Genomic DNA, 72,089 nt, shown 5'->3' with positions numbered 1-72,089 from the left:
GGACAGTGCAGATAGTGGAGTGCACTTTATCACACCAGCGGTCCAAGGCAGAGTCTCCTCTTTAGCCAGGGACCCTGACCAACTTTTGTGAAAACCTTATATATCTTAAGTGTACGTGCTCAAGCCCACATCCCCAAATTCCTTAAACCTAGCCTGGAAAATGTTAAAGAGAGATACAATCAGGTTATGGTCATGATTCATAATCTAAGAGTTCAGCTGGTTATACATTGTAGTCTACATCAATGGGTGCAGAAGTGATTGACTACATAAGGGATCATTACATCCTTTCTGGAGATGGGAAATCTAGGCACAGAGTCTGGTGTTTATCAGTTTGGGAGGTCTGTTTGGTCATAGGTATGTTGTCTCCACGGCTGCCAGGCATATAGTCCAAAGTTCACTGAGAAAATAAGAGAGAGTTTCCTTCTTCTCAAAATGGAGTCAGCTTGGCCTGTTCCTTTCCTCCTTCACTCCTGCCTCCTGATGCTTTCAACTCCCAGTGTGAGCATCATTCATTGGGATGCACTGCGCATTAGGTATTTTGATATATATTTGGGTGAACGAAGATAGTCTCAGTGAAACAAAATTAACAATACATTGGAGAATACAAGGCCCACACAACAAGATTAATAATGTGATTATAACAACGGTTAGTACAGTTTTCCACCAATCGCCCTTTACCCATGACAGAACAGAAGTCCAAAAAGGAAGATTACCATCAGACATAGCTTTCACTTGACCTTTCATATCATCCAGAGTGGCAGATACATTGCCAGATAAATCAGGAATACATACACAACATCCAACTTTAATTATAGCACAGGCCCCTCCTTGTGTGGCTGTAAGTATATCTAAAGCCATCTGATGTTGAATTACTGCCTTTCTCATCTGTATTTGTTCTGTATTTAAGGCTCGAATTGCCCTCAGGTGGTCATTTAGGGCTCTTTGCGTGAAATTAGTTAGAGCTTCAACTCTAATGCTTATATTGGCAAGTCCCTGTAGCAGCAGTTGACTGTAGAGTTTCATCTCTTCTTCTTTAAGATGATCTCGGTTTCATAGGGATCAGCGGGGTCTTTTTGCATAGTCCACTCAGTGTCCTCTGAGTATGTGTGGTACGCTCTCTTCACCCCTGTGTGCTGGATTCAGGGAGTGACACCTGTAACTTTAACTGCCGTAGGTGTGGCTAGAACAACAGTTTATGGACCCTTCCAATGTGGGGCCAAGGAGTCGTGTTTCCAGTCCTTAACTCACACATGATCACCAGGCACAAATTTGCGAATCTGTTCCCTAAGGGGGAGCGGCACCCTTTCTTGTTAACTAACTTGTTAACTAACAAACTTAGTTATCTGATTTATTACCTTACCCAGTTGTTCCATCTGCTGTGAAATCCCATTCCCTCTTACCTGTGGCAGATTTGCTGACACCTGTCTCACTATGGAAGGGGGCCTCCCATAGGTAATTTCATAAGGAGAAAAACCGTGGGAACATGGAGTCACTCTTAATTTGAGTAAGGCTGCCAGAAGCAAGTCCATCCATGAACAGTCAGTCTCTACAATCCATTTTGAGAGTGTCTCTTTAAGAATCCAGTTGGTTCTTTCTACCAATCCAGAACTCTGGGGCCTATATGCCATTTGTAGTTTCCATTTAATATTGAGAGCTTTCTGTCCTTTATTGTGCCCATCTTTGCATGAAATGTTCCCTTGGTATCTCAAATTTTCTTGAAGAGATCTCTAGTCCTTCCCATTCTATTGTTTTCCTCTGTTTCATTGCACTGATCACTGAGGAAGGCATTCTTATCTCTCTTTGCTATTCTTTGGAACTCTGTATTCAAATGGGTGTATCTTTCCTTTTCTCCTTTGTGTTTCACTTCTCTTCTTTTCATAGCTATTTGTAAGGCCTCCTCAGACAACCATTTTGCTTTTTTTGCATTTCTGTTTCTTGGGGATGGTCTTGATCACTGCCTCCTGTACAATGTCACAAACCTCCATCCATAGTTCTTCAGGCACTCTGTCTATCAGATCTAATCCCCTGAACCCATTTGTCTCTTCCATTGTGCAAACGTAAGGGGTTTGATTTAGGTCATACCTGAATGACCAAAAAAGGGAAAAGGGGAGCCCTTTTCATGCAAAGATGGGCACAATAAAGGACAGAAACGGCATGGACCTAAGAGAAGCAGAAGATATTAAGAAGAGGTGGCAAGAATACACAGAAGAACTGTACAAAAAAGATCTTAATGACCCAGATAATCATGGTGGTGTGATCACTCACCTAAAGCCAGACATACTGGAATGTGAAGTCAAGTGGGCCTTAGGAAGTATCACTATGAACAAAGCTAGTGGAGGTGATGGAATTCCAGTTAAGCTATTTCAAATCCTGAAAGATGATGCTGTGAAAGTGCTGCACTCAATATGTCAGCAAATTTGGAATGCTCCACAGTGGCCAGAAGACTGGAAAAGGTCAGTTTTCATTCCAATCCCAAAGAAAGGCAATGCCAAAGAATGCTTAAACTACCGCACAATTGCACTCATCTCACACACTAGCAATGTAATGCTCAAAATTCTCCAAGCCAGGCTTCAACAGTACATGAATTGTGAACTTCCAGATGTTCAAGCTGGATTTAGAAAAGGCAGAGGAACCAGAGATCAAATTGCCAACATCCGTTGGATCATCAAAAAAGCAAGAGAGTTCTAGAAAAACATCTATTTCTGCTTTATTGACTGCCAAAGCCTTTGACTGTGTGGGTCACAACAAACTGCTAAAAATTCTTCAAGAAATGAGAATACCAGACCATCTGACCAGAGAAATGTGTATGCAGGTCAAGAAGCAACAGGTAGAACTGGACATGGAACAACAGACTGCTTCCAAATTGGGAAAGGAGTATGTCAAGGCTGTGTATTGCCACCCTGCTTATTTAACTTATATGCAGAGTACATCATGAGAAACGCTGGACTGGATGAAGCACAAGCTGGAATCAAAATTGCCAAGAAAAATATAACTTCAGATACGCAGATGACACCACCCTTATGGCAGAAAGTGAAGAACTAAAGAGCCTCTTGATGAAAGTGAAAGAGGAGAGTGAAAAAGTTGGCTTAAAATTCAACATTTAGAAAACTAAGATCATGGCATCTGGTACCACCACTTCATGGGAAATAGATGGGGAAATAGTGGGAGCAGTGACAGACTTTATTTGGGCTCCAAAATCACTGCAGATGGTGACTGCAGCCATGAAATTAAAAGACACTTGCTCCTGGGAAGAAAAGTTATGACCAACCTAGACAGCATATTAAAAGCAGGGACATTACTTTGCCAACAAAGGTCCATCCTGTCATAGCTATGGTTTTTCCAGTAGTCATGTATGGATGTGAGAGTTGGACTATAAAGAAAGCTGGGTGCTGAAGAATTGATGCTTTTGAATTGTGGTGTTGGAGAAGACTCTTGAGAGTCCCTTGGACTTCAAGGAGATCCAACCAGTCAATCGTAAAGGAAATCAGTCCTGAATATTCATTGAAGGACTGATGTTGAAGCTGAAACTCCAATACTTTGGCCACCTGATGTTAAGAACTGACTCATTCGAAAAGACCATGATGCTGGGAAAGAATGAAGGCAGGAGCAGAAGGGGATGACAGAGGATGAGATGGTTGGATGGCATCACCGACTCAATGGACATGAGTTTGAGTAAACTCCGTGAATTAGTGATGGACAGGGAGGCCTGGCGTGCTGCAGTCCGTGGGGTCACAAAGAGTCAGACACGACTGAGCAACTGAACTGAATTGATTTAGAGCTTTACATACCTGTTGAATTAAGTCAGCTATAAAGTCAGGACTGTTGTCTCATCCTATGCTGGTTGGGAACCTGAATCTGGGGATTATTTCTTGAAGCAGACAGTGAGCCATTTCACTAGCTTTTTCAGTTCGGGTAGAGAAGGCCACCTCCCATCCTAAGACGGTACATAGATGGGTTAATAACGATAATGTCAGCAGGCTTTCATCTTAGTAAAGTCCATCTCTAAATGTTCAAAGGGCAGAGTGCCTTTTAACTGTATTCCTGGAGGTTTTTATGTCCAGGGTCAGCATGGAATTGTGGGCAGGCAGAACAGTTCCGGGACTCCATTGTACACAAGGAGGAAAATTGTGGAATTAGGAAATATTTTAGAATAAATTCTTCCACTTTGTCATGTCCTGAGTGGGTTGCCTGGTGGACCTGAGACACCAGTGTGGGGACCACTGCCTTGGGTACCAGTGACCTGCCATCTGTCAGTTCCTACCAACCTTTTTCATTTTTGGTGGCCTTTTCTGTTTCTGCCATCTGGTCTTGGGCCAGGGTATACTTCGAGAGAGTTAAAGTTAGTTCAAGCATTTTTGAGAGCACAAATGTTCTGACAAGTCCTCCCCCAGCAGCCCCAAATTCCTTAGCTGCATGTTTTGCAGCTTTATCTGCTAGTCGGTTTCCCCATACTTGGCGGGGGGGTGTCTTCTTTTTGGTGACCCTGACAATGCATCAATGCAACCTTTTCAGGTTCCCATACTGCAAATAATAGAGTCAAGGTTTTTTTCTTGTTTTCAATGTCCTTTCCACTGGCCATCAGAAGACCTCTCCCTTTATATAAAGCCCCATGTGCATGCAAAGTGGTAAAAGCACACCTAAAGTCAGTGTAAACACTCATGTTCTTACCTTTTGGCAGCTGGAGGGCCCAGATTAGAGCGTGTAGTTCAGCCCCTTGAGCAGACCGGAGTGATGGTCAGAGAGCCAGCCTCAACAATGGTTTCTTCTGTGACTACTGCATATCCTGACAATCGTCGTCCTTGTTTCACCAGGCTGTGCGCCATTGGTGTACAGACCCATTCTGGGTCCAGGATTGGCTGGTCTCTCAAGTTGGGTCTGCTGGCGTAAACTTCTTCCAGGATTTCCTTGCAATCATGTGACTGCCCACCTTCTCCCACAGGAAGGAGAGTGGCTGGGTTCAGGGCCTGACAAGGCTCAATAGTAACATGGGGGTTCTCACATAACAGTCCTTGGTATTGAGTAATCTGGGATGTCGACAGCCATTTATGGGGTTCTCTCATAGGGGAGTGTTGACCTCATGGGGGACTTTTACAATCAAGTCCTGGCCCAAAGTCAGCTTAATTACCTCCCGGACCAGTAAGGCAACCACAGCAACTGCCTGTAAGCATCCCAGCCACCCAGTGGCAACATTGTCCAGCCATATCAAGAGAAAAGCCACGGGTCTGCCCCATGTCCTCAAAGTCTGGGTCAACACTCCCATAGCTACCTTGTCCTTTTCAGTCACGTAGAGAGTAAACGGGCTTAGCAAGGTCTGGCAGGCCCAAGGCGCTGTCTCTCAGTCCAATTTAGTGAATCTCCTTCTGGTCCAGTTAGGAGTTCATATAACACCTGGACCATCTGGGAATAGCCCGCAATCCAAATCCTACAAAGCCCAGTGGCTCCCAAGAACTCTGGGACCTGTCCTCTGGTTCTTGGTTGTGGAATTCTCAAAATGACCTCTTTTCTGGACTGGTCTAACAGCCTCGTGCCTCCTCTCAGAACAAACCCCAAATATCTTGCCTCCTCTTTGCAGATCTGTGCCTTCTTTTTCCAGACTCGGTAGCCAGACTCCATCAACAGCTCTAGTAAAGTCTTGTTCCTTCCCAGGAGTCTTCTCTGCTCTCGGCAGCCAAAAGCAAGTCATCCACGTAGCAACCACATCCATTGTAGCAACCACATCCATTGTAGCAACCAGCATCTGAATCTCTCTGGCTGGAATGAGTCCAGGTCGGAAGCCAGGGCTTCCCCAAAGACAGTTGGGGAATTCTTAAATCCTTGTGGGAGGCAAGTCCAGGTGAGCTGCTGTTTGCTGCCTGCTTCTGGGTCTTCCCATTCAAAAGCAAAAATAGGTTGAGACACCGGGGTGAGGCATATACAGAAGAAGTTATCCTTGATATCTAAACAAGTATAGGTCTTAGCACTCAGTGGGAGGAGGCTAAGTAAAATATAGGGGTTAGGAACAGTGGGAAGTAGTCATGGCAGCTTGGTTGACCAGTCTGAGGTCCTGCATGGGTCTGTAGTCCTGTCCCCTTCTTTCTTGACTGGCAGGGTCGGTGTATTTCAGGCCGACTGGCATTCAGTCAGGATGCCTGCCTGTTTTAGTCTGTTTATGTATGGCAAAATGTCAATTCGAGCCTCTAGCTGCAGCTGGTACTGACGTTTTCTGACTGGGGCAGCACCAGGTTTGAGTTCTACTATTGGAGCTTGATGTATGGCAAGCCTGGGGAGGTTATTTTCCACCCAAATCTCAGGGAATTGTTGAGTTAACTCTTTTTCTATGCTGTTCAGCCCATCTAGTTTCCTTTCTAGGAGGTCATGTAACCTCCATTCATCTTGAGGGGCTACCAAGAGGGACAGTAAATAGGTGGTCGAGCCCACTCAAAGAGTGGGTCTTTCTCCGGGGGAGAAAGTCACTTGTGCCCCAACTTGGATAATAAATCTCTTCCCAGCAGAGGTACTGGGCATTCAGGAATGTACAGAAATTCATGAGTCACTTGATGTCCCCCCATCTGGCATTTCCAGGGCAGGCAGAAAGGTCTAATCAACCGTTCCCTGGTCACTCCTTCTGTAGCAGTGGGCTTTCTTGAGGGATGCCACTGCCTCGGTTACTACTGACATCTCTGCTCCAGGGTTTATCATAAAGTCAATGATTTGGTCCCCTACTTTTGGCTTCACAGTGGGCTCGTGGGGACCTTGAGTCTTTGAGCCTCAGCACCCCCATTCAGTCTCCAGTCTAGCCAGCCCTGTAACAGCTGATGCCAAATCCTTTACCCCATTATTGTGGGGGCATTCATTTTCCCAATGGCCGAAGCCCCTGCATCAGGCACATTGGTTTGGTTGCAGGGTGGCTCTGGGCCTTCTCGTAGGGGGTTTGCCGAGAGATTGGCTCCAACTCAGAGGGAACTTTGGGGAGGACCCAGGAAAGGGCCTTCGTAAAGCCGCGGCCAGAAACAGGATCCTCTGATCTGCCGCCTTACTATCTTCTCTCCGCTTTTTCTCTGTTTCCCGTTGTATCTCTGTGTCTCTATTTCTGAATACCTTAACAGTGATCTCAATCATCTGTGAGTTAGTCATGGCCAATACCCTGTCCGTCTTTTGAAGTTTGCGTCTGATATTGGGGTAGGCTTGAGACACAAAGGCTGCATTTATCATCATCGGAGATCCAGCGGCCTCTGGATCTATCGGCATATAAAGTCTATAGGCCTAACACAGTCTTTCATAGAACTCAAAGGGTGATTCTGTTTCCCTCTGAATCACTTCAGAGGGTTTTGCCATATTCATAGGTTTTCGGGTCCCTTCTTGAGGCCTTGTAAATTAGCCACCCGATATCACTCCAGGTGGCCCCTTCCTTCCTCTGAGTTATAATCCCAACTGGGCCTCTCATCAGGGGCAGCTAGCTCTGCCCGCCGCTGTGGGTTGACGGTACCCTCAGGTGCCATCTCTTTACCATTTGCTAGCCTCAGCTGGGATCCTGCGTCTTGCCTCAGGGCTGCAAAGGGAGACTAGCAGTTGGATTATGTCATCCCCTGTAGGGCTGGGTTTGAAAAATAGTCTCCAATAGTCTAATCATACTTTGTGGCTCCCCCTCAGCATGGAGGAATGTATCTCTGCCAGTTTAATATATCTGTGGAGGAAGATGGCTGGAAATCATAGGCTACAAGGGGCTGATGGTAGGGCCCGTCTGCGTCTGCGTCTACAACTGGGGGCAGTTGTATCTCTCTGAGGGGCATCTGCAGTGGGGTTCCCCCCCTGTTCCTTGGCGGAACACAGCCTCTGTCTAATTCCTGTGTTTCCTTCCCCCTTTTCCTTCCTACTCACCGGGAGGGGCGTGTACAGCCTGGGAGGGCCGGCTGAGCCGGAATGCCGGGGGCGCTGTGCAGAGGCTCCTTCCGCTGGGATCGGAGCCTGCCGGAACGGAGGCTCAATGATCTCCGCGGGAGCTGGCGGAGGAGCAGCGGCTGTTGGGGAATTTCAGCCGCCCTGGATGGGGCATTAAGATAGTGTCTGGTCCCGGTGGAGCTCATCATCCAGTACGGTGGAGGGGATAGGTCATCCCCTCCAAATCCTGTAGAATTTCTTTTTTATCATCAGTCAATTTTTGTGCCATGAATAATTTTCCCTTCCCTTTCTGGATACAGAACCGCGTCCAAGGAGGAGGGTGTTGGGCTAACCCTAGCCACGAGTCAATATAGGGAAATTGATCTGGATGTCCAGGGTTCCCTGTGACCATGGCAGAAACAGCTTTTACTATGTTTAAGTCCATAATGCCCTCTGGTGGCCATCCAACTCCCATGAAGCGCCATTCATCCTCATAGAGGGCACGGAGTCGGCTAGCTGACATCTTTATCCCATCATCTCCTCCAAATACTTTTTTAAAGTTTTAAATCATATTTCCCATCCTGGTCCGGGATGGGGAATACATGTAAATCCATGGCTAATTCATTTCAATGTATGACAAAAACTACTGTAATGATGTAAAGTAATTAGCCTCCAACTAATAAAAATAAATGGAAAAAAAAAATCATATTTCCCAATACAGTTGCCCTGGATTCATTTCCTCCCATTTTGCTTACCTTTCCAGGTCTTCTCTTTTCTTCCCTCTTTGCTCTGTCTACGGAGTTTTTGGTATCCTAAATGCTTCTGATATTTCCACTCAATGAAACATTTAAATTGCCATTCTGCCTCTTTCCTGACTGAAGTGAGAAGAGCCTTACCTGCCAGATCCCAGAGAGAGAAAGGGGATCAGCGTGTCCTCACTTGCCGATCAACACTGTTGAACCAGAACACTACGTTGTCCAAGATTGTTTCTCCTCTGGCTTTAAGAGTTCATTCTGTCCTGGTGAGCTTGATCGGGTGTGGGTGGAAACACAGATAAGTTAGGTATCCCATGTCCCAGGCTGTCTCTGGAAAGGCTCTCATATTCACTCGTGTATTTCCCTCCTTCTCTCCTGACAAGCCTGAGGGGATTAAGAATGTCACAGCAGATAGGACTCCTCCTTGGGGAGGGCAAAAGTACGAGCATACGAAGACCAAGTTTCTTCCCCCAAAAGCCCTCTAATAATAATGGCTTGGTAATAATTTGCCCCAAGACTGCACGGACATCACCTCCTCTGTGACATTCAAGTTTCTCTCCAAAAGCCTTCTTGAAACCACCTGACAAATTTATCCCAAGATCTTGCAGACACTGCTGCTGACTGTGATACTCATGGTCAGTATGTCCCCGATTCCCTCCTGGAGGGGCGAGTGTGATCAGCCCCCTCTCCCACCCTGCTGGGTGGGAGCCTCCTTATCTGAGGGCTCAGCTTCCCTACTGCCACCCACTATCCACTAGCGTGAAAGGTCCGGGTGTCAAGAAACAGAAGCTTTCCAGAGGGGCGAGGCGCCTCTCCCCCTCTAGAAGATCCGAGCCGTGAGGCCTGGCAGTAGCCCCAAACGAAACTTGTCTCCTCAAAGTGAGGAGTTTCCCCGGCCCATGCACCAAACGTTACAGCCAATCACCCTGGGAAACAAACTCACTCAGAAGGACAGTGCAGATAGTGGAGTGCACTTTATCACACCAGCGGTCCAAGGCAGAGTCTCCTCTTTAGCCAGGGACCCTGACCAACTTTTGTGAAAACCTTATATACCTTAAGTGTATGTGCTCAAGCCCACATCCCCAAATTCCTTAAACCTAGCCTGGAAAATGTTAAAGAGAGATACAATCAGGTACGGTCATGATTCAAAATCTAAGAGGTCAGCTGGTTATATGTTGTAGTTTACATCAGTGGGTGCCATAAAGATTACAGAAGTGATTGACAACATAGGGGATCATTACATTCTTTCTGGCGATGGGAAATCTAGGCACGGGGTCTGGTGTTTATCAGCTCAGAAGGTCTGTTCGGCCATAGGTGTGTTGTCTCCACGGCTTCCAGGCATATAACCCAATGTTCACTGAGAAAATAAGAGAGAGTTTCCTTCTTGTCAAAATGGAGTCAGCATAGCCTGTTCCTTCCCTCCTTCACACTGAGGTACGTGGGGTCTCTCCTTGAGACACATGGGCTCTCTTGTTTCGGCTCCAGGGCTTAGTTGCCCTGAGGCGTGTGTGATCTTAGTTCCCTGACCAGGAATTGAACCCTCATCCCCTGCACTGGAGGGCAGATTCTTAGCTGGGGAAGTCCCCATAGCTTCATTTTAAAATAAATGATCGAGCAGTTTCACAATGAGGAGAAAAGTTATTCCTTTTGATACAATTAAACTCAAATAAACAATAAAAAAAGAGTCACAAAGAGTCTGACATGACTGAGATGATTGAAATGATAAAAAATTGCAACTCCCATCATATGAAGCTATATTAGAATTCCTCAAAATTCCTCAAAATTTACCAAAATTCACTAGTAAGATGGAAGGGGTGAAAAATATGAGTGGGATAAGATTTTGAGTTACATACATCAGATAGAGTGTATTAAGACATTATGTAAATATAGTAATTCTGTCATGAAACAAAATCTAAAACTGCACTAGACATGATCAAACTCTAGGATAAAACATTGTTAAAAGATTAAAAATGCTCGTGCATTTATTACAACTGGAAATCCTATAAAATCTTGATACAGATCAAATTAAACTTTTGAACTAGATGAGCTATAATTTGAAAATGATTTTTCAAGGCTCAGAAAGAAGAAAAGGATATATTTTGTGCTTCATTCTGAAGGGGACTTCATTTTGGAATGATAAATTTAAGTTCTTTGGTTAAAAAGGAGAATTAAAAAAACATTCTCTATTTGTATTTGCTTTCCTCAATGTGTGACCTACAAAATTTAAAACTATGTAGGTCATATTCTATTTCTATTGGTGTTGGCTGGAGAAGACCTTGTGGATCATCATGGAAGTTATTTCTATATAACATGTTGTAAATCTGTGTGCTCACATAACTTTTTCCTCTCAGTAGTATTAACATCAACAGGGGCAATAAGTTTACACATATAAAATGTGTGTTCTATAGTTAAAAAAAAAAGACCAAACAATTTTCCCTCTCTATGGGGACATATTGGGGAATGAAAAGGGAAGTATAGTATCAATAACTATGATAGGACAACAGGATAAATATCTGCTGAAGACAGAAATGAAGGATTAAAGTAAGGTTACTGGGACTTCCCTGGTGGTCCAGCGGTCCAGTGGTTAAGACTCCATGTTTCCAATGCAGGGAGTGAGGGTTTGATGCCTAATCAGAGAGCTAAGATCCCCTATGCCTCACAGCCAAAAAAACCCCCAAACTTAAAACAGAAGAATACTGTAGAAATCTTCAAAGAATAAAGACTTTAAAAATGGTTCATATAAAAAAACAACATTCAAAACATTAGCATATAAATTAAAGTGACTGATCAGATTTGCATTTTAAACCCTTCATTGTGACTAGCATCTTGTGATTGGATTATGGAGAGAAAGTTTGGGATCTTATGCTGCCCTTGCTCATTTATTGCAGTGTATCACTGAAAAGATGGTCCATTTGCATAAGTATAGTTAAGTGAACCTTTTTAAAAATTTTCAGGAAGTAAAGTTTTAGTGTTTGAGTAATTTGTTACATAAATTGGTCTGGATTTGGCACTGGATGCTGGATAATGACCTTCAGCTTTCTCCCGTTCTCCATGTGTGGTGCCTGTACCAGCAGCATCCACATTGCTAGGAACTTCTTAGCGATTAAAATTCTCCATTCCACTCCAGACCGCTGGGTTGAGGTCCAGACTTCTGAGCTGTAGAAACCCTCCAGAGGTTGTGGTGCAACTTTACAATTTGAAACACGTTTCTCCAAGGAAAAAAGGAGTAAAGACTATTCAAATGAGCTCATTCTTCATGGCTAACAGTCTTGGTCCAACATTTTATCCAAATGTCACATTTTATTTTGTGTTTAAAAAGAAAGCTCAAAAAATATGTCCAGCTTAACAGAGGAAACAATGAAACAGTGAAACTGAGGCCATGTAGAAATTAAAAAATGTTTCGTGCTCTAGATACTAAGGAAGGCTGACCAGCTGCATGTTCCAGAGGTCATTTACAAAAAATAGTTTTCCATCTTGACAATGAGTTCAGATGCAGTAAAGGTGAGGAGATCTTGGAGGAGCCCAGGAATTCTGTGGGAATAAGAGACTAAAAGGACTCCAGGGTCACAGCCCTGAAGAACTTTTAATCATTTGTACTTTAGTTTACTTATTTTTTAAAGATTTTTTTGATGTGGACCATTTTAAAGATCTTTATTAAATTTGTTACAGCATTGCTTCTGTTTTATGTTTTCTAGGCTGGAAGTCTAAGATTAATTTGTCTGCAGGGTTATTTCCTTCTGAAGGCAGTTTGCTGGAGATCGTTAGCATTCCCTGGCTTGTAGACCCATTTTCCCGATTCCTGCTTCCATCTTCACATAGGGCTCTCCCTGATCTCGTGTCTGTGTCCAATTTTCTGCCTTTTATAAGAACCCCAGTTATATCAGATTAGGGACTTAGTCTACTCCAGGACAGCCTCACCTTAAACCTGAACAAATTACATCTACATTGTAATTTTCAAAGAGGCTTACATTCTGAGGTGCTCGGAATTAGGTCTTGGATATATCTTGGATATATCTTTTGGGGGACACAACTGAACCCACAACATGCATTTAGGCACTAGAGTCAGGCAGGCGTTTTTGCCCCTGGCCAGTCGTCAAATGTGGCTTCCCCTAGGGAGGGGACATAACCTTGGACCAAGCAGCTCCCTTAAGCCCAGGAAAGTTCTGGCAAAAAGGATTCAGTTGCAAGCTCCCAGAAGACAACATCCCTGGTAGTTTCTGAAGAGGTGGTCTGGGTGGTGCAGCCTGATAACAACCATGGCACCCCCCCACCCTGTGCATCTCTGATTAAAACAAGGGCTTCTAGAGGTTCCTGAGACAGAAGATCCTAAATGAGTCACCTTGAGGACCCAATCCCAGACAAAACAGTCGTCTTCATGGTGGGGGAGGGGGGTGAATCCATACCCCAGGGGATGGGTCGACAGCATCTAGGAGGTTGGAGATCCACAGCTAGAAAACCTGTGTCCCATCACACTGTCTAGACCATGGCCAATGCTGTCATCCGTGTCACAAATACCACATCCTCTTCTGGGAGAACTTTGGAGATACCAGTTCCTCCACATGCTTCCTCTTGCTTGCCACTAAGCTGGTGAAAACTGTTTCTCTGCCATGTGGTTCACCTTTGAGTCAGAGCCAGGGTCCTAGGGACCCGAGGCTGCACTGTCAACTCTTGGCCATGAGTCCAAGGAGTCTGAGTGGCCCCTCTGAGCAAAGAGACCACCCACCCAGCTTCTCATGTGAGACTGAAGCATCCTTGAGATACTTTTCTGGGGAGAAATGCATTTTCTCTTTTCCAAGAAGGTTTTGTTGAATTTCATAAACCTAGGAAGACACAATTCAGGCTATTACCTATCAGTGCAATCAGTTTATTGGTGGCTGAATAGGTGAAGCAATAAGGATGTGCTTACTATATACTTAATATTGGAGGAACTGGCTAGATTCAGTAGAAAAAGTTTGAATATTGCCATTAAACAGACCATCTATCTTTAGCTCTTAATGACTAGGTGTAGTTGTACACAGAGACTTTTAAAAAGAGAAGGGAGAATCCCTTGCTAAAAAGACAGGTAAAGCAGGTGCAATGGCTTCTAACTTCTGAATGAATAAACATATATCAGAGTGATATACTGTTTAAAAGCCAAGTGTAATAGGAACTTATTATGAGATAAAACCTGAATGCCTGTTTCTCTTAGAGTCTGCTTGATCACTTAAACCTTTCAGAGGGTTCTTCTCAGGTCTTATGAGAGTAATGTAGCACTTTGGCACAAAGATGCAGCCAAGGAGCCCAGCAATTGGGCCCAACATGGAGAAGATCTCCACAGCCGCCATGACCTTGCCCTTGGTGCTGTGAAGGTCTCAGGCAGGTTCTTGGCCAGGAAAGCCAAGGAGAAGCCCTGCAGGGCTAAGGGGCCCAGGTATCCCAGGATATAGCAGAAAGCAGTGACCACGTCCTTGCACACCATGATGAGATCCTCGGGCTCAGGATGAGTGTCCATCTCAAGGAAAGGGGAAAGGTTCCCAGACAGACTCCACAGATCAGGAAATACATAAGAATGACATAGTTAGAAGCTCCTGCTCTAAGAACCGTCTCGTGGTTCTTCCTGGTTTCCTGATCTTGAATGCCAAAATCACAGTCAGGGTTTTGACCGAGACAGTGGCAACAGCCATGGTGAACACAACTCCAGGTGTGCTCTGTTAGAGGACGCAGGTGGCTGTGCTGGGACGACCGATGAAGAGCAAGGAGCAGAGGACGAAGAAGAGGAACAGGACACAGCTGAGAGCCCGCTTATGGCCTTGACTGTGGGGGAGTCTCCGTGCTTCACAAGGACCCACAAAGCTACAGCTGCAGCGGCAAAAACCGCAGAGCCATGCAGGTCAGTGACGCTCCCAAGGAGTCCTCAAAGGCCAGAAGGTGGCAGCTCTGGGGAGAAGGCAGTTTCTCTCCATGTTTGGAGGCCCTTGATCTGGGCTCTGGTCACACTCTCTGCATCTGAGGAGAAAGTGGATTCAGCCTTTCTTCATTTGTACAACATTTCAATATGTGGTAAACAGAAACATCTCCTGTCACTGTTCATATGTGTATTGTGCTTATTGGTCCTTCTGATATAATATTCAGACACCCCTAATTAGAAAGTGTTTGTGAGGAAGTAAAATTTGGGACCTTTGTATGTTCTTTCTGGGAATGAAAAATGGTGCAGCTACTGTGGAAATAAGTCTGACAGTTTGTCTAAGAATTAGTATAGTATAATTTATTATATAAAAACTATACTATAGCGTATTTTATTCTCTAACAGTAAACATAGTATTAGCATCAGTGAGCAATTCCCATCTAGGGGTACTATCCCCAATTTCAAGGCAGAGGCTTGGAAAGATAATCTCTTACCTGCATTACTTACAGTAACCAAAAAATGAAAGCAGCCCAAATGTCCATTGACAGATAAATGTATAATAAAAATGATGTGTGTATTCAATGCAATGGTATTCTGCCTTAAAATGAAATGAATTGATCTGACACATGCTACAATGTACAAGACTCTTGAAAGCCTTATCCTTTTGAAAGAAATCACACTCCAAAGGACAAAGACAGTTTTATTTATAAATGAACTTGGAGTAGTCAAATTCAGAGACACAGAAAGTGGAATGATCTTTACAAGGGAGTAGAAAGTAAGAGGGGACTACCCTGGTAGTTCAGCTGGTAAAGAATCCTCCTGCAATTCAGGAGAGCCTGAATTCAATTCCTGGGTCAGGAGGATCCCTCGGAGGAGGGATAGGCTGCCCACTCTAGTATTTGTGGACTTCCCTGGTGGCTTAGACGTAAAGAATCCGCCTGCAACGCAGGAGACCTGGGTTCTGTCCCTGGGTTGGGAAGATCCCCTGGAGGAGGGCATGGCCAGCCACTCCAGTATTCTTGCCTGGAGAATCCCCATGGACAGAGGAGCCTGGCGGGCTACAGTCCATGGGGTCGCAAAGAGTCGGACACGACTGAGCGACTAAGCACTGAACAGAAAGTAACAGGAAGTACTGTTCCATGGCAAGAGAGATGAAGTTAGGGATGATACGGTCTCTGGAGGGACAGTGGAGAAAGTTGTAGAGCAACGGGAATTTATTACTGCCTTGAATTGCACTCAAGAGTAATTAAAATGTTAAATTTTATATGATGTATATTTTACCATAAAAAAATGGATAGGTCAAAAAACCGAATAAGTACATGTTTTGAGAAAATGATGCCCAAAGACGTCATTCTTCTTTTCCAAAACCTTCAGTTTCCTCTTCATTGTGAAATATATAAGAGGTGGTGTTACCATAAGTGATGATAAATCTTTATTCCTGTGTTGTTCGAAATGTGCTTCTCTGGGAAAAAAGTACAAGTGAAACAGCACACAGGCCTTCCTTCCTGTGGAATTCTTCTGAACCCTGAACTATAAGTCCGGCTACACAGATTTCAGATGGAAAAGGAAAAAGCTGCTGTCAGGGGACATCTCTATTTCTCCCAGAAGAAAGGACATTCACCTTCTGTTCCATCACTGGGTCTCATTCCTACTCCCAGCCTTGAAATATTCCCTAGGAATCTAAGTATGAGGAATTAAGTTATGCTTCCAAATTCCTTTTTCTGAAATATTTACAGAGATGACCAGAAATTTAGCAAAGTATTCCATGACTTTTATTTCATACATTCCTGGTGACATACCTTGTTCTTCTTTTGTTTAACAACCTAATCTAAAAATCCCATCAGTGCAAGTATGCATGTGGACATGATACTGAAGTTTAATGTGTAGAAAAATATTTTACCATGCTCTTATATTGGCTGCATAGAGGATGGAGTTTTTGGTAAAGAACCTAACAGTGTGAAAAACAGACACACTGCTAAAAGTAATTTTACAAAAAATTAATCCACACCATGGAGAGACAGACCATGAGAGTATGTTCTGAAATACAGATTTTTAATTAACACATTACATCCTGATTCAAGTATAGTACAGTTTTGTACAAAAATGAGAAACATTTTTATGTGTTACATGCGAAAGAATTAAACAAATAATCACTTTACAATTACACTGGACTTTTCACATGTGGGAAATTTGTTAAAATTCATGGTCAATGCTTTGAAGTATTAGAGTGAAGTTTTATGACCAAATAATATGCAAATAATGAAGGGAATGTATAAATGGAAAGTACAAAGAGATAGTTGACATCCATAGTCTACTTGTGTTTATCGAAACAGAAGGACTTTACCAAATATAAATAAGTTCAGGGTATTTCATTCTACACAACCTACTCATCCTAGACACTGACTCAGAAAGTATGTAAGAATGCTTACTGTGAGTCACAACATTACTTTCAAAGGTGACTTTAATGCTCAAAGGCATGCACACTTCATTTCATATGAAGATTCTGCTCTAATATTTTGACAGTGGATACATCTAATCTTAAAGTGATGTCATACCTCATTGATCCTATAGACCATTCTATCATCTCTTATTGATCACCAAACCTTGGTCATATAGGCTCTTGGAGCCCAATTCTCCTGCTTTAACCAGGAGTTCTAGATTGCATAGAAAACTCACAGCATTCAGGATAACATACCGCATCACATGACTTCTTTCGTCATCTGAGAATATGTGCTCCCAAGCATTGTTTCTAAGTTAGACTTTATCCAGGAATGGGTGAAGCTAGAAAAGAAGCAAGATTGAAAAATGAAAAGTGCATTCAAACTAGAAATGGAAGGCCTACTGTTACATAGCAGGCTTTCTTTCCCACCTCCCCAGCCTCAATCAGTCTCTTGTTGGTAGCTCTGTGTGGGTGTTCACCATCTCGAGGACTCTAGTGACGCGGACATTTCATCTCGTTCTGAAAACAAAGACAGAAGGAATGAAATACAACCATGACACAGTCGAAGGATGTCTTCATCATGGGTGTTGGTGAGTCCCAGACCAATAAATATTGAAAGCAACAAGGGGGGAAAATTAACATACAATGGAAATCCCGTAAGAATATCAGCTGAATCCTCAATAGGACTCTACAAGCCAGAAGAGAATGGCATGACACAGTCATCAAGACAGTATGGTACTGGCACAAAGACAGAAATATAGATCAATGGAACACAATAGAAAGCCCAGAGATAAATCCACGAACCTATGGTCACCTTATCTTCGACAAAGGAGGCAAGGATATACAATGGAAAAAAGACAACCTCTTTAACAAGTGGTGCTGGGAAAACTGGTCAACCACCTGTAAAAGAATGAAACTAGAACACTTTCTAACACCATACACAAAAATAAACTCAAAATGGATTAAAGATCTAAATGTAAGACCAGAAACTATCAAACTCCTAGAGGAGAACATAGGCAAAACACTCTCCGACATAAATCACAGCAGGATCCTCTATGACCCATATCCCAGAATTTTAGAAACAAAAGCAAAAATAAACAAATGGGACCTAATGAAACTTAAAAGCTTTTGCACAACAAAGGAAACTATAAGCAAGGTGAAAAGACAGACCTCAGATTGGGAGAAAATAATAGCAAATGAAGCAACAGACAAAGGATTAATCTCAAAAATATACAAGCAACTCCTCCAGCTCAACTCCAGAAAAATAAATGACCCAATCAAAAAATGGGCCAAAGAACTAAACAGACATTTCTCCAAGGAAGACATACAGATGGCTAACAAACACATGAAAAGATGCTCAACATCACTCATTATCAGAGAAATGCAAATCAAAACCACAATGAGGTACCATTACATGCCAGTCAGGATGGCTGCTATCCAAAAGTCTACAAGCAATAAATGCTGGAGAGGGTGTGGAGAAAAGGGAACCCTCTTACACTGTTGGTGGGAATGCAAATTAGTACAGCCACTATGGAAAACAGTGTGGAGATTTCTTAAAAACCTGGAAATAGAACTGCCATATGACCCAGCAATCCCACTTCTGGGCATACACACCGAGGAAACCAGATCTGAAAGAGACACGTGCACCCCAATGTTCATCGCAGCACTGTTTATAATAGCCAGGACATGGAAGCAACCTAGATGCCCATCGCAGACGAATGGATGAGGAAGCTGTGGTACATATACACCATGGAATATTACTCAGCCATTAAAAAGAATTCATTTGAATCAGTTCTAATGAGATGGATGAAACTGGAGCCCATTATACAGAGCGAAGTAAGCCAGAAAGATAAAGACCATTACAGTATACTAACACATATATATGGAATTTAGAAAGATGGTAACGATAACCCTATATGCAAAACAGAAAAAGAGACTCAGATGTATAGAACAGACTTGTGGACTCTGTGGGAGAAGGCGAGGGTGGGATGTTTCAAGAGAACAGCATCGAAACATGTATATTATCTAGGGTGAAACAGATCACCAGCCCAGGTTGGGTGCATGAGACAACTGCTTGGGCCTGGTGCACTGGGAAGGCCCAGAGGGATTGGGTGGAGAGGGAGGTGGGAGGGGGGACCGGGATGGGGAATACATGTAAATCCATGGCTAATTCATTTCAATGTATGACAAAAACCACTGCAATGCTGTAAAGTAATTAGCCTCCAACTAATAAAAATAAATGGAAAAAAAAAAAAAAAAGAAGAGAATGGCATGATATATTCAACCGGTGGAAAGGAAGTATCTACAAATAAGAATAATCTACCCAGAAATCTCTCAATCAGATTTAATGTTGAAATCGAAGTTTTGCTGTTGTTCTAATGAGTCAGCTCTTTGCATCAAGTGGCCAAAGTATTGGAGTTTCAGCTTCAACATCAGTCCTTCCAGTGAAAATTCAGAGTTGATTTCCTTTAGGACTGATTGGTTTGATCTCTCTGCAGTCCAAGGGACTCAAGAACCTCCCACTACACCATAGTTCAAAAGCATCAATTCTTTGGCACTCAGACTTCCTTATGGCCCAACTTTCACATCCATACATGACTACTGGAAAAACCATAGCTTTGACTATATGGACTTTTGTTGGCAAAGTAATGTCTCTGCTTTTTAGTATGCTGTCTAAGTTTGTCATAGCTTTTCTTCCCATGAGCAAGAGTCATTTAATTTCATGGCTGCAGTCACCATCTGCAGTGATTTTGGAGTGCAAGAAGATAAAGTCTGTCACTGTTTCCATTGTTTCCCCATCTGTTTGCCATGAAGTGATGGATCAGATGCCATGATCTTAGATTTTTGAATGTTGAGTTTTAAGCCAGCTTATTTGCTCTCTTATTTCATGTTCATCAAGAGGTTCTTTAGTTCTTCTTTCCTTCCCACCATAAGGGTGGTATTATCTGCATATCTGAGGTTCTTGGTATTTTTCCTGGCAATCTTGATTCCAGCTTGTGCTTCATCCAGCCCAGCATTTCATATGATGTACCCTGAACATAAGTTAAATAAGTAGGGTGACAATATACAGCCTTGAAGTACTCATTTTCCCAATGTGGAACAAGTCCCTTGTTCTATGTCTGGTTCTAAATGTTGCATCTTGACCTGGATACACATTTCTCAGAAGGCAGATAAGGTGGTCTGGTATTCCCATTTCTTGAAGAATTTTCTAGTTTGTTGTGATTCACACAGTCAAAGGCATTAGCATAGTCAGTGAAGCATAAGCATGTTTTTCTGGAATTCTCTTGTTTTTTCTATGATCAAACAGATGTAGGCAATTTGACCTCTGGTTTCTCTGCCTTTTCTAAATCCAGCTTGAACATCTGGAAGTTCTCAGTTCACATACTATTGAAGCCTGGCTTGGAGAATTTTGAGCATTACTTTGCTAGTGTGTGAAATGAATGCAACTGTGCAGTAGTTTGAACACTCTTTGGCATTGCCTTTCTTTGGAATTGGAATGAAAACTGACCTTTTCCAGTCCTGTGGCCACTGCTGAGTTTTCCAAGTTTGCTGGCATATTGAGTGTTGCACTTTCACAGCATCATCTTTTAGGTTTTAAAGTAGCTCAACTGGAATTCTATCACTGCCACTAACTTTGTTCATAGTGATGCTTCTTAAGGCCCACTTGCCTTCGGATTCCAGGATGTCTGGCTCTCAGTGAGTGATCACACCATCATGTTTATCTGGGTCATTGAGATCTTTTTATTGTATAGTTCTTCTGGGTATTCTTACCACCTCTTTTTAATATCTCCTACTTTGGTAGGTCCCTACCATTTCTGTCCTATATTGCGCTCATCTTTACATAAAATGATCCTTTGGTATCTCTAATTTTCTTGAAGCGATCTCTAGTCTTTCCCATTCTATCATTTCCCTCTATTTCTTTGCATTCATCACTTAGGAAGATTTCTCTCTCCTTGCAATTCTTTGAAACTCTGCATTCAGATGGGTATATCTTTCCTTTTCTCCTTTGCCTTTTGTTTCTCTTTTTTTCTCAGCTATTTGTAAGGCCTCCTCAGATAACCATTTTGCATTTTTGCATTTCTTTTTCTTTGGGATGGTTTTGACCACTGCCTCCTGTACAATGTTACAAACCTCCATCCATAGTTCTTCAGGCACTCTGTCTATCAGATCTAGTCCCTTGAATCTATTTGTCACTTCCACTGTATAATTGTAAGGAATTTGATTTAGGTCATATCTGAATGGCCTAGTGGTTTTCCTTTCTTTCTTCAATTTAAGTCTGAATTTGGCAATAAGGAGTTCATGATTTGTGCCATAGTCAGCTCCCAGTCTTGTTTTTGCTGACTGTATAGTGTTTCTACCTCTTCAGCTGCCAAGAATATAATCAGTCTGATTTCAGTTGACCATCTGGTGAGGTCCATGTGTAGAGTTGTCTCTTGCTTTGTTGAAAGACAGTGTTTGCTATGATCAGCGAGTTCTCTTGGCAAAACTCTGTTAGCCTTTGCCCTGCTTCATTTTGTACTCCAAGGCCAAACTTGCCAGTTACTCCAGGTATTTTTTGACTTCCTACTTTCACATTCTAGTTCCCTATGGTGAAAAGAACATTTTTGGTGTTAGTTCTAGAAGGTCTTGTAGGTCTTCACAAAACCATTCAACTTCAGCATCTTCAACATCAATGCTTGGGGCACGGAATTGGATTACTGCAATATTGAGTGGTTTGCCTAGGAAATGAACAGATATCATTTTGTCGTTTTAGAGATAGCACCCAATTTCTGCATTTTGGACTCTTTTGTTGACTATGAGGGCTACTCCATTTCTTGTAAGGGATTCTTACCCCCAGTAGTAGATATAATGGTCATATGAATTAAATTCACCCATTCAGGTCCATTTTAGTTCACTGATTCTGAAAATGTCAATGAGCACGCTTGCCATCTCCTTTGGACCACTTTCAATTTACCTTGATTCGTGGACCAAACATTCCAAGTTCCTATGCAATGTTGTTTTCTACAGCATCAGACTTCACTTTCACCACCAGACACATCCAAACCTGAGCGCTGTTTCCACTTTGGCTCAGCCTCTCTATTCTTTCTGGAGCTATTTCCTCACTCTTCTCCAGTAGCATATTGGGCACTTGGGGAGTTCATATTTCAGTGTCATGTCTTTTCATCTTTTCATACTATTCATGAAGTTCTCAAGGCAAGAATGTTGAATTGGCTTGGCATTCCATTTTCCAGTGGACCATGTTTTGTCAGAATTCTCCACCATGACCCTTCCATCTTGGGTGGTCTTACACAGCATGGATCAGTTTCATTGAGTTAGACAAGGCTGTGATCCATGTAATAAATTTGGTTAGTTTTCTATGATTCTGGTTTTCATTCTGTCTGCCCTCTAAAGAGGCTTGTGGAAGCTTCCTGATGGAAAGTACTGATCAAAAGCTTTAGACACAAGTAAGATTTATGAGAATTCAGCACCACTAAACTGATTTTGCAACAAATACTACAGAAACTTTTCTAGGCAGGAAGCACAAAAAAAAGAAGTTCAGTTCAGTCGCTCAGTTGTGTCTGACTTTGCAACCCCATGGTTTGCAGCACACCAGGCCTTCCTGTCCATCATCAACTCCCAGAGTTTACTCAAACTCATGTCCATTGAGTTGGTGATGCCATCCAACCATCTCATCCTTTGTCATCCCCTTCTCCTCCCACCTTCAATCTTTCCCAGCAGCAGGGTCTTTTCAAATGAGTCAGTTCTTCACATCAGGTGGCCAAAGTATTGGAGTTTCAGCTTCAGCATCACTCCTTCCAATGAATATTCAGGACTGATTTCCTTTAGGATGGACTGGTTGGATCTCCTTGCAGTCCAAGGGACTCTCAAGAGTCTTCTCCAACACCACAGTTCAAAAGCATCAATTCTTCAGTGCTCAGCTTTCTTTATAGACCAACTCTCACATCCATATATGACTACTGGAAAAAGCATAGCTGTGACTAGATGGACTTTTGTTGGCAAAGTAATGTCTTTGCTTTTTAACATGCTGTCTAGGTTGGTTATAACTATTCTTCCAAGGAGCAAGTGTCTTCTAATTTCATGGCTGCAGTCACCATTTGCAGTCATTTGGGAACCCCAAAAAATAATCTGTCACTGTTTCCATTGTTTCCCCATCTATTTGCCATGAAGTGATGGGACCAGATGCCATGATCTAAGTTTTCTGAATGTTGAGTTTTAAGCCAACACTCACTCTCCTCTTTCACTTTCATCAAGAGGCTCTTTAGTTATTTCCTTTACACCATAAGGGTAGTGTCATCTGAGTATCTGAGGTTATTGATATTTCTCCCAGCAATCTTGATTCCATCTTATGGAATGCTTCATCCAGCCCAGCATTTCGCATGATGTACTCTGCATATAACTTAAATAAGCAGGGTGACACTATACAGCTTTGATGTACTCCTTTCCCGATTTGGAACTAGTCTGTTGTTCCATGTCCCATTCTAACTGTTGCTTCTTGACCTGCATACTGGTTTCTCAGGAGGCAGGTCAGGTGGTCTGGTATTCCCATCTCTTGAAGAATTTTTAGCAGTTTGTTGTGACCCACACAGTCAAAGGCTTTGGTATAGTCAATAAAGCAGAAGTAGACGGTTTTCTGGAACCCTCTTGCTTTTTCGATCATGCAATAGATGTTGGCAATTTGATCTCTGGTTCCTCTGCCTTTTCTGAATCCAGCTTGAACATCTGGAAGTTCATGGTTCACGTACTGTTGAAGCCTGGCTTGGAGAATTTTGAGCATTACTTTGCTGGTGTGTGAGATGAGTACAATTATGCAGTAGTATGAACGTTCTTTGGCATTGCCTTTCTTTGGGACTGGAATGAAAACTGACTTTTTCCAGTCCTGTGGTCACTGCTGAGTTTTCCAAATTTGCTGGCATATTGAGTGCAGCACTTTCACAGCATCATCTTGTAGGATTTGAAATAGCTCAACTGGAATTCCATTAGCTCCACTAGCTTTGTTCATAATGATGCTTCCTAAGGCCCACTTGGCTTCACATTTCAGGATGTCTGGTTCTAGCTGAGTGATCACACCATCGTGGTTATCTGGGTCATGAAGATCTTTTTTGTATAGTTCTTCTGTGTATTCTTGCCACCTCTTCTTAATATCTTCTGCTTTTGTTAGGTCCATACCATTTCTGTCCTTTAATGTGCCCATATTACGTGAAATGTTCCCTTGGTATCTCTAATTTTCTTGAAGAGATCTCTAGTCTTTCCCATTCTATTGCTTTCCTCTATTTGTTTGCATTGATCGCTGAGGAAAGCTTTCTTATATCTCCTTGCCACTCTTTGGAACTCTGCATTCAAATAGGTATATCTTTCCTTACCTCATGTTAAAATATCTTCAGTTTTAAAACTTAGATGCCTCTCAATTGAAATATTAAAAATTTTAAGCCTGTAAAGAAAGAAAAAGAAAGTTAGGGACAAGAGATGCTTTCTGGTCACAATGTCCTATTAGCCACTTTTCTTTTTCTCTAAACCTTCTGCCCCAGTCTCAGAACCTCCACCAGCCCCAAATCCCTACCCCTTCCTCCTCCCCCAGGCTCACAGGGGCATCTCTGAGGCCAACAGGGCCTGTGACCTCCTGTACCTGGGACAGGGACATTGTTCACAGAATCCTGGTGAGCAGCGGATGTTCAAGGCCCTTTCTGAGGACAGATTACATTCCTGAAATGAAGGATGAGACCATCCAGGCCTTAAAATTCTTAGTCAAGTCCTTGCATCCTGTGAGTTTTCAGATTTCATTATTCATTACTGAACTTTAACAACACCCAGGCACACAGAAGCTTCCCAACAGGACCATGAGTACAGGCACTGGACATTACTTCTCCCAGTGATGCTGGGTCCCAACCTTCTCGTTAATATTTTATCCTCTCCCACCGACAGACACAAAGGCAGGTGTAGGTCTTGTCAGTGTAGAGGGAGGGTCTCTGAAAACCACTGAAATATACAGTGAGTCATGCCAAAGCGCATTCACATTTCTCTGTCCCTTTCCAGCCAGCACTTGTTACCAAATGGGGAATCTTTTTTCATCTTGAGTCAAGGAAGAAGAATCATGCACAGCAAAGACAACCCCAAGAATCTCAAGCCCAGGGCCATAAAGAAGAACTGGAAACAATGTCCTCAGGTTAGTTTGTAAGACTTGAATACTCGTGAGGCCAACAAGTGAATACTGGGCCCATTATTATGGAGAAGACCTAAAGAAGACTTTGGGCCAGACTGGAAAGAACATGCCCCCTCTGGTATGTCTCTTCTACATTCCATTTTCATGATATTTGAGTAACCAACATGGGCTGACCCAGACAATCACACTGTGCCCCAAGCAGAGTGGAGAATTAGAGACCAGGCTTTGCCCGTGGTCCTGTTTTCACAGGACTGGAAAGGATTTCACACTCTGAGCCTGCCATGCATCTCTCTCCCAGCTGCTCCTTTACAACAAGGGCGCAAAGCAATGATGCTGAGGGAATCAGGGAATCATCTGCGGGTACTGTTCAGAGTGTTCGCAGCCCCTGAGGAAATAGGCTCAGAGGAAGAGAGACAGGAAGTAGATCTGCGTCACCTAACCCAGCCCTGAAGGTATTTGTTCCAGTTAGCTCTTCCCTGTGTACATGGCCACCTCCCACTTCCCAGGGCCAGCTCCAGGCTTGGTTCCTGAGGGTCAGAGCTCTGGAGTCCCACCTCAAAAGTGAACTATATTGAGATGCTCGAGTACTGTAATAGGTTCTATGAAACTTGCGTCCTGTCTGGCTATCTCAACACCCATTTCTTGATCTTCTGTTGAAGACCTCAAGCCTAGTAACAGTGGTGGACTTTTATCAGATTCTCGTCTTGAAGACAGGACTTAAAGTCATTTAAATCTGTGTTATATAGCAACTTCCCACTAGCTATCTATTTTACATATGGTAATGCATATATTATACATGACCAACCTAGACAGCATATTAAAGAGCAGAGACATTACTTTGTCAACAAAGGACCATCTAGTCAAAGCTATGGTTTTTCCAGTAGTCATGTATGGATGTGAGAGTTGGACCATAAAGAAAGTTGAGCACCAAAGAATTGATGCTTTTGAACTGGTGTTAGAGAAGATTCTTGAGAGTCCCTTGGACAGCAAGGAGATCCAACCAGTCCATCCTAAAGGAAATCAGTCCTGAATATTCATTGGAAGGACTGATGCTGAAGCTGAAACTCCAATATTTTGGCCACCTGATGTGAAGAACTGACTTATTTGAAAAGACTTTGCTCTTGGGAAAGATTGAAGGTGGGAGGAGAAGGGGATGACAGAGGATGAGATGGTTGGAAGGCATCACCGACTGGATGGACATGAGCTTGAGTAAACTCTGGGAGTTGGTGATGGACAGGGAGGCCTGGTGTGCTGCAGCCCATGAGGTCACAGAGTCGGACATGACTGAGACTGAACTGAACTGAATGCACATATTTTAATGCTACTCTCTCTGTTTGTCCCACCTTTTCCTTCCCCAACTGTGTCCACAAATCTGTACTCTACATGTGCCTCTCTATTCATGTTCTACAAATACGTTCATCAGTACCATTTTTCTAGATTCCATATATAGGCATTAATATCAGCCTGGTGCTCTGTGATGACCTAGAGCAGTGAGATGAGGGGGTGGGTGGGAGGATGTCTCAAGAGGGAGGGGACATGTGTATACTTATAGCTGATTCATGCTGTTACATGTGGCAGAAACCAACACAACATTATTCTCCAAATAAAAATAAATTTTTTTTAGAAAGTCATTTAAACTGGATACCAATTCTGTTTGAAAGACAAGAGTTGCATCCACTGAACATCAGAAGGTTAACACTATGTGTGTGTGTGTGTTTATATGTGTAGAGTTCAGTAAAATAATCTAGCCAGTCATTAACAATATAGACATGTTAATAGAAGCAATGATCTACAGGGGTTTGAAATACTCCAACAAAAGATATGAAACATACAAAGAAATAGGGAAGGAAGGCCTGTATGCTGGAAAATAAGCAGGGACAGAAATTGCTTGTGAATAGGTGACAAATGAAACAGAAAAAGACTTCACTTCAGTTCAGTTTAGTCGCTCAGTCATGTCCGACTCTTTGCGACCCTATGGACTGCAGCACGCCAGGCCTCCCTGTCCATCACCAACTCCCGGAGTCCACCCAAACCCATGTCCATTGAGTCAGTGATGCCATCCAACCATCTCATCCTCTGTCATCCCCTTCTCCCCCTGCCCTCAATCTTTCCCAGCATCAGGGTCTTTTCAGATGAGTCAGCCCCTTGCATCATGTGGCCAAAGTACTGGAGTTTCAGCTTCAACATCAGTCCTTCCAATTAACACCCAGGACTGATCTCCTTTAGGATGGACTGGTTGGATCTCCTTGCAGTCCAAGGGACACTCAAGAGTCTTCTCCAACACCACAGTTCAAAAGCATCAATTCTTCGGCACTCAGCTTTCTTTATAGTCCAACTCTCAAATCCATACATGATCACTGGAAAAATCATAGCCTTAACTAGACGGACCCTTGTTAGCAAAGTAATGTCTCTGCTTTTTAATATGCTGTCTAGGTTGGTCATAACTTTCCTTCCAAGGAGTAAGCATCTTTTAATTTCATGGCTGCAATCACCATCTACAGTGATTTTGGAGCCCAGAAAAATAAAGTCAGCCACTGTTTCCACTGTTTCCCCATCTATTTGCCATGAAGTGATGGGACTGGATGCCATGATTTTAGTTTTCTCTGTGTTGAGTTTTAAGCCAACTTTTTCACTCTCCTCTTTCACTTTCATCAAAGGCTGTTTAGTTCTTCTTCACTTTCTGCCATAAGGGTGGTGTCATCTGCACATCTGAGGTTATTGCTATTTCTCCTGGAAATCTTGAATCCAGCTTGTGCTTCTTCCAGCCCAGTGTTTCTCATGATGTACTCTGCATACTAGCTAAAAAGTACAGTTGAAATGAAAAATTTACTGGAGTATCTCAATAAATTTGAACTAGTAGAAAAAATAATTAGCAAACTTAAATGTGGATTGATAATAAAAATTATGTAACCCGAGAGAAGAGAGGATGAAAGAAATTGAAAGGAGACTCAGAAAACATGGAACATGTTTAAATAAATACACAATGGGAGTATCAGAAGGATAGGAGAGAAGGGAACATAAAATTACCTTGAGGAAATAATAACTTATTTAAGCCAAATTTATTTTTAAAAACACAATAATCTACACATTCAGGAAACTCAACAAATTCCAACTAAAACAAATGCAAAGAGAGCCAGAATTAGATCCATCACATTAAAAAACTGAAAGCCAAGAGAAGAAAACATACTCTTGAAAAACCACTTGTCACTTGTAAGGGAAACTTAATAAGAATAGCAGCTAACTTCTCTTTTTTAAATTAATTTTTTCATGTTCAAAATTTTTTTAATTTAAATAAATGAATTAAGAAAAATGTTTTTTGACCGTACCGCTTGGCAGGTGGGAATTTAGCTCCACAACCAGGGATTGAACCCACTCCCCTGCAGTGGAAGTGTAGTCTTAACCACAGGACTGCCAGGGAAGCCCTAATGGTTACCATCTTATCAGGAAAAATGGAATCTAGAAAACAGTGGAATATTCAGAGAACTAAAGGAAACAATTGTACTCATCTCATATGATAGCAAAATAATGCTCAAAATTCTCCAAGCCAGGCTTCAACAGTATGTGAATCATGAACTTCCAGGTGTTCAAGCTGGATTCAGAAAAGGCAGAGGAACCAGAGATCAAATTGCCAACATCCATTGGATCATTGAAAAAGCAAGAGAGTTTCAGGAAAACATCTACTTTTGCTTTATCGACTATGCCAAAGCCTTTGTCTATGTGGATCACAAAAAACTGCTAAAAATTCTTCAAGAGATGGGAATACCAGACCACCTGACTTGCTTCCTGAGAAATCTGTATGCAGGTCAAGAAGCAACAGTTAGAACAAGATATGGAACAACAGACTGGTTCCAAATTCGGAAAGGAGTACGTCAAGCCTGTATATTGTCACCCTGCTTATTTAAGTTATATGCAGAGTACATCATGCGAAATGCTGGGCTGGATGGAAGCCCAAGCTGGAATCAATATTGCTGGAAGAAATATCAACAACTTCAGATACGCAGATGACACCACCCTTATGGCAGAAAGTGAAGAAGAACTAAAGAGCCTCTTGATGAAAGTGAAAGAGGACAGTGAAAAAGTTGGCTTAAAACTCGACCTTCTGGGAAAAAGACCTATACAGACATTTCTCCAAAGAAGGCATACAGATGGATAGCAAACACATGAAAAGATGTAAACATCGCTCATTATTAAAGAAAGGCAGATCAAAACTACAATAAGATATCACCTCACACCAGTCAGAATGACCATCATCAAAAAGTTTACAAACAATAAATGCTGGAGAGGGTGTGGAGAAAAGGGAACACTCTTGCACTGTTGGTGTGAATGTAAATTGATACAGCCACTATGGAAGACAGTATGGAGATTCCTTAAAAACTAGGAATAAAACCACCATATGACCCAGCAATGTCACTCCTAGGCATATACCCTGAGGAAACCAAAACTGAAAAACACACATGTATCCCATTGTTCATTGCAGCACTATTTACGATAGTTAAAATATGGAAGCAACTTAGAAGTCACTGACAGATGAATGGATAAAGACCTTGTGGTACATATACACAATGGAATATTACTCAGCCATAAGAAGGAATGCATTTGAGTCAGTTTGAATGAGGTGGATGAACCTAGAACCTATTATACAGAGTGAAGTAAGTCAGAAAGGGAAAGATAAATATCATATTCTAACACATACATATGGAATCTAGAAGAATGGTACTGAAGAACTTATTTACAGGGAAGCAGTGGAGAAATAGACATAGAGAATAGACTTATGGACATGGGGAGAGGGGAAGAGAAGGTGAGATGTATGGCAAGAGTAACACGGAAACTTACATTACCATATGTAAAACAGATAGACAATGGGAACCTGCTGTATGGCTCAGGAAACCTAAACAGGGGCTCTGTATCAACCTAGAAGGGTGGGATTGGGTGGGAGATGGGAGGGAGGTTCAAAAGGGAGGGGATATCTGTATACCTATGACTAATTCATGTTAAGGTTTTACAGAAAACAACAAAATTCTGTAAAGCAATTATCCTTCAATTAAAAAATAAATAAACTTTAAAAAAGAGAAAATAAGAAAGCTAAGATCATGGCATCTGGTTCCATCACTTTGTGGCAAAGAGATGGGGGAACAAGGGAAACAGTGAGAGACTTTATTTTTTGGGCTCCAAAATCACTGCAGATGGTGACTGCAGCCATGAAATTAAAAGATGCTGACACCTTGGAAAAAAGTTATGACCAACCTAGACAGCATATTAAAAAGCAGAGACATTACTTTGCTGACAAAGGTCTGTCTGGTCAAAGCTATGGTTTTTCCAGTAGTCATGTCTGAATGTGAGAGTTGGACCACAAAGAAGGCTGAGTGCTGAAGATTGATGCTTTTCAACTGGGTGTTGGAGAAGACTCTTAAGAGTCCCTTGGATTGCAAGGAGATTCAACCAGCCAGTCCTAAAGGAAATCAGTCCTGAATCTTCACTGAAAGGACTGATGCTGAAGCTGAAATTCTAATACTTTGGCTACCTGATGTGAAGAACTGACTCATTAGAAAAGACCTTATGCTGGGAAAGGTTGAAGGCAGGAGAAGGGGATGACAGAGGATGAGATGGTTGGATGACATCACCGACTCAATGGACATGAGTTTCAGGAAGCTTCGGGTGTTGGTGATGGACCAGGAAGCCTGGCATGCTGTAGTCCATGGGGTTGCAAAGAGTCGGACATGCCTGAGCAACTGGACTGACTGATGGATGTTCAAAACCATCAATTCTTTGCTGCTCAGCCTTCTTTATGGCCAGCTCGCATATCCATATGTAACTACTGGAAAAACTATAGCTTTGCCTATACAGACCTTTTTCAGAAAAGTAATGTCTCTGCTTTTTAGTATGCTATCTATGTTGGTCATAGCTTTTGTTCCAAAGAGCAAGCATCTTTTAATTTCAAGATGGCAGTCACCATCTGCAGTGATTTTGGAGCCCAAGAAAATAAAATTTGTCACAGTTTCCATTGTTTCCCCATCACTTTGCCATGAAGTAATGGGACCAGAAGCCATAATCTTCGTTTTTTGAATGTTGAGTTTTAAGCCAGCCTTTTCACTCTTTTCTTTCACTTTCCTCAACAGGCCCTTTAGTCTTTGCTTTCTGCCTTAAGAGCGGTGTCATCTGTGTATCTGAGGTTATTGATATTTTCCCCAGCAATCTTGATTCCAGTTTGTGCTTCATCCAGCCCAGCATTTTGCATGATATACTCTGCATATACATTAAATAAACAAGGTGACAATATACAGCCTTGGTGTACTCTTTTCCCAGTTGGGAACCAGTCTGTTTTTCCATGTCTGGTTCTAACTGTTGCTTCTTGACCTGCATGCATGTTTCTCAGGAAGCAGGTTAGATGGTCTGGCATTCCCATCTCTTTAAGAATTTTCCACAATTTGTTGTGATCCATGCAGTCAAAGATTTTAGTGTAGTCAATTAAGCAGAAGTTTTTCTGGATTATCTTGCTTTCTCTATCATCCAACAGATGTTGGCAATCTGATCTCTAGTTCCTCTACCACTCTACTATTTGTATTTATCATTTCTATGTTTATATTCTCATGTATCTTTGTTTCATGTATCATTTTCTTAATATTCTTTTTATTTTGGCTGTGTCAAATGGCATGTGGAATCCTAGTTCCCCAACCAGGGTTCAAACTCAAGCCCCATGCATTGGAAGTGCAGGATCTTAACCGCTGGACTGCCAGGGAGTCCTAATTTTCCTAATATTCATTACTTGCTTATCTGTGTTCTCTTTTAGCTCACTGAGCATCTTTGAGAGGGTCATTTTGAATTATTGTTCAGATAATTCACAAATCTCCGTTTCTTAGGGCTGGTTAATGGAGATTTAGTTTATTCCTTTGACTGTGCCATGTTTCCCTGTTCCTTTCTAGACTGTGACTTCTGTCAGAATGGTTATGGGAAAAAACAGCCCCCTCCTCAGTCTTTATGGGCAGCATATCTTCCAGTCTTTACAGACTGGACAGGGGAACACTGTTATCAGTCAGCTGGGCCAAATATTCTGAGGGTGTCTCCAGTGTTTTTTAGTTCTCCGAACTAGGGTATATAATTTGCAAATTAAAGGAGCTTGCTGCTTCTTCTCCGGAGACTGTAATGTCTTGCTTCTCCTGGTGTCCGTCTGTGGTATTACAGTCTCTTTGGTGTTCCCCTTGGTTTTCAGCAATTCCAACTTGGTGTCCAAACTGCCATTCCAGTCAATGCTCTGAGCCAAGTGAGACAGAAATCAGTCCCTAGGCAAGACCCTGAAAAGTCAGACCACTTGTTTTTTCTCTCTTTCACTCCTGAGGGAGAAGCTAAGAGTTGGGAATTTTTCTCCTGAATGTGTCTTGCTGTGCTTGGGGCAAAGGACATAGCTAAAGTGGGTAAAGTAGCACCGATTTTATTCTCCAATACAATGCATTTCTTACTGGCTTTGCACTCACCTGGAGTGCTGCAGTTCTCAGAAAAGCAATTTGATCTATATCTTATTTAGTCAAAGTCTTTGTAAGAGAGTGAAGGCCTGGAGCTTCCTAGTTCATCATCTTACTGATGTGATTACCCTGGGCTCACAGATATTTTATTTCAGTCCTTGTACCTGTGTAGTTTCTGATGAAATATCTGCTTTCATTTGTTTGCTCTTTTCCCCTTTATAAGGGGTCATTCTTCTCTATAACCTCTTTTAAAATTTTCCCTTTCACTTTAATTTCCAGAAGTTTAACCGTGAAGTATTGTGGTGTGGATTTCTTTGGTTTAATGCTTTTAGGGGTTTATTCACCTTCCTGAGTTTGAAAGTTTATATCTCTTGCTAAACTTGGGAATTTTCAGCTACTACTGCTTCAGACTTTGCCGGCCTATACTCTTTATCTTCCCTCTTTTAAACTGTGATAATATGAATGCTAGATCTTTTGCTACAGGTACAGGTACCTGAGTAGTCCTGTTCTTTCTTTTGGTCTTTTTTCTCTCCACTATTAAGTTCTGCTGTTCTGTCTTCAAGTTTATATTCTGTCCACTCTGTTCTGCTCTTGAGCACATGCAGTGTATTTTTAAAATTTAGGTTACTGCCTGTTTTCAGTTCTAAAATTTCCATTTGTTTCTTATCTTTTCTACTTCTTTGCTGAGACTTAAATTCCTTTGCTAAGACTATTTTTTGTTTCAAACATTTTTTAAATTGCTTATTGAAGGATTTTTAGGATGGCTGTTATAAAAATATTGTTAAATTATTTTAACACCCTTGTCATCTAATTGTTGCCTTTTTCATTTAAGTGATCTTCCTGGTTCTTGGTATGATGAAAGTTTCTTTTGTTGAATCCTTGAAATTTTGGGTATTATGTTACAAAAGTCTTGACCTTATTTTAATCTTTAGCTTCAGCTGACTTGCTTTGATACTGCCACGGCAAAGGTAGAGTAAGTGCCACCTCAAAATGGCCATGTGACATAGATCAGCTTTCCCATTTGATCTCCCTAGAAACCTGAGGAGTTAAGGGTCTCCTTTTCACTGCTTGGTAGGGGTGGGATTTCTGGTTCCTCACTAAGCCTTCACTGGTACCACCTTGGCTGAGACAGATGAGTGCCTGGTTTGTTCCTATTTGTCCTCCAATGGCACTATGGGGTGGGACTGTGGCCTCATCACTGTTGGGCGGGGGTAAAAGTTCTAAGCCGGCACTGGTGTGTGTGTGTGTGTGGGGGTGTCCCAGTTCCCCATGTAGTGCAATACAATTCATAGCAATAATAGATTGCTGTGAAGAGGGGTGATTTATTAGCACCCAGCATGGATGAATGTCTTAGCTCCTGGCCTTCTGTGACACCACCAGAAGAGTTTTATGGCCCCTCTTTACAGTCTTTTAAGGCTAGAAGTCGACTCTTCACTCAGACATTGCTGGTGTGTGTAGTGATATGTATATATATATATATTTTTTTTTTTTTTGTGTGTGTGTGTGTGCTTTTTGGATGGAGTAGAATGGTTATTATCTAAGAGTCATCTGTCTTGCTAGGGTACCCCTTTCCTGGTCCTTTGGCTAATGAAACTGAACCCTTTGTTGGGGGTTTGTAAACTTTTTTTTGTGCCTATGTCTCTTGCCATCTCTGGGTTCCTGATTCTTCAGCTCTACATTTGGGATATAAGAGGCAAAACAATTGCTATATCATTCTTCTGGTCCTCCTGAGGTTCCTAGCAGGCCTATCCTCTTTTCTCCATTTTAAAGAATCTTCTTATATATAATACAAATATAATATGCAGGGGGGTTAAGTGTACTTACTGGGAAAATAACACAAAGTTAACCTGCCTACTCCATCTTCCTGGAACAATTTTATTTTTAGATTGAAAAGTTGAGCTCATAATATATAAATTGATTGATTATTTTATCCAACAATATATTCAACAATATATTTTATCCAACTAATTAATGATGTTTCTGCCACCAAAATACATAAGATGAACACTTAAAACTATGAGTTAATCTACACCATTCATTGTTGTTGTTGTTTAGTTACTAAGTTGTGTCTGACTCATTGCCACCCACGGACACCAGGCTTCCCTGTCCTTCACTATCTCCTGGAGTTTGCTCAAATTCATATTCACTGAGTTGGTGATGCTATCAGATCATCTCATTCTCTGTCGCTCCTTTCTCCTATTGCCCTCACTCTTTTCCAGCATCAGGATCTTTTCCAATGAGTCGGCTCTTCACACCAGGTGGCCATAGTAATGGAGCTTCAACTTCAGCATCAGTCCTTCTAATGAATATTCAGGGTTGATTTCCTTTAGGATTGACTGGTTTGATTTCCTTGCTGTCCAATGGACTCTCAAGTCTTCTCCAGCATCATAATTTGAAGCAAGTGTCTTTTAATTTCATACCTGCAGTCACAGTCTGCAGTGAGTTTGGAGCCCAAGAATATAAAATCTGTTACCGCTTCCACTTTTTTCCCTCCTATTTGCAGTGATGGGGCCAGATGCCATGATGTTAGTTTTTTTAATATTGACTCTTAAGCCAGCTTTTTTCACTCTCCTCTTTTACCTTCATCAAGAGGCTCTTTAGCTCTTCTTTGCTTTCTGCTATTAGAGTGGTATCATTTGCACATCTAAGGTTGTTGACATTTTTCTCAGCAATCTTGATTCCAGCTTGTGATTCATCCAGCCTGGCATTTTCTATGATGTACTCTGCCTATAAGTTATATAAGTAGGGTGACAATATACAGCCTTGATGTAGTCAGTGAAACAGATGCTCTTCTGGAATTTCCTTGCTTTCTCTATGATCCAACAGAAGTTGGCAATTTTATCTCTCATTCTGCCTTTTCTAAATACAGTTTGTACATCTGAAAGTTTTTGGTTCATGTACTGCTGAAGCCTAGCTTGAAGGATTTTGAGTATTACCTTGCTAGTATGTAAAGTAAGTGCAATTTTGTGGTAATTCGAACATTCTTTGGCATTGCCTTTCTTTGAAATTGGAATGAAAACTGACTTTTCCAGTCTTGTGGCACTGATAAGTTTTCCAAATTTGATGATGTATTGAGTACAGCATTTTAACAGCATCATCTTTTAGGATTTGAAATAGCTCAGCTGGAATTCCATCATCTCCACTAGCTTTGTTTGTAGTGATGCTTCCTAAGGTCCACTTGACTTCACATTCCAGGATGTCTGGCTCTAGGAGAGAGGTCACACCATCATGGTTATCCAGGTCATCAAACCTTTTTTGTATAGTTCTGTGAATTCTTGCCACCTCTTCTTAATCTCTTCTGTTTCTGTTAGGTCCTTCTGCCCATCTTTGCATGAAATGTTCCCTTGGTATCTCTAATTTTCTTGAAGGGATTTCTAGTTTTTCACATTCTATTGTTTTCCTCTATTTTTGCATTGCTCACTTATGAAGACTTTTTTTAACCTCTGCTGGCTATTCTCTGGAACTCTGCATTCAGTCAGGTATAGCTTTCCATTTTGCTTCTCTTCTTTTCTCAGTTATTTATAAGGCATCCTCAGACAACCACTTTGCCTTCTTGTATTTCTTTTTCTTTGTGATGGTTTTGGTCACCAACTCCTATACAATGTTATGAATCTCCATCCATAGATCTTTAAGTGCTCTGTCTACCAGATCTAATCCCTTGAATCTATTCATCAGTTCCACTGTACAATCATAAGGGATTTTATTTGGGTCACACCTGAATGGCCTAGTGTTTTTCTCGACTTTCTTCAATTTAAGCCTGAATTTAGGCATAGGGAGTTCATGACTTGAGATACAGTCCACTCCAGGTCTTGTGCTGACTGTATAGAGCTTCTCCGTCTTCAGGTGCAAAGAATACAATCAATTCAATTTCAGTATTGACCATCTGGTCATGTCCATGTGTAGAGTTGTCTCTTGTGGTGTTGGAAGAGGGTGTTTGCTATGATCAGTATGCTATCTTGGCAATACTCTGTTAGCCTTTTCCCTGCTTCATTTTGTACTCCAAGGCCAAATTTCCTGTTACCCCATGTATCTCTTAACTTCCTATGTTTGCATTCCAATCTCCTATGATGAGAAGGACGTCTATTTTTGTGTTAGTTCTAGAAGGTCTTGTAAGTCTTCACAGAACGGTTCATCTTCCCCAGCATTAGTCATTGGAGCATAGGCTTGGATTACTGTGATGTCAAATGGTTTGCCTTAGAAACAAACTGAGATCATTCTGTCATTGTTGAGACTGCACCCAAATACTGCATTTTGTGCTCTTTTACTGACTATGAGGGCTCCTCCATTTCTTCTAAGGGATTCTTGCCTACAGTAGTAGATATAATGGTCATCTGAATTAAATCTGTCCATTTCCATCCATTTTAGTTCACTGATTTCTAAAATGTCGATGTTCACTCTTGCCATCTCCTGCTTGACCATGTTCAGTTTACCTTGATTCAAGGGCCTAACACTCCAGGTGTCTATGCAATATTGTTCTTTACAGCATCGGACTTTACTTTCACCACCAAACTCATCCAGAACTGGGTGTGGTTTCTGCTTCGACCTAACCTCTTCATTCCTTCTGGAGCTATTTCTCCATTCTTCCCTAGTAGCATATTGAACCTGGGGGGCTCATCTTCTGGTGTCATCTTTTTGCCTTTTCACACTTAATCCACACCATTAGGAACTATAAAGCAGTATATGAAAAAGGTGGACTTTCTAGGGTTTAAAAAGCCAGATACTGTGTAACTTGAACCAGAATAGGGGTAGGAAAACATATAGGTCTCTTCACTTTTTGTCCAATGATCTCATGGAATGTTATCTCTCTCAAAAATAAAATAAAATAAAACCTTACAAGTAGCTGTTGGAAGTTGTTTTTATAATCTGAAGCATACTGACCTACAATACAGAAATTATATGTTCTTATTTTGAAAGCATAGTGAAAGTCTCTCAGTCATGTCTGACTCTTTGCGCTTCATGGAATTCTCCAGGCCAGAATACTGGAGTGGGTAGCCTTTCCCTTCTCCAGGGGATCTTCCCAACCCAAGGATCGAACCTAAGTCTTCCACATTGCAGGTGGATTCTTTACCAGCTGAGCCACAAGGGAAGCCTAACTGCACCTTAATTTTAAAAAATAAATTAAGTAAATTGTCAGTTTTAACAATTTTATCATCTGTGGTATTTAGCAAAATACCAGGACAATTGTCAGGCACCAAGAGTAGAGCTAGCCTCTGTTCTTTTTTCTTTTTTTAACTTCTCATTAAACATTTTTTACAGACTCTTCTAAACTCATATTTCCAAAAGTTCATCTTTCAGCCAGTTTCTCAAGTCAGAAACTTCAAATCATCTTTGAACCTTCTGCCACATCAGACATTCTTCCTAAAACAGGCTTCAAAGTGGCCATTTACTACTCAGAAATATACACTGATTTAATATCTAAGGATCCTACCCAAACTCCTATACTCTCAGGTAGTATTTAAAATTTCTGATAACCTAAGTCTAGCTTTCATTTCCAGTACTACTTTTTCTTTTTTTGTATCAGAAATCCTCTACATCAGTAAAGCCCGTTTCTCTACTGGTCTCATCAGACGCTGCATTCACTCTCCTTCTGAGACTCTTGCTCTTACGGTACTCTTATCCATGCCATCCCCTTCTCTCTAGATGTTACAATTCCATCCATGCTTCAGATCTAGATGATAAAAAAAGTTCTGCTCTGAGTTCTTAGAACACAATCTTGGCCACTTCATTTGGCTTCTACTTATTAAAGAAGAAACCTGATCTTATAAACACATACATGTAAATAATGATATACCATGACCAAGTAGAATTTATTTTAGTAAAGCCAACATTCAAGGGATTAGGTATAATAAACAGTGTGCCTGAAGAACTATGCACAGAGGTCCATAATATTGTACAGGAGGCAGTGAACAATACCATTCCAAAGAAAAAAAAAGCAAGAAGATAAAGTGGTTATCTCACAAGGCTTTACAAATAGCTGAAGAAAGAAAAGCAGCAAAAAGCAAGGGAGAAAGGGAAAGATACGTCCAACTAAACGCAGAGTTCCAAAGAATGCAAGGAGAGACAAAAAGCCCTTCTACAATGAACAGTGCATAAAAACAGAGGAAAACAACAGAAGGGAAGAGACTAGAGATCTCTTCAAGAAAAATGGAAATATCAAGGGAACATTTCACCCAAAGACGGACACAATAAAGGACAGAAATGGTAGAGATCTCACAGACACTGAAGAGATTTAATAGAACTTCTTGATCTAATAGATGGAGATGAACACATGGAAGAAGTGTACAGAAAAGATCTTAATGAACTGGATAACTATGAGAGCCATAGCCAGTATGTCATCTGGAGCTAGACATTCTGGGGTGTGAGGTCAGGAGTGCCATAGGAACTGTGGTGCTGGTGAAGATTCCTGAGAATCCCTTGACCAGCAAGGAAACCAAACCAGTCAACCTTAAGGGAAATCAACCCTGAATATGCATTTGAAAAACTGATGCTGAAGCTTCAGTATTTTGGTTACCTGATGTGAATAGCCAACTCACTGGAAAAACCCCTGATGCTGGGAAAGATTGAAGGCAGAAGAAGGGGGTGTCAGATGATGAGATGACTGGATGGCATCACTGACGTAAGAGACATGAACTTGGGCAAATTTCAGGAAATGGTGAAGGACAGGGAGGCCTGGTGTGCTGCAGTCCATGGGGTCGCAGAGTTGGACATGACTGGGCAACTAAATAACAATAACAGTGCAACACCGGTCAGCATAAAAATTCAGTCAATATAATTATCTATTAAAAGTGTGAAGAAAAAAAATATTATTTCACTAAGTACAGGAAATAAAAATGAAAAAATACTACTCCTATTTATGATTAAAAGAAACAGCACACTGGGAATACAGGGGTATGTTTCTATTCTGATAACAAATATACACAAAAAATTTAAAGTAACATCATTAAATGGACTTTCTTGGTGGCTCAAATGGTAAAGGGTCCACCTGTAATGCAGGAGGCTCAGGTTCAATCCCTGGGTGGGGAAGATTCCCTAGGTTTTTGGAGAGTCCCTGGAGAACAGAATGGCTACTCACCCCAGTATTCTTGCCTGGAGGATTCCAAGGTTAGAGGAGCCTGGCAGGCTAAAGTCCGCAGGGTTGCAAAGAGCTGGACGTGACTGAACAACTAACACTTTCACCGCTTTTCAACATTGTGCTGGTCTGTGCTATACAGGACTACCATGTAAGAAGAAATTTTGATTTAAAATTAAATGCACTACAACTCAAAGAGAAAAATAAAATGGTATTATTTACAAAAATTGAGACATAAATTGAAGAAAGTAGGGAAAACCACTAGACCATTCAGGTATGGCTTAAACCAAATCCCTTATGATTATACAGTGGAAGTGATAAATAGGTTTAAGTGATCAGATCTGATAGAGTGCCTGAAGAACTATGGACAGAGGTTCATAACAGTGTACAGGAGGCAGTGATGAAAACCATCCCCCAAAAAAAGAAATTAGAAAAGGCAAAATGGTTGTCCAAGAAGGCCTTACAAATAGCTGAGAAAAGAAGAGAAGTGAAAGGCAAGGGAGAAAAGGAAAGATACACTCATCTGCATACAGAGTTCCAAAGAGTAGCAAGGAAAGATAAGAAAGGCTTCCTAAGTGAACAATGCAAAGAAATAGAGGAAAACAATAGAATAGAAAAAACTAGAGATCTCTTCAAGAAAATGAGAGATACCAAGGGAAGATTTCATGCAAAGATGGGCACAACAAAGGACAGAAATGGTATGGACCTAACAGAAGCAGAAGAGATTAAGAAGAGGTGGCAAGATTACACAGAAGAACTATACAAAAAGGGTCTTAATGACCCAGAAAACCACAATGGTGTAATTACTCACCTAGATCCAGACATCCTCGAGTGTGAAGTCAAGTGAACCTTAGGAAGCATCATTACAAACAAAGCTAGTGGAGGTGATGGGATTCCAGCTGAGCTATTTAAAATCCTAAAAGATGATGCTGTTAAAGTGCTGCACTCAGTATGTCATCAAATTTGAAAAACTCAGCAGTGGCCACAGGACTGGAAAAGGTCAGTTTTAATTCCAACTGCAAAGAAAGGTATTGCCAAAGAATGTTCAAACTACACAATTCTGCACCACATTCAAAGCAAAACTGCACTCATTTCACATGCCAGCAAGGTAATTCTCAAAATCTGTCAAGCTAGGCTTCAGCAGTACAAGGACTGAGAACTTTCAGATGTACAAGGTGGATTTAGAAAAGGCAGAGGAACCAGAGATCAAATTGCCAACATCTGTTGGATCATAGAGAAAGCAAGGGAATCCCCAAAAATCTACTTCTGCTTCACTGATGACACTAAAGCCTTTGACTGGGTGGATCACAACAAATTATGGAAAATTCTTAAAGAGAATCTGGAATACCAGACCACCTTAGCTGCCTCCTGAGAAACCTGTATACAGGTCGAAAACAGTAGTTAGAACCGGACATGGAACAATTTTGAAGTGGTTCAAAATTGGGAAAGGAGTATGTCAAGGCTGTATATTGTCACCTTGCTTATTCAATCTTATATACAGAGTACATCATACTATATGCTGAGCTGGATGAAGCACAAGCTGGAATCAAGATTGCCAGAAGAAATATAAATAACCTCAGATATGCAGGTGACAACACCATAATGGCAGAAAGTGAAGAGGAACTAAAGAGCTTCCTGATGAAGGTGAAAGAGGAGAGTGAAAAAACTGGCTTAAAACTCAACATTCAGAAAATGAAGATCCTGGTATCTGGTCCCATCACTTCATGGCAAATAGATGGGGAAAGAATGGAAACAGTGACAGGTTTTACTTTCTTGGGCTCCAAAATCACTACAGATGGTGACTACAGCCATGATATTAAAAGATGCTTGCTCCTTGGATGAAAAGCAACAACTAACCTGGACAGCATATTAAAAAGCAGAGACATTCCTTTGCTGACAAAGGTCCATCTAGTCAAAGCTATGGTTTTTCCAGTAGTCATGTACAGATGTGAGAGTTGAACCATAATGAAGGCTAAGCACTAAAGAATTGATGCTTTTGAACTGTGGTATTGGAGAAGACTCTTGAGAGTCCCTTGGACATCAAGATCAAACTAGTCAATCCTAAAGGAAATCAACACTGAATATTCATTGGAAAGACCGATGGTGAAGCTGCAGCTCCAATCCTTTGCAACCTGATGTGAAGAGCTGACTCATTGCAAAAGACCTTGATGCTATGAAAGATTGAGGGCAGAAGGAAAAAGGGGTGACAGAAGATGAGATGGTTGGATGGCATCACCTACTCAACAGACATGAGTTTAAGCAAACTCATGTTTGCTCAAGGCGATAGTGAAGGACAGGGAAGCCTGGCATGCTGCAGTCCACGTGGTCGTAAAGAGTCAGATACGACTGAGCAATGGAACAATTATGTTTGTAGAAAATTCCAAAGAATCTATAAACAAGCTACTGGAGAAAGTCAGTTTAGCAAGATTACAGGATATAAGGTCAATATATAAAAACCAGTTGCATATTCATGTTCTAGTAATAAACAATTGGGAAATGAAGGTTAAAAAGTACTATTTACAATACTACAGTGAAGATATCATATCTCCTATGTTCTTTGCCATTACATGAACTTTTCCTCTGTGTTAATGTCTTTCCATCTACTTCCACACATTTGTTGAACTCCTATAATTCTTTCCAGTCTCTGTTCAGGGTTAATCAATCTTTTAAAGCATTTTTTTCTTACCCTTTAAAGTACTTTTTCAACTTTATCAGCAAATTCTCTTCTTAAAAAGAAAAACAAAACAAAAATTAACACAGATATCAAACATATAGAACTAATAAAAGTGGAGCTTTCTTACTGAAATGAGTACAGAGTAAACTCAGTCATAACTTCCTAAAAAAGCTCCTAAGCACAGACTGAAACTCATTAAGATTTTTAAGCACCCAAAGATCTGAAAGTTGCTACTATAGCCAACATCTTAAAAAGTTAAATCTTTCTCCAGCTTTATAGAAAATAAGATCAGCATATACAAATTCTTTCACCTCCAAGTCAAACAGAAACTTATTTGCATTCCTTTCTGTAGGATTCCTCTCCAGTCTGAGTTGAATTCTTCCAGCTATGCTCTCATTCTCTCATAATATCTCAGAAAATCTGTTCCAGTGACCTCTTTAATTCACTCTCAACATGTACATACACTGTTGCCTCAATTATTAATACAGAAATATTGTCATTTTCTCCCATTGAAATACAAACTTCTTCTTTTTCCCTTTTTTTAAACTTCCTGAAGTTCACACCTTCCATCTAACCTAGAATAATGTGGTTTCTGTTCACCCTGATTAACAGAAATTGTTCTTGCCAAGGTCTTCAACATGCTAGCTACTAATTCAAATTTATTCTCTTTTATGTGATTTGTGGCACCCAACACTACTGAGATCCAGTTCTCCTTTGGGTTCACTGACTTCACTCCTCCAGCTTTTCTACCTCTGGAGCCATTTCTTTTCATGTTAAATTACTTTTCCTCCACCAGCTCCTTATTTATTGATATTTTTGTGGGTTTTATCTATGACCCCTGCTCCCTATTCTAATCTATACACTATGCTGGACAAGTTCACACATGATGGTTTTGACTACCAATTCTGTATTTTACTCTGAATTCTAGTCTTCTGGGTCTAGATTTCTAGGCTTGTCTGTTCAGCTGTCTTCAACCTTCTAAACTCAGTCTCTACACCTTATTGCTAGACCCACTTCCCTTATATAAAATCTTTCATTGGTATAAATTTCTGAATCAATTTCAAATGTTTTAGGATGGCAAGTAAGACCTCTGGTTCTGCCATTTCTCAAGCTTCAACCTGTCATTCTCACCATTTAACAGATGTTCTACAAATGTGTCATGCTGTCACCCACCTTTATGTTTGCTTATGTGGCTTCCTTTCCTTGAAGTACTCATCTCACTCCCTGGAGAATTCTTATTATTCTTCCAAAGCTAGGCTCAGACTTCACTGTCCCTAGTCCTTTCCGACTCCTTATGCATCCAGCACAAAAACACAGCATTTGTGTTCTATAACATAGTATCATTGTAACATCTGTTTCCCTGTGCAAACTACTTTAACACATTGTAATCTGCTTACTCATTTGTTATTCTCTTCAACTCCATCTTTTTGCCTGTCAAATCATGACTTCCTGAAGGCCTATTCTTTTTCTCTTGTATAAGTTCCAGTGCCTAGAATAATAGCTGGCTCACACTTGGGGTTAAGCATTTACTGAGCAAAATGTTTTTTAAAGGCTTAGAAAATTTCCCCTTCTTTTATTTTCCTTTGGAGTCTGAGATTTTTAAAAACCAGAAAATCTTAAGTGGGGAAAACATGCTTTTATTTCGTGAAATTGATTCCTTTTTAAGACTGCCGCAAGTTCTTAGGACTTCTGCAGCAAACTAAAAAAAAGAAAAAAAAAAAAGCTTTGAAGTGATTATCTAATCAAACTATATTTTTCCTACTTAAGTTAGCATGCTGTACAGAACAGAGCAAATAAAGTTATACGATAAATATGACTTCAATGCAACAAAGAAAAATAATGCTGAAACAAAATTAGAAACTGTGTAAAAATTTTGGGACACTCTTAGGTGCAGTTTGGAAGTAACAAGAAAAATAAAGGAGGAAGAGAAAGTTATGACCAACCTAGAAAGCATATTGAAAAGCAGAGACATTACTTTGTCAACAAAGGTCCATCTAGTCAAGGCTATGGTTTTTCCAGTGGTCATGTATGGATATAAGAGTTGGACTATAAAGAAAGCTGAGTGCTGAAGAAGTGATGCTTTTGAACTGTGGTGACGGAGAAGACTCTTGAGAGTCCCTTGGACTGCAAGGAGACCTAACCAGTCCATCCTAAAGGAAATCAGTCCTGAATATTCATTGGAAGGATTGATGCTGAAGCTGAAACTCCAATACTTTGGCCACCTGATGCGAAGAGCTGACTCATTTGAAAAGACTCTGATGCTGGGAAAGATTGAGGGCAGGAGGAGAAGGGGATGACAGAGGATGAGATGGTTGGATGGCATCACCAACTCAATGGACATGGGTTTGGGTGGACTCCAGGAGTTGGTGATGGACCAGGAAGGCCTGGCGTGCTGCAGTTTCATGGGGTTGCAAACAGTCAGACACGACTGAGCAACTGAACTGAACTGAACTGAACAGAGAGTGGGTTTTTTGGCCTCTTTTTTGATGAAAACCACGCACCAAGTTTGACAGCAATTTAGGAAAAGTAAGTTGCAGAAGCTGAGGTAGTTTGCAATTTTTATCTATTATTTGGTCCTTTGCTCTAAAAATGCATATATTTTAAGATTTTGTTTGTTATTAAAATGTTAGTTGTAAGAGACATGGTATTAAGCTTATGCAGTTGGTGAGTTTCTAATGAGAAATTCAGCACGTTTACAAACAGATTTTTTTCTGTTTACATGTTGCATATAGTGTATAACACTGTATAAAGAGACAGAAAAACCTCACATTTATCTTACAAATGGCCAAAATCAATATTTTGAATTGTGATTTATTTGTCTCAGGATATTTTAAAAAGTGACTGACAGGTATTAAAGTATTCCACATATTTATTACACAGTCAAAGCTTTTCCTTAAAATTAAATAACTGATAAGGACTAGATTAAAATTGAAGTTTTATTGTATTCATTACACTTACTAAGTCATTCTCAAGTGTGTATACAGTTGTCCCACACTATCTGTAGTGGACTGATTCCAGGACATCCCCCCCCCCCAACAGATACCAAAATCTGATCAAGTCCCTTATGTAAAATGGTATAGAATTTGCATGTAACCTATGCACATCCTCTCATAAACTTTAAATCATCTCTGAATTAGTTGAAATACCTAATACAGTGCAAATGCTTATGAAAATAGTTGCCAGTGTGTGGCAAATTCAAATTTTGTTTTTGGATATTTCTGAAAATTATTTTTTTAATATTTTAAATTTGCAGTTATTTGAACCAGTGGATGTAGAACCCACAGATATGTGGGATCAATTTTATTCTAATGACCTTTGGTTTAAGGGTTTCACACATGCAAATCTACTTTGAAGGGGTCCTCTTCAATGTGAATTTTATAATGGTTCGTAAGGGATGACCTCTGGCTGAAGAGTTTCCCACATGCATTACATTCATAGGGTTTCTCTCCAGTATGAATTCTTTGATGTGCAATAAGTGATGAGCTCTGCCTAAAAGTTTTCCCACAGGTAATACACACAAAGGGTTTTTCTCCTGTATGAATCCTTTGATGTTGAAGAAGAGCTGCACTTTGCCCAAAAGATATCCCACATTCCAGACATCGATATGGTTTCTCTCCTGTGTGAATTCTGTGATGATTACTAAGGGATGAATTACACCTGAATGTTTTCCCACACTCATTACATTTATAGGGTCTTTCTCCAGTGTGCATTCTCTGATGTTGAATGAGAGCAGAACTTTGTCTGAAGGCTTTCCCACACACTTTACATTTACATGGTTTCTCTCCAGTATGAATTCGCTGATGAATAATGAGTGTTGAGTGGGAACTTAAGGCTTTACCACACTCATTACAATTATACAATTTCTCTCCAGTGTGAATTATTCTATGCCTATTAAGTCGTGAAATAGAAGTGAAACCTTTTTCACATTCATTGCATCTGTAAGGCTTTTCTCCGGTGTGAATTCTTTCATGTTGAATAAGAGATGCGCTCTGACTGAAGGCTCTCCCACATTCACCACATTTAAAAGGTTTCTCTCCTGTGTGAATTCTCTGGTGGTAACGAAGGGATGAACTAGACTTAAAGGTGTTGCCACATTCGTTACATAAATAGGACTTCTTTCTTGAATGAATTCTCTGACATCCAGGAAGGTTGCAAGTGGCTGCCTTCCTTCCTGGGTTATATTTGTGGGGATTGTCTTGAGCATGAATTTTTTGATGTATAAAAAGTGCAGACCTTCTGCTAAAGGATTTACCACATTCTTTACATCTGTAGGATTTTTCCACAGTGTGTATTTTTACGTGTTTATAAAGGGATGCACTATGGCTGAAGGCTTTCCCACACTCTTTACATATATAGGGTTTCTCTCCAGTATGAGTTCTTTGATGTTGAATAAGAGCTGAACTTTGGCTGAAGGCTTTCAAACATTCATCACATTGAAATAATTTCTCTCCAGAATGGTTTTTCTGATGTTTGCGAAGGGATGACTTGTGAATGAAGGCTTTTTCACATATGTTACATTTATGGCGTTTTTCTGCTGTCTTTATTTTCGACTGGTTAAGTACATTTGAATCCTGCCTGAAGCTATTTCTTTGTATTTCGTATTTTGAGGGTGTCTTTTCTCTAGCACTCCTCTGTTGCTTAACAAACACTGATGTCAGGCTGAAATTTTGGCCAAAGTCATTATTCTTATGGCTTCTTTCTGCAGTGAGGATTTTTGTATGGGTGACTGAAATTATTTGTAAACTTTCACTTTTGTCCTTCTGTTTCTTTATTCTGTCTTCATATATGCAGGGGTTTTCTGATATGAAATTCCACGGTTCATCCTTTTTGAGTGTTTTCCTTATTAGCCCCGAAAATGATGAGTCTTGAGTTTGAGTTGCCTTTGTGGTTTTAGGACTGCTCTTACATTCTGAAAAAAATAAAAAAAGGAAGTGCCAATGATTCACATGATCAGCTGAGACTAAATGTATAGAAGGAATAAATATTAATGATATCTAAATAAGGCCTCACTTTCTGGATAAAAAAACTAGGAAGAGGAAAAAATAGGAAAGTAACACTGCACATATAAAACAATAACGAATGAGAGATGACATATTAGGGTGAGTAAAATAAGGGATCCTCATTTAAAGAAGGTGAGCATATACGCATGACCAGGAGAATGGAGAGAAGGGATCAGAGGAGAAGTATGAACTAGGAAATGCACTCTAGCACCCAAAGCATATGACAGGCTCATAAATTATCTCCATGACATCATTCTCATTTCTGTAATTATTTCTAATCTTGAATATCTTCTCTACTTTTCCTACATGTCAAACTTGTCTGTAGCCTTCAGATTCAGTTCCAATGTTAGCTTGTCTATCACCCTTTCCTGACTCTGAGCCCCACCAATATATTCCCCTTATTATACCACATACCATAGTATACCATAATATGTATTTAAGGGAAAAAACTGAGTATATCTAGAGACAAGGAGAAAGCCTTAAAAAAATTCAGCACCATTAATAATAAACACATGCAAGAAAACAGGAATTGAGGGATACTTCCTCAACAAGCTAAAGTACATACACTTTAGTCCTAAAGTCAGTATCTTATTTAATGAAGAAACTAGAGACATTTCCACCACGATCAAGAACAAGGCAAGGATGTCAACTACCTTCACTTCTATTCAACATGGTACTAGATGTTTTAACCAATACAAGTATACAAGCAAAGTCTTTTGGCTTTGTGTATAAAGAGGTATAAGGATGAGTAAAGAGAAAATTAAACTACTTCTATTTGCTGATGCTATTAATGCTACATCTAAAATTAAACCTCAGAGAATCAATGATAAAACTTGATCAGTGACATAGTAGGATATAAAATTAACATACTAAATTCAATAACCTTCATTTATACAAAAAATCTAGGGAAATATATTCACAAGAAATATGAAAAACTTATATGAAGAAAAATTTAAAACAGTCTTGAATGTCATTAAAGTATACCTGCACCAATAGCAAAGCCTCTCCTATTCATGGATAAAACAATTAAATATTATAAAAATATAAAGATATTAAATTGCATATGTGTGTGTGTGTGTGTGTGTGTGTGTGTGTGTGTATAGATAGATAGATATTTTAAATCCAGCAGGATTTCTCAACTTCAGCTGACATTTTATGCTGGATAATTCTTTGTTTTTCAGTGATGGCCTGTGCAATAGTACTTACTCTATTCACCACTCCTACCCTCTCTCAAGTTGTAACACTCAAAAATATTTCAAGACACTGAAGCACTGAAATGATAAAATCACCCGGGATAGAGAGCCAATGGTATGGATGAAATAAAAATGACAGTAAGTTAATAAATGTTGAAACTGAGTGATAGACACACAGGAATTCCTTATATTATTTTCTCTACTTTCATATATGTTTAAATTTTTCTACAGTAAAAGTAAAAATTAAATTTTCTTTTACTTTCTGTTAATTTCTTGCAAGAGGAGAGAGTAGGTTAATCTTTCCCCCCTTTATACCATGTCTAATCAGGGAGAAATTAGAAAATGTTTATACATGAATGAAAATGAAAACACAACTTACTAAAACTTATGGGGTGTAGTGAAAACAGTGCTAGGAAGAAAATTTAAAGAAGTACTTAAAAGCATAATTTACTACCTAAGGAACCAGAAAAACCAAACTCAACCCAAAGCTAGCAGAAGGAAGGAAATAATAAAGGTAAGAGCCTAGCCACATAAAATAGAAAAACAATAGAGAAAAATCAACAAATCCAAAATCAGTTATGTGAAAATACCTAGAAAATTGATAAGCCTTTAGTGAGACTAAGAATAAAAGGGAAAAGACACACATTACTAAAATCAGAAATGTGAGTGGTGACATTACCACATATTAAAATAAAAAGGATTATAAGGAAAAACTATGGATAATTGTATGGCAAAAAACTGGAGAGCCTAGAAAATATGGACAAATTCATAGAAACAAAAAACTTACCCAAACTGAATTATGAAGTAGAAAATCTGAACAGATATAGATCTAGAAAAGCAACTGAGTCAGTAATCAAAACCTCCCAATAAAAATAATGATTACAAAAAACAGCTCTTACCAGATGGCTTTACTGCCTACCAAACATTAAAGAACTAACACCACTGCTTCTGAAATGCTTCCAAAAAACCAAAAGAGGCAGCAATACTTTCTAACTTATTCTATGAAGCCAGCATTGCCCTGATAATAAAATCAGACAAAAACCCTACAAAAAAAGAAAGCTAAAGACCAATTATTCGTTACATATATTGATTTAAAAATCCTCAATAAAGTACTAGAAAAGAGAATTCAGCACATTAAAATGACTATATGCCATGACCAAATGAAATTTATCCCTGGCATGCAAGAAAGACTTAACATATGAAAACCAACTAAAGCAACACATCACATTAACAGAATGAAGACACAAAACCACACAATCACCTCATGTGATGTAGAAAAATGCACCTAACAAAACTCAAAATTCAACACCTTTTCATTAAAGAACAAAACTGGGACTAGAGGCAAACTACCCCAACACAATAAACACTATCCTTAAAGAACCCACAATTAACCTCATATTCAATGGAAAAAGACTGTAATCTTTTCCTCTGAGATCAGGAACAAGATAAGGATGCCCACGTTTACCACTTTAACCCAGTATTGGAATTTCCAGCCAGAACAATCAGGCAAGAAAAATAGAGTATCTAAACTGGAAAGGAATAAGTAAAATGATCTTAGTCACAGATGACATGGTCTTTTTCAAAATTTATTTTATTGAAGTACAGCTGACATATAATGGTGTGTTAATTTCTGCTGTACCACCATAATTCAGTTATCAGGTGATAAAGAATCTGCCTATAATGTGGGAGACCTAGGTTTGATTCCTGGGTTGGGAAGATCCCCTGGAGGAGGGCAAGGCAACCCACTCCAGTATTCTTGCCTGGAGAATCCCCATGGTCAGAGGAGCCTGGCGGGCTACAGTCCACGGGGTTGCAGAGTCGGACACAACAGCAACTAAGCACACAGCACATACATATATTGGGTTGACCAAAAAGTTGGTTCTAACGTTTCTGTAACATCTTATGGAAAAACCCAATGACCTTTTTGGCCAACCCAATATATACATTTTTTTTTTCATATTCTTTTCCATTACTTATGGTTTACCACAGGATATCGAACATAGTTCCTTGTGTTTTACAGTAGGACTCTGTTGTTTGTCCACTCTATATAATAGTTTGCAACAGATGACATGATCTTATATACAGAAAACCTAAAGGTTCAACAAAAGAACTGATAGAATACACATAACTCAGCAAAGTGGCAGGATAAAAAAATCTACACAAAATCAGTTGTGTTTTTATATTCTAACAATTAACAAGTCAAAATGGAAATAGAAAAAAGGTTTTTATTTACTATAGCATCAAAAAGAATAAAATACTTAGGAATTAACGCAAAGGAAGCAAAAGATTAATACACTGAAAACTACAAACACTGTATAAAGAAGACGAAGGTAAATGGAAAAACATCAAATATTTATAGATTATAAGATTTAATATTAATAAGATGTCAATACTACCCAAAGTGATCTAGAGATTAAATGCAAGCCCCATGAAAATTCCAATGTCATTTTGGGGCAGAAATAGAAAAACTCATGTTAAAATTTATATGAAATCTCAAGGGACCCTGAAAAGTCAAAATAATTTTGAAAAAGAGGAACAAAGTTGGAATACTCATACTTCCTGATTTCAAAACTTATACAAAGTTACAGTATGGAAGCATCATGGTACCGGCATAAAGGTACATATAGACCAACGGAACAGAATAGGAAGTCTGAAAACAAACCTTCGCATATGAGGTTAAGGGATTTTCGACAAGGGTGCCAAGACCATTCAATGGGGAAAAGACAGTCTTTTCAACAGATAGTGCTGGGAAAGCTGGACATGCAGGTGCAAAAAAAAGAAGAAGCTGGACCCTTCATGTGTGTAACACCACACACAAAATTCAACTCAAAATGAGTATATGACTTAAACAAAAGACCTAAAATATAAAATTCTTAGAAGAAAATATAGGACAAAAGCCTCATGACTTAGGATTTACCGTTGATTTCTGGAACAGAATACCAAAAACATAGGAAACAAAGGAAAAAATAGACAAATAATTGTATTTCATCAAGATTAAAAGCTTCTGGGAGAATTCCTGGCAGTCCAGTGGTTAGGACTTGGCACTCTCACTACTGGAGCCTGGGTTCAATCCCTGGTTGGGGAACTAAGACTCCACAAGATGAGCAGTGTGGCCAAAATAAACAAAATCTTCTGTATGTCAAAGATGACATCAGCAGAATATAAAGGTAAGACTAGGAAAAAATTTTCTAATTATATATCTGATAAAGGGTTAATATCCAAAATATATTCCTATAACTCAACAATAATAAAAAAACAATTTAATTAAAAAATGGGCAAAGGACTTGAACAGACATTTCTCTATAGAAGGTATACCAGTGGACTCTAATAAGCACATGAAAAGATGCTCAACATGTTAGGAAATAAAAATCCAAACCACAATATTCTATTTCACATTTGTTATTATGGCTAACAAACATACTTGCGTGTGTGTGTGTGTTTTAATTATATATAGAGAGAGATGCAAAGAAACAAATGTTGGCAAGGATATGGAGAAACTGGAACTCTTCTGAACTGCACTGGTGATCATCCACCAGCTAGGAGAAAGAAAGCTCTGACTCAGTCTCTTTCAAAATCTCTGCTAATGCTTGAAACGTCAAAAATTCCAATGTTCACTTGCCACCCCCATCATTCCAGTTTGGCTTTGAATGTAGCCACTTTACATGCCAACCTAAACACACTGTCATTCTCCCCTAAACAGACAGATGGAGTCTGTTGAGCAGGTTGAATATATCACACAATGAAGGAAATTTTGTGACCCATTCTGTGTCGCTGAAATATGCTGCTAGTGGTGACCATTTTTCTAAAAAAAAAATCTCTAAAATGTCTCTCATAACTCAAAAATTGGCCAGATTTGGCCAGTTATGTACCTTTAGAAAGCATCTCACTTCTGTGTATGAGAGGACATGTGTGCTCTGCACCCATCTCACAGAGCTATGCAAACAGACATGAGTTAAAGGCACGTACTTTAATGTGGTTGATATTTTAATCACACTCTGCAAAATGTTGTTAAGGAGATATTTTCCAGCTAGCCAGCATTTCTCTATGAATAACACAGTGCGTAGACTCACATTCAGAAGTGACCTCTTTGACCCAAGTACACTACTTTGCCAACAAAGGTCCGTCTAGTCAAAGCTATGGATTTTCCAGTAGTCATGTATGGATGTGAGAGTTGGACTATAAAGAAAGTTGAGTGCTGAATAATTGATGCTTTTGAACTGTGGTGTTGGAGAAGACTCTTGAGAGTCCCTTGGACTGCAAGGAGATCAAACAAGTCAGTCCTAAAGGAAATCAGTCTTGAATGTTCATTGGAAGGACTGATGCCGAACCTGAAACTCCAATGCTTTGGCCACTTTATGTGAAGAACTGACTCACTGGAAAAGACACTGATACTGGGAAAAATTGAAGGCAGGAGGAGAAGGGGACGACAGAGGATGAATGGTTGGATGGCATCACTGACTCGATGAACATGAGTTTGAGCAAGCTCCAGAAGTTGGTGATGGACAGGGAAACATGGTGTGCTGCAGTTCATGGGGTCGCAAAGAGGTAGACACGACTGACCAACTGAACTGAACTGAATGAAACCAGAAAGCCATCTAGTGGCTTTCTGACCATCTAATAATGGTCTAAAGACCATTATTATGGTCTCTGTGCAGTCAAACCTCTCTGTAAGGATAATCTGTATTTGCACCACCCCCTCCCAGCAATAGCATCAACACCTCAGTTCCACATCAGATCAAGCATTAGATTCTCATAAAGAATGAGCAACCTAGATCCCTCGCATGTACAGTTCACAGTAGCACTCACATTACTATGAGAATCTAATGCCACTGCTGATTTGACAGGAGTTAAGAGCTCAGTCATGGCAGCCACTCTGTCCATGCATATACAGACACAAAATGACCAATTCTGTTTTCCTGATATGAAATCATTCTTGAATAGTTCTGCAGCTGTGATGTCGGTTGCCAACCAAAGTGCACATAGCATATCCTCCTGCAAATAGATTGCACAAAAACAAGCACTGTTGCCCTGTTGTCAACATCGGTAGACTCATCAACCTGGATTGCGTACCACAGTGACTCATTAATCCTCTCTAACAATTGTGCCTCAACATCCTCTGCTGTTTCATCCATTCGTCTAGTTACAGTGCTAGCCGAAAGAGGAACACGTGCCACCTTTTAACTGCAACCTCTCCTAAAAGTTCATGACAAATGAACTTTAGCAGCAGACAGGATCAACTCTTCACCAATAGTAAAGGACTTCTTACCTTTAGCAATGCAGTTAGCCCTAAGAATGATGTTCTCAGTGCAGACACATTTGATGAAGTGGTGGCCTTCAGTAATTTCTTCTGTTCTTCGTATTCACTTTTTTTTCCCTTTTGAAAAACTCCAGAGACTTGCATTTTATTGCAGGGTGCTTGGTCTTCCTGTGGTAAAGCAGTTTCAAAGGTTTCGAAACTTTGTTGGATAGCCAGTCATCACATATTATACAAAGTGGGCTTACAGAATGTGACTCACCTATTTCAATAAACCTGTACTTTAAGTTGGACTCCTGGTACTCTATATAACTTTATTTTTGGCTGCTGGGTCTTTGTTGCTGTGCGCAGGCTCTCTCTGGTTGTGGAGACTGCAGGCTTCTCATTGCAGAGGCTTCTCTTGCTGCAGAGCACTGGCTCTGTAACGCAACGGCTTCAGCAGTCGCAGCTCTCGGGTCCTGGAGCACAGGCTTGGCAGTTGTGGTGCGAAGGTTTAGCTGCCCTGCAGCAGGCGGGATCATCCTGGACCAGGGATCAAACCAGTGTCCCCTGCATTGTAAGGTGAATTCTTAACCACTGGATCACCAAGGAAGCCCCATTGTCTTTTAAATGCAGCTTTATTTTTGTTGGCAGTCTTAGAGTCTTCTGCTGTCTCATTATTGTGTCTTTCCCCCTTTTCAAAGAAGCTCTCCAGTGATGTTTGTTTTTTACTCATTTTGGCAAGGGTTACTTTGTGGGTTTATCAAAACTGTGACTGAGACAAGTGTGCAATGAGGGAAAGAGGTGTGGATAGAAGTGATAAATAAAATAATGGACAGGCCATGCATGGCCTAAAATAAGTATAAGATTCTGATTTAAAGCCCGCCACTAGATGCAGCTGTACAATTCAAGTACATCAATTCACTTGCCACTATAAAGCCTGCCACCAGATACATCTTAGTTGTCACTTGCCACTCACTGATAGGGTTTTTATATTAGTCTTCAAGCAATTGATTTATTATGGTCTCTGCAGTCAAACCTCTCTGCTAAGGATAATCTGTATTTGCACCCCCCCCCAGCAAAAGCATCAACACCTCAGTTCCACATCAGATCGAGCATTAGATTCTCATAGAGTGAGTAACCTAGATCCCTCGCATGTACAGTTCACAGTAGCATTCACACTATTATGAGAATCTAAAGCCACTGCTGATCTGACAGGAGTTAAGAGCTCAGGTGGTAAATGTGAGCGATGGGGAGCTGTTATAAATACAGATGAAACTTCCCTCACTCTCCTGCTGCTCACCTCCTGTCATGCAGCTTACCACTCACCTCCTGCTACCGGGACTCCTGCTCTGTAAGACACTAGGGATGCAGTAATGAAAAGAAATGTTTTGTTTCCTCCAGGAGCCTAGTTTAACATGAGAAACAAATTAATTCAATGTGCAATCACAGCAAATTGTGATCACTTCTACAATGAAAACAAAACATAGAAACAGAAGCAAATGTGCGCTTTAAATAGTATCCAAACTATCCTTAGATAATGGAGGATATAGGCAGGAAAGATGTTCAGGCAATAGTTACAGTTTCCTAGGATTTTAGGGGATTAGTAGTTTGCTAGTGGAAATTTAAAAACTGAATCTTCCCTTTTGTCAAAATGGAAAGATATATGCTTTCCCACCCTTTTTCTTAGCATATTCTTTGAGAAAACTTTTATTTGTAAATCATTCCTCTATGCCTTTGATATGTATTTATACTTGTAAAGCCTCTGTTAGCATTACAAACCAACATTAAAAATTCTTGAGAGCTTGGGAACCATCTCTTTGAAATATAAACATCAAGAAATATAGTGATATTATCTTCCTGTCCTTGTTAAAGTTTAGCCTAGTGCCTAGTTCCAAACTGACACTATCTGCTCATCATAGGATACTAGAAGTTTTCTTATCACTAGGACAGATAGCCCAACTGCCTGGTGAATTTAGGATAAATACAAAAGAATGTATAGCTGTGTTGTCATCAGTCCCCTTGAAAGTGAAAGTGTCAGTCGCTCAGTCATGTCGACTCTTTGTGACCCATGGACTGTAGCCTGCCAGGCTCCTTTGTCCATGGAATTTTCCAGGCAAAATTACTGGAGTGAGTTGCCATTCCCTTCTCCAGGGATCTTCCTAACCCAGGGATCAAGCCCAGGTCTCCCACATTACAGGCAGGTTCTTTACCATCTGAGCCACCAGGATGAAGCCAATGACAATTAACCTCAAGAACATGTATTCTCAAGAATATGTAATTCTCAGCTACATTAAAAAAGGGTGGGGTTTTTTTTTGTTGTGATTTCATCAGCAGGTCACCTATGCAGTCTAGTTTAACGCTTATTCAATAGTGACAATGTTTTCCGTCTTTTGGAGAGATTTTTCTGGGTTGGCAGGAGATTTAACAAAACTTTCCTCAATATTATATGAAGGGATAAGCATGAGGATTGAAGGCAGAATCAGTATCTTTTTTTTTTAACGCCAAATACGTTTTTGGCCTTATTTTCTAAAGCACTCCCCTGATTTATCCAATAATCAGTCAGATTCAAAGTTATATCTTAACAAAAATGTGACTTTAATTGGCACTTTCACAAGGCTTCTTGTGAACCAGAGGACTGAGAGAATTAAAATCGGTATGCTGGGAATTAAACATAACAGTATAATTATACATGGGTGTAGTACTGCACATTTGTGAACACCTTCTGTCTTATTGAAAAAAGAAATGCTGGTCTAGACAATGGTTTTGGCGATGTCAATTTTAAAAACTTTTTATTATGGAAAAATTTCAATATATATGAAAGTAGAGAATTGTACAATGCTTCAAAAACCACCAACATTTCATATATAAGCTTCACTCCTCCTCTATCAGATGGGCTAAAGCAAATCCCAAATATATCATCTCATCTGAAAATATTTCCAAATGCATTTCTCAAAGGGCATTAAAAAAAAAGCAACAAAAAGCAAAACATCTCACAGCCAATGAAATTAACACTATTTACTAGTAGCATCTTATATACAGGCAGCATTTAATTTCCCTATGTCAAAGCCTTTAACTATGTGGATCACAATAAACTGTGGAAAATTCTGAAAGAGATGGGAATACCAGACCATCTGACCTACCTCTTGAGAAACCTGTATGCAGGTCAGGAAGCAACAGTGAGAATTTGACATGGAAGAGACTGGTTCCAAATAGGAAAAGGAGTATGTCAAGGCTGTATATTGTCACCCTGCTTATTTAACTTATATGCAGAGTACATCATGAGAAACGCTGGGCTGGATGAATCAAGATTGCTGGGAGAAATATCAGTAACCTCAGATATGCAGATGACACCACCCTTATGGCAGAAAGCGATCAACTAGAGAGCCTCTTGGTGAAAGTGAAAGAGGAGAGTGAAAAAGTTGGTTTAAAGCTCAACATTCAGAAAACTAAGATCAAGGCATCTGGTCCCATCACTTCATGGCAAATAGATGGGAAACAGTGGAAACAATGGCTGACTTTATTTTTAGGGGCTCCAAAATCACTGCAGATGCTGACTGCAGCCATGAAATTAAAAGGCACTTACTCCTTGGAAGGAAAGTTATGATCAACCTAGACAGCACATTAAAAAGCAGAGACATTACTTTGCCAACAAGGGTCCATCTAGTCAAGGCTATGGTTTTTCCAGTGGTCATGTATGGATGTGAGAGTTGGACTGTGAAGAAAGCTGAGCACCGAAGAATTGGTGCTTTTGAAGTGTGGTGTTGGAGAAGACTCTTGAGAGTCCCTTGGACTGCAAGGAGACCCAACCAGTCCATCCTAAAGGAGATCAGTCCTGGGTGTTAATTGGAAGGACTGATGTTGAAGCTGAAACTCCAATACTTTGGCCACTTGATGCGAAGAGCTGACTCATTTGAAAAGACTCTGATGCTGGGAAAGATTGAGGGCAGGAGGAGAAGGGGACGACAGAGGATGAGATGGTTGGATGGCATCACTGACTCAACGGACATGGGTTTGGGTGGACTCTTGGGAGTTGGTTATGGACAGGGAAGCCTGGCATGCTGCAGTCCATGGGGTCGCAAAGAGTTGGACATGACTGAGTGACTGAACTGAACTGTCTCATAAATTTTTTCAATTAGGAAACAAGGTTCACCCACCTTGGTTGGTATGACTCTTAAATCTTTTCTAATTATTAGGTTATAAATGTAATCTGTAATGTGGTGAAGTGAAGGTCATTTGCCATCCCAGAAAAATATCTTAACCTGATAAAGAGCATCCACAACAACCTAGAGCTAACATAACACTTGGGCTTCCCCAGTAGCTCAGTGGTAAAGAATCTGCCTGTCAGTGCAGGGGATGGAAGAGATTCGGGTTCGATCTCTGGGTCAGGAAGATCCCCTGGAGAAGGAAATGGCAACCTACTCCAGTATTCTTGCCTAGACAGTTCCATGTGCAGATGAACCTGATGGGCTACAGTTCATAGGTTTACGAAGAGTCAGATATGACTGAGCGACTACACACACACATCATTATACTTAATGGTGAAAGGCTGAATGAAAAATTGGTGCTTTTGAACTGTGGTGTTGGAGAAGACTCTTGAGAGTCCCTTGGACTGCAAGGAGATCCAACCAGTTCATCCTAAAGGAGATCAGTCCTGGGTGTTCATTGGAAGGACTGATGCTGAAGCTGAAACTCCAATACTTTGGCTACCTCGTGCGAAGAGTTGATTCATTGGAAAAGACCCTGATGCTGGGAGGGATTGGGGGCAGGAGGAGAAGGGGACGACAGAGGATGAGATGGCTGGATGGCATCACTGACTCGATGGACATGAGTTTGAGTAGACTCCGAGAGGTGGTGATGGACAGGGAGGCCTGGCGTGCTGTGATTCATGGGGTCGCAAAGAGTCAGACACGACTGAGTGACTGAACTGAACTGAACTGAATGCTTTATACCTAAGATCTGGAACAAGGCAACCATGTTGTTCTCATCACTCATAATCAGTATAGTACTGAAAGTCTACTTAGCACAATATGGTAAAAAAAGTGATATAAAAGGTATACCAAAAAAAAAAAAAAAAAGGTATACCAACTGGAAAGGAAGAAATAAAACTATCCCTATTTGTAGATAACAGTACAAAGAAAATTCCTCAGAATCTACAAAACATTTTCTAAAACTATAAGATGTTTAGGAAGGTCACAGGAAAAAGACAAACATACAAAAATCAGTATTATATCTACATACTATGGACATACGGGCACTGAACTTATATTTACAATACCATTTATAATTACTCAAAAACACTTAAGTGCAAATGTAACAAAACATGTATAAGACTTGTATTGTGAAAACTATGAAACGTTGATGAAAGAAATTAAGTAAGAGCTAAATGGGGAATTCCATGGTGGGTTAGGACTCAGCACGTTCACTGCTGAGGGCCCAAGGGCCAGGGGTCAATCTCTGGTTGGGGAACTAAGATCTCACAAATCTTGTGGCATGGCCAAAAACAAAAACATAGAACTAAATATATGGTAAGATAAACCGTATTCACGGATTGGAAGATTCAGCCTAGTAAAGACCTCAATTGTCTCAAAATTTACTTGGTTTACTACAATATCTCTGCATGTAGATATAAATAAGATTATTCTAAAATTTACATGGAAAAGCAAAGAAACTAGAATATCTAAAGCAACTTCTAAAAGGAAGAATAAACTAGGAATAATCAACCTACCCAATATTAAAGCCTATACATAGCTACAGTAATCAAAACTTTGTGATGCACGTAGAGGGAAAGACACAAAGATCAGTGGAACAGCAGAGGACACCTAGAAATAGAGTCATAAATGTGCTCAACTGCTTTTGGACAAAGGTGTAAAAGAACTGAGTCAAAGAAGATAGCTTATTCAACAAATAATGCTGGGACAACTGACTGTCCACCAGCAAAAATAATGAATCTTGACTGGATCCTACATCTAATACAAAAATTAACCCAAAAGAATCACAGAAATAAATGTTCAATGTAAAACTATACAACTTTTAGGAAAAAACGCAGAAGAAAATATATAAGATCTAAGGATAGGTAAAGAGTTCTTAAGAGTCAACAATGAAAGGACAATTCATAAATGGGAGCATTGATGAACTGGAGCTCATCAAAATTAAAACTTTCATTCTTCAAGAGACACAGTTAAGAGGATGAAGGAAACTAAAGACTAGGAGAAAATATTTGCAAAGCACATATCCATCAAATGACTATGATCCAGAATGTATTAAAAAACTCTCAAATCTCAACAGCAAAAAACCAAACAATACAATTAGAAAATGGACAAAAGATACAGACATTTCACCAAAGAAGATATACAGATATCAAAAAAGCACACAAAAAAATCTGTGCAATGTCATTAGAACTTAGGAAGATGCAAGTTAAACTATAGGTGTAACTGGGTCTCCTGCACTGCAGGCAGGTTTTTTACCGTCTGAGCCGCCAGCGAAACCCCGTGCACACCGATCAGAACGGCTAATGTAAGGGTAGCAAGAGCACGAAACGCTGGCAGGGTCTGCAGAGACCGAATCATTCTCGTGCGGCTGCACTGCTGGCAGAGTGTCAGCTGGCACAGCCACTCTGGAAAGCAATTCGTTTGCGTCTTCAAAACCTAAACATGCAACTACAACATGACCCAGCAACTGTACTCCTGGGCGTTTATCACAGAGACCTGAAATTTTCTTTTGTACAAAAACCTGTACACAAAGGTTTTTAGCCATGTTTGCTCTAATTGTCAGAAACTGGAGACAATCTATGTCCTTCAACAAGTGAAGGGTTATATAACTGTGGTATGTGTACTTTACAAAAAACTATTCAGCAATCAAAAGGAATGAAATATTAATACAAGAAACTACTTTAAAAATTTCCCAGGGAATTATGCTGAGTGCAAAGAAAAATCCTAAAATGTAACATACTGTATGATCATTTAAATGACATTCTTGAAATGACACAATTATAGAAATGGACTAGGAGTTACAAAAGAGAAAGAACAAGGGGAGGTGAGAAACAGGGGCAAGGAATCAGAGGAAAGTGGGTGTGTCTAAAAATGGGTAACAGGTAGGACCCATATGGGGGCAGAAGGAATTCTTCCATATCTTTACTGTATCAGTATCTTATTTGCAACCTTCTACTATAGTTCTGTAACTGGGTGAAGATAGTTCTGTAACTGGGTGAAGGACCAGAGGGATCTTGCTGTGCTACTGGGTTGGCCAAAAAGTTTCAATGCTTCTTATGTGAATCTACAATTATTTTAAAATGAAAGTTTTTTTTTTTTTTTTAAAAAGCAAAATTCCCTCTAAAGTAAAAAACTCAAATTGGTATCAGTCCCCCAAATCTGATTTCCTAGTACCACTCTCTCAGTGAATGATATCATTGTCCATCCCTAAACAAGTCACAAGCCAAGCAGGCAACCTTGACAACTCAGCATCCCTTATCTTCCATATTGAATCCATCTTTAATTCCTGCTGCATTTATCTCCTAAATATGTCTGAAACTGGTTTCCTTCTTTCTGTCTCCATCACCATTAGGCTAAGCAAGTCATTCATGCATTCATTAACTGGAAACTGACTTGGGCCAGGCACTATTTTAGGTACTGGGGAAATAGGTACAAATGAAACAGACAACCCAGCACAAGGGAGTTTATAATTCAGAGAAAGAGCAGATTATAAAAAAATACTTACTATTTTGCAGTGGTAAGGACTCTGAGAGAAAGTAACACATGATGAGGGGATTAAAAAAGAAGGAAGAATGCTGCAAAGGATGTGGAGGTAAGGGAACCCTCCTATACTGCTGGTGGAAATATAAATTGGTGCTGCCACTAGAGAAAACAGCATGGAAGTTCCCCAAAACAACTAAAAACAGAGTTGCCATATGATCCAGCAATCCCACTCCTGGGCATATGTCTGGAAAAAACTGTAACTCGAAAAGATACACACACCCGAAAGATCACAGCAGCACCATTTACAATAGCCAAGACATAGAAACAACCTAAATGTTCATCAAAAGATGAAAGGATAAAGAAGATATGGTATGTATACATAAGGGAATACTACTCAGCCATTAAAAAGAATGAAATAATGCCATTTGCAGCAACAGGAATGGACCTAGAGATTATCATACTAAGTCAAGTAAGTCAGAAAGAGCAAGTCAAATACCACATTATATCACTTACATGTGGGATCTAAAATATGATGCAAATAAACTTATCTGAGGCAGAGGAACCAGAGATCAAATTGCCAACATCTGCTGGATCACAGAAAAAGCAACAGAATTTCAGAGAAACATGTTTTATTGACTATACCAAAGCCTTTGTGTGGATCCCAACAAACTGTGGAAAATTCTTCAAGAGATGGGAATATCAGACCATCCTGAGAAACCTGTTTCCTCCTGAGAAACCTGTTTGCAGGTCAAGAAGCAACAGGTAGAACCAGACATGGAACAATGGATTGGTTTCAAATTGAGAAAGGAGTATATCAAGGCTGTATATTGTAACCCTGCTTATTTAATGTATATGCAGAGTACATAATGCATAATGCTGGGCTGGATGAAGCACAAACTGGAATCAAGGTTGCCAGGAGAAATATCAATAACCTCAGATATGCAGATGATACCACCCTTATGGCAGAAAGTGAAGAGGAACTAAAGAGCCTCTTGATGAAGGTTATAGAGCAAAGTGAAAAAGCTGGTTTAAAACTCAACTTCAAAAAACTGAGATCATGGCATCTGGTCCCAGCACTTCATGGCAAACAGATAGGGAAACAATAGAAATAGTGACAGACTTTATTTTCTGGCTCCAAAATCTCCCTGGACAGCTCTGGGCAGTTGTACTTTCATTCAATTCAATCCAACTAAAGCTTAACTCAGAAAGGACTCCTCGTGGGTCAGAGGCTGCTAAGGTGAAGGGAAGGGTAATAATTCCTCCTTCTCTTCCTCTGATCTTTCAGGCCAGGCTCAGCCCACAGCTGACAGTGGGACTGGCGCCTCTCCTAACTCTCTACCGGTTCCCTACTGCCTAAGTTCTCTGTTTATTTTGTGGTCATCTTCAGCTGTTCCCACAAAATTAGTATATTTCTCCCAAATGACAGTCATAAAGAGAGACAAGTGTGGTTCCGACCTCAAAAGATCTCACCTTGGATGGGGAAGAAAGCACTCTCCTAAAGGTTTGGGCACCTTAGCAATCGAGGCAGCCTGTCTCATAACCTGTCTGCCGTCCTCCAATTCCACATCTCGATGGGTCCACTGACTCATCGGGACCTGATGACAACCTGCCAAGTCCTACCACATCTACGCCAGGTGGCTCCAGGCTGGTTGCAAGCTGATCCTTGCAGGATATAAGCCTGAGCCTGTGGGCCAGGCTACTTCAACTCCTCAGAGGCCGTGACCAGCTCTCAGGCACAGGGCCAGGTCCCGTGATAGGGCTCTCGGCTTGGCGAGATCTGGTCCCTTCGCCTTCCTCCCTGCTCCAACCTTTACACACCAGCTCCCTTTCTCTGGACTCACACGCACCCTTCTGAACGCTTCTCGCATCCAAGGATCCTTCCTTGGGAAGCACTGCCACACTGCCCCTCCTGATCCACATTCTCACAGCTCCTGCGGCTCTTCCCCCATGATCCCCACCAGAATCTGTCATTCCACACTCCTGTGTGCACTTAGTCTTGCCCTCAGCTGAGCTCTGCCAGCGCAGGACCTGCGTGCTTCTGTCCAAGGTTGCACTGCCGTTTATCAGGGGACAGGAAAGCAGTGGATGAGGGTTTGGACCTGGTTCTCCCATGCCCGAGCCTCCCCAGTTCAACAGCTGTCAGTCCCCAATTTTCATGACAGCCGCCTCTGCCATTTCTCTCCTCTGGTGACCACTTCTCTGGTTCAGTCACAGAATCTTCCTTCTTAACCCACCTCATGAACATCGAGGTTTCCTGAACTCTGACCTCTCCTTCATTCCCTCACCTGCTCAGCTCAAGGCTTCAAATGCTTCCTTGACACTGATGGCTCCCTGACCTCCCTGCTGAGTTCCAACCCCCTAATCCTTCTGTAACTGTCCACTGCTGACCTCTACCCATATTTCATTCACATCTCAAGCTAAACCCATCCCACACTGAACTCATCACATACCCTTAACAAAGGGGGCCTCCTCTTCCCTCCTGAACCCACAGCACACGCCTTCTTCCAGGTAATGTCTTGCCTACATTATGCAATAATCTCTAGAAGGTTCCCACCTCTATTTTTTTCTCAAGTCAAATCTAAGGCCAACAATGTTTTCAAAGTGACTATTCTTATTAAATTCAAATTACATAATTAAGGACTTCATGAATATTTTGTGAAAATTCTAATAAAATTAAATGTAAATAAGTCCCCTTTCCTCATGCCCATTCTTGATCCAAATCCACATGTAATTAGTGTCCCCTGACTTTTTTTAAGCACTTAAGCACATATTATGCATGTAGACAAACATGTATAACACCAGGGGCTTTCCTGGTGGCTCAGCTGGTATAAAGAATCCTGCAATGTGGGAGACCTGGCTTCGATCCATGGGTTGGGAAGATCCCTTGGAGAAGGGAACTGAAGTATTCTGGCCTGGAGAATCCCATGGATTGTATATCCATGGGGTCACAAAGAGCTGGACATGACTGAGCTACTTTCACATGCATGCATGTAGACAAACACCATGTAAATTTCTGTACATGTAAATGGTGACATGTTATAATCATGCTCTGTAACTTGCTTTAGTTTCTCACAGGCCTTGGAGCTCAGCCCACACCAGTGCTCCTTCTTTCTAACTGTGCTGCTATGTGCCAACACAGCGACCCACCTCAGGACATTTAAAGTGTCTCAGACTCAGACCAACTTTTCCAAAATATCAAGGACCATATAATTCTTCAGCTTAAATTCTTGAATTGGGGCTTCTCTGGTGGCTCAGAGGGAAAGAATCAGCCTGCCAATGCAGGAGACACAGGTTCAATCCCTGATCCAGGATGATCCCACAGGCCAAGGAGCAACTTGGCCCGTGAGCCTCAACTGCTGAGCTTGCGCTCCAGAGCCCGGGAGCCAGGAAAGAGAAGCCACCACAGTGAGAAGCCCGAGCATCCCAACCAGACAGCAACCCACAGCAGCAAAGACCCAGCCCAGCCAGAGTGATACCCACATAAATAAAACTATCAAAAGCTTCTTAAATTATTTCCAGTCAACCAGAGACAGTTCTCATCTTCAAGAACTGTGCCAAGGCACCCATAGTGTGGCCCCCACCCGGCTTTCCAATCTATTTCCTTTCTCATCTCTTTCCCTTCCGATAACCCTGGCCTTTAGTCAGAATGAAACAGCTACAGTTCCTTAAATACACTAAATCTGCTGAATGAATACATGAAAATGTAGTCCTCCTCTGAAACAGGAAAGAATAAGAAAAAAGATCCTGAAAGATTTCTCCTGGGAAGTAATTGTAAGAGAAAAAGAGGATGCTTGTGACTGGGGGCCTTAGCATTCCTTCTCCATCATTTCTTGAGGACTGAGAACCTGGAGAAAATTCACTGACCAACATCTCCAAGTCACACATCCACCTGTTTACCAGACTGCTGCTTGCAGAGATTCCCCACTCACTCACCTAGAGAGGAACCTTCAGGGCCTTCTTTCTCTACCTTCCAGGGATCTTCTCCTTGCTGCAACAGGGAGATCACTTCAGGTTTGGAAAATGGGAGTCCTGCTCACAGAAAAAAAAAAAGACAAAAAAATAAAAACAACAACAAACTCAGTCTTGACACAAAGGGGTAACTGGTTCTGAGCGGAAACTTAGAGCATGATACAAAGAGCTTCTGTGGGGTGCTCAAGCTATGCCCCTATGATGTAAAGGGGTGGGTTAGGGAAAAAGCAAGGGACTTGTAGAACCTACCAATGGAATAATTAGTTACATGTGAGGGAAACACAATGAACATGCAGCCCTGAAATAGGGTACCATTAGCTTTCTCTAGAAAAAGAAATATGTGAGATGTCCAGACTAATATCTATAAACAGGTATCTATGGAAGGATTATGTAACAGGTAGCTTGTTTAAAATGAGAAAACACTATCTAACTCCCTTTAAAAATATGGATTATATGGTGTTCATCTGGCTGGAAAAGAAAACTGGGAAAGGGAAATGGTGGGTCAAATAACGGGGCTGAAGGATGCTCTCTGCTTAGAAATGAGCAAATACATCATAGTGGGAATGGCCTGAACTATGAAGGAATTTCTAATGTGCAGTTTTGTAGACTGTCCCATCCATGAGGCACGAGGTATCCATGCTTATGAGGAAGAAAAATTTTTCAGATTTATTTTTGGAGATCCAATTTGTACAGTGCTAAGGCAAAATTCAGCTGAAATTTTGATGATCCATGGCTTTTATCCAGGGAATTGGGTGCTGAGTTATCCCAATTTCTGATCAGAGGAAATTTCCTTACCCAATGAGACAAGGTTACTATAGTTCTCCAGCATCACATCTTGGTACAAGTTTCTCTGAGAAGGAGCCAGCTTTCTCCACTCATCCCGTGTAAAGAGCACAGCCACATCTTCGAACGTCACTGACACCTGTAGAGACAAGTATCCTAGCTCACCTAGGACCACCCATCACACAGGGTGAAGGCAGCAGCAATGGGAAGTAGTAAGGCTACCATGAAATGCTTTTATCTTATTCTAGATTCTGAAAGGTTCAAGTCACTTGTTTAATGAACACTTGATTTATGACAAATATATACTGAGTAGCATGAAGTCTGAACCATGCCCTGTGTTAACCACAGAGATGTGTGGAGGTATTAAGGCCATTAGTAGGAATTTTCATTAGAATAATGTTTCTTAAGGCAATTCAATAAAACATATTAAGAGCTTTAAAATGTTTATACTCTTTAACCCTCCAAATTACTGTATTTGTTTGATAATGAACCATGCAAAAAAATGCACACACAAGGACATTTATTATGGTGTTAGTAAGAGCAAAGAAATGGAAACAGCCTAAGTAATCATTGACAGAGGCTGGGTTAAATAATTTAAGGCATTATCTGTGTGCTCTCTGAAGCCTGAGGACAATAGTGGCAATTAAAATAGCTATCATTAAAAAAAAATAAAATAAAATAGCTATCATTTATTGAATGCTTTCTTCAGGCTAAGTACTATTCTTACAGCTTTATATTAACCTTTAGTGTAAATCTTTTATTTTATCTTCATGACAACCTTGAGAAGAAGGTACTCTTAGTATTCTCATTTTACACAGAAGAACTCACAGAGAGGGGAAGACATCTGTCTAAAATCATAAAGCCAGTCAGTGGTAGTGCTGGGATTCCAATTTCAGGTGCATGGCTAAGGCTCCATTCTTAACCACTCTGTAAAAGGCCCCTCAAAATCTACCAAATAATTAGCAAATAATTGAAATACTGCATACAATGTACTTAAAACCATACCAAGCTTATATTAAAGGTTCAGATGTTACCTATTATCACATCAATATAAAGTACTATGTAATCATTAAAACTGATGGTATAAGTCAACAATGTTGACTTAAAAAGGCATTCATGATAATGTTAAGTACAAAAAGCAGATTATGTATCAGTATGTATAGTTTGTTCCCATTTTTGAAAAAAAATTAAATATGTACATAGAAAATGATGCTGAGAGATACATAACAAATGGCTCACAGCAGTTATCTCCAGATGGTGGGGTTTTTTTTGCATATATGGAAAAAATATATACACAAATACACACACATACACACATCTATGTACATATGTACATATACAAGCATATATACATATACACATATATATGTGCATATTTTATTCTCTGTAAAGTTTTTTTGCCACAATTATGCAATATTTTTATGGTAAGATGAGGCATTAAACTAATATTGGTGAGGAATACAAGAAATGATCTTTGCTGTCAAAAATTTACAATCTAACTAACAGACAAGAAAAGTGCATGAATTTGAACAATAAAAGAAAATGTGTAGCTGAATATGACCACACATCATTTCTATTAATCCTTATTTTAGAGAAGAGGAACACAAGATCCAGGGCAGTTAGGATTCCAAGTCACATACTTTATTAATGGCAGAGACAGGATGATAACTAGTCTCCTTTTAACACAGCACTTGGTATATTCTCTCTCTGATCCTAAAACATCCCATCACTGAGTTTTACATACAAGTCCACACAGCAGGTGAGGTTAGGGAGGAATGTTATATAGGGACGGAGAAGACTCTGGGCAAGAGAGCAGCTTGACTCTGTTGGAATGGAATGTGGAAGCCAAGGAGCTCAATATACAGAGGCAGGTCCTAGCCATTGCCTCAGAAGCTCAATCACTACATTTCGTGGCTTCAAATGACATGCAACATCACATCGCAAAAAGCTCCGGTAACACAGGGTCTGGGCCTACTCTGCATTCTGAGAAATGCACCAGAGGAACGGCTGGACAATAACCAGCATAAACTGAGAGGCCAGACATACCTGGGTTTGATTTCAGGTCACTTGACTTCTTTGAGTCTCAGTTCCCTCATATGTAAAATGGGGTAATAACTGCTGCACTGTTATGAGAGTGAGAACAAAGGTAAAGCCCTCGGGATATTCCCTAGCAACATTAACTATCAATATTATTGTTAGATGAAAATAAGTAAAAATTGACAGTATTTTCTGGGTCTGAAAAACACTGTAATTTCTATCTACCAACTGTAATAGTATCATGGACTAGAATGATACTGTTCAGCTACTACAACTGATGCCCAGCCCTGATTAAAACACTTTTCATGCTGTAATTTCATGTGATCCTCTCATCTACCCTATGAGGTAGGCATGGTTGTTATTCTCATTCTACAGCTGAGGAAACTGAGGCAGAGAGAGATGCAGATACCTAAGGCCTATAAATGGCAACAGAAGATATGGGTTCAAGCCTGGTTGTCTGGCTTGAGAGCCCCACTTCTAATTGTATACCCTGTATACCTCGACTCTCCACTACTGATACCCCACAAAAGCCTCCCTGCCACTTCCTGAGGAGTCTTCTCCCTGCTCTTGAAGTCAAGAGACCTCTCCATTTATGTTCCTTCTAACATGGTTAACCTGGATGGGGGCCCCACCGTCATTTCCACAGAATGAAGATCAAAATAGTAGGTCAAGATCAGCTTTCAAGAGAGTGATAGAAGCGAGATACATGATTCAGAAAGTTAAAAGGGAGAAAAAAACCGAACAACTATGGATTGGGAAAAACCTGGGAAAGACAGCATGAGGATTCTCAGGGGTGGAAAGAAAAAGAAAAGCGTTCTGGCCAAGGGCAGGGAGAGGGACAGGAATGAGCAAAGGGGCCAGGCCAGAAAGCAACTCTGCCAAGACGTGTGGCATCTTACCTGTCTAATTAGTAATCACATGGTGAGCTGAGATTAACGAATAAAACAGTGTCTACCAGGAAAACAAAAGAGAAACACTAGATATGGTTTGCAAGGTTGGAAGTGAACATTCCCCATGGAATCCACCATCCACCTCTGTGGGCCAGCTCTTCAAAGAGAAAAGGATATGGGCTCCAAATCCTGGCGAAGATGGTATTAGGGGGAGAACTCTAGTTTGCAGATAAAAAAACAAATCTATTTGTCTTGACTTGAGAGGGCAATGAACTCACCTGAGACCTTGTTTCCCTCGGTTCGGCAGCCATATCCTCTTTCTGAGCAGTTTCCCTTGAGGATGGGTGAAGTCTCTGGAAGTCAGATCTGAGAGAAGAAAAAGGGAGCCAGGAGGAAGCCCCTTTTCTTTCCACCCCTCAGAATCAGCAGCTCTGAAACATTACATTCCCTGAGAATGATACTATGCGCCCTCAGAGAAGGAAGTCAGGACCTCGGAATAGACAGCACCAGAGAAAAGGGTTGGGTCATCCTGTTCCAGGCCCAGCTCTCTCCCTGACTCAGAGGAAAAGGTCCTAGGACTCTATCAGCAGTAGTAGCAGCTCCTTGAGCTTCACCAAGCGTCAGGCACTACCTGCATCACTGAGCACAGTTGGCACCGTCAGCCCCTCCACCCCTCATTTTATAGATCAGGAAACTGAGGGCAGAGTGGGAGCAACTTACCCCAGTCCACACAGCCAAAGGAGGGTGGTACCAGGATTCCAACCACAGCTGGCTCCAGAGCACATGCTTTAACCTCCCTGCATGCACGTGACAACTTTTCTCCATCCAAGTCTTCCCACCCAACTCCTCCCCCTCCTGTTAAGGAAACAATTTCCAGATTTTTCTAGAAAACCTGCTTCCAGAAGGGAACACATCAGCTCTCCTAAAGCGGGGAGCAGGCTTGAGGGAGGAGGCACCGACAACCGAAGACCGGGATGACAACCAAAGACCGGGATGACAACCAAAGACCGGGATTCCAGTCCTGATTCTGCCACTGGGGGAAACCAGTGACTCACTTCTCACGCAAAACAAGCCTTTCACTGAGGAGGGCAGTAGCGATGTGAGGGGGAGGAAATAATCTTCTCATTCACCGCCGGCCCGGAGCAAATTAAAACGCCCCAGGAGCCGAGCAGGCAGCTCGCTGGGAACAGGTCGGGAGAAAGCAGCGGGGTGGCAGAACCCGACGAATGGGGAGGAAGTGCCCGACCTGCGGCGTTCAGGGCACATCTGTGGGAGGCGGTGGCGCCAAGAAAACAGAGGTGGTGGTGCCCCGCCCACGGCCCGCCGGCACCCACGAAGAACCCGCTCTCGCCTCTTGGGCCTCTGCCCCGCGCCCCGACGCAGCATCTTCCCGAGGCCCGGTCCTCCCTCCTGCATCCCGCCGACCCTCCGCCGCTAACCTCGCCCAGGCCTCCAGGGGTTCCGCGGGCAGCAAGTGGTATGCTCCGGAACTGCCACGGCCAGACAGCTGCTTCAGGTAGGGACTTGTCCGAGGTGCTGCCTGGGTCGACCTCACGCCGGGAGGCCTTTCACGCCAGCGGCAAAACCCACGCAGGTCCGGGACCCTCAGGGGCTATCGCTATCCCCTCTGGGAAATGTAGTCCGCACCAGTACCCAAGGATTCTGGGAAGTGTAGTTCTTCCTAACTCAGCCAGGAGAGGCCGGGCTGAGTCTGTCCCATGCCCAGACGTACTCTGAGCTTGTGCTGGTGCTTCCTGGGCCGCTGGGTCGTGGGTTCCTGGTTCTTCCGAGAGGAAACCGTTTTGCCAGGATAGTATCCTGTAGCTCCGCATCTTTGTAAATGATAGTAAGGCAAGTAGACAACTGACAAGAGCAAACCTATTTTCTCTTAAGTCTTTCAACAAGTGTACTGAGCATCTGTTGGAGATAAGCCCTATCTTGGTGAGCAAAACAGAGATCATTGCTCTGGAGAACTTTTTTCTGGGTCAGGGGTTGGGGAAGGAGGTGTTGGAGGAAGGAAACTCCCTCCAGGGCCCAAAAGAGGGCTCTTGTCTAGCATTCGGAAACGATATGTCCAAGGAGACACACATGCTGACAAAGCAAGAGACTTTATTGGAAAAAGTACCCTGACCCCCACCCCTCAGCCCCCCCCCCAGAGAGCAGTAGGGTGAGGGAACCCAGGAGAACTGCTCTGCCACGTGGCTCACAGTCTCAGGCATTATGCTGGTGGGGGATTACTTTCCAGGTTATCTTTGGCCAGTTATTCTGACTCAAGAGTCCTTCCTGGTGGTGCATGAGTTGATCGGTCAAGATGGATACCAGGGAGAAGGATTCTGGGAGATGATCAGACATGTGGTGTTTCCTTTTGACCTTTCCTGAACTCTTCTGATTGGTGGTGGCTTATTAGTTCCTGTTCTTTACTAGGACCTCCTTCTCTCATGAAATTACTCATGCAAATGTTTACTGCGGTGCCTGGCCAAGGTGGGCGATTTCAGTCAGTGTGCTTTCCCTAACAGAGAGATTGAGCAGACAAGAAGTCGTGAACAAAATTATACAGCATTTTAGAAAATAAACATTATGGGGAAAAGCAAAAAAAAAGGTAGGAAGAATCTGCAACAGGTGTGGAGGCAGGTTGCAGCAAGGAATAGGGTCACAAATATCACCCTTTGTTAACACAGCAGGAAACAATCTTGATAAGGTAGAATAAGTATCCTTCCATAAATTCTTTTTAAAATTAATTTTTTTATTGAAGGATAATTGCTTTACAAAACCTCGTTGTTTGCTGTCAAACCTCAACATGAATCAGTCATAAGTATATGTATATCCCCTCCCTTATGAACCTCCCTCCCATTTTTCTCCCCATCCCACCCCTTTAGGTTGATACAGAGCCCCTATTTGAGTTTCCTGAGCCATACAGCAAATTCTCGTTGGCTATCTGTTTTACCTATGGTAATGTAAGTTTCCATGTTACTCTTTCCATACCCTCTCCTCCCCTC

At 41.0% G+C, this 72,089-nt stretch overlaps 1 protein-coding gene across 4 annotated transcripts; it reads right to left on the bottom strand.

Annotated features, from left to right (window-relative positions):
* Window positions 1-45,087: 45,087 nt before the first annotated feature.
* Window positions 45,088-70,727, bottom strand: LOC110126439 (zinc finger protein 354B). Of its 4 annotated transcripts, none has more exons than XM_020876098.2 (6): window positions 70,533-70,727; window positions 69,814-69,948; window positions 69,372-69,459; window positions 66,179-66,305; window positions 65,348-65,443; window positions 45,088-47,203 (listed from the first exon to the last, which is right to left on the bottom strand). In XM_020876098.2, exons 2-6 carry the CDS (start codon window positions 69,876-69,878, stop codon window positions 45,624-45,626), a joined length of 1,956 nt encoding a protein of 651 aa, XP_020731757.2. In that variant the 5' UTR covers window positions 69,879-69,948; window positions 70,533-70,727; the 3' UTR covers window positions 45,088-45,623. The 4 variants fall into 4 exon arrangements, with proteins under 4 accessions (XP_020731757.2, XP_070317195.1, XP_020731758.2 ...); XM_070461094.1 differs by having other exon boundaries at window positions 69,814-69,890; XM_020876099.2 differs by lacking the exon at window positions 69,814-69,948.
* Window positions 70,728-72,089: the final 1,362 nt, after the last annotated feature.

The sequence above is a fragment of the Odocoileus virginianus genome, chromosome 3 (assembly GCF_023699985.2).
Source record: "Odocoileus virginianus isolate 20LAN1187 ecotype Illinois chromosome 3, Ovbor_1.2, whole genome shotgun sequence".
NCBI lineage: Eukaryota > Metazoa > Chordata > Mammalia > Artiodactyla > Cervidae > Odocoileus > Odocoileus virginianus.
The sequence above is the reverse complement of the archived record's forward strand: the minus strand, read 5'-3'. Positions and strand labels throughout refer to the sequence as shown.

Coding starts and splice junctions, on each gene's coding strand:
- LOC110126439 (XM_020876098.2), bottom strand. CDS start 69,878: ATGTGCTCTGGAGCCAGCTGTGGTTGGAATCCTGGTACCACCCTCCTT. Junction 69,460..69,813: donor CTTTGGCTGTGTGGACTGGG/GTAAGTTGCTCC, acceptor TTCTTCTCTCAG/ATCTGACTTCCAGAGACTTC. Junction 66,306..69,371: donor CGAGGGAAACAAGGTCTCAG/GTGAGTTCATTG, acceptor TTGTCTCTACAG/GTGTCAGTGACGTTCGAAGA.